At 33.9% G+C, this 72,089-nt stretch overlaps 1 protein-coding gene and 1 non-coding gene across 2 annotated transcripts; one reads left to right on the top strand and one right to left on the bottom strand.

The window, feature by feature from the left end:
* Nucleotides 1-14,286: 14,286 nt before the first annotated feature.
* On the bottom strand, nt 14,287-67,048 carry LOC138696676 (SH3 domain-binding protein 5 homolog). Its single transcript, XM_069821961.1, has 7 exons — nt 66,723-67,048; nt 58,714-58,776; nt 52,178-52,355; nt 48,564-48,682; nt 46,763-46,846; nt 44,545-45,057; nt 14,287-31,667 (listed from the first exon to the last, which is right to left on the bottom strand). The coding sequence occupies exons 1-7, from the start codon at nt 66,783-66,785 to the stop codon at nt 31,464-31,466; spliced, it is 1,224 nt and encodes a 407-aa protein (XP_069678062.1). The 5' UTR covers nt 66,786-67,048; the 3' UTR covers nt 14,287-31,463.
* Nucleotides 51,637-51,710, top strand: TRNAS-ACU (transfer RNA serine (anticodon ACU)). The gene has a single exon. It is a non-coding gene; the product is annotated as a tRNA-Ser (tRNA).
* Nucleotides 67,049-72,089: the final 5,041 nt, after the last annotated feature.

The raw sequence follows: 72,089 nt of genomic DNA, 5'->3' as shown, positions 1-72,089 counted from the left end.
AAGATAGCAATTTTTTTAATTTAAAAAATTTCGAGAAAACAAAATTTTTCCAGATTAAAACAAAAATTCCAAAATTTTCAAAAATTTTCCACAATTACAAAAAATTCCAAAAATTAAATTCCAAATATCTTGAAAATACAAAATTTCAAAAATTTTCGAAATTTCTCAAAATTTAACAAATTAAACAAAGTTGTTAAAATTCCAAAAATTAAAAAAACTTAAAAATTTTCAAAATTTTTCAAAAATCCAAAATTTTCAAAATTTTGAAAGTCATGAAAATTTAAAACAATTTCAAAATTTTCAAAATCTTTCAAAATTCTAAACATTTTCAAAATTGTTCAAAATTTCGCAATTAGTCGATTTTTTTAAATTTAAAAATATTTCGGAGTTTAAAAAACTTTCGAAAATTCAAATTTTTCAAAAATAAAAAAATGGCAAAATTTTCAAAATTTTCAAAAATTTTCAACAATTCATAAATCTTGCAAAATTCCTAAAGTTAAAAAAACAAAAATTCTCGAAATTAAAATATTTCAAAATTTAAAAAAAATTTCCAAAACGTTCCAAATTAAAAAAAAAATAAAAATATTTTTAAAATTCTAAAAATTTAGAAAATTTATCAGAATTTTCAAAAATATTCAGAACCCAATATAAAAGCTTTCAAAAATGAAAATCACGTTCAATTTTTTTTTTTAATTTTCACAAATTTCGAAAATTCCAAAAGCTTTTGAAAATTTTTAAATTTTTCGAATTTTGACAATTTGTGAAAATTTTGAGAAATTTTTAAAACGTTTGGTGTTTTGAAAATTTTGATAGATTTTAAAATTTTTTGCATTTTTTCGAATTTTCATAATTTTTAAAAAAATTTGAATTTTTTTGGTTTTTTGAATTTTTCAAAATCTTGAAAAATTTTGAATTTTTTTTTTAATTTTCAAAATTTTTGGAATTTTGAAACCTTTTGAAATTTTAAAATTTTTTGTAATTTTGGAAAATTTTTGAGAATTTTGAAACTTTTTGAAAATTTTGAAAATTTTGGAAAATTTTGTTTTTTTTTTTAATTTTGAAAAAATTTGGACTTTCGAAAGCTTCTAAATGTCGACATGTACTTAAAGTTTAAAAACTGCCAACTGTGAACCGGATCCTGCTGTTTGGCAACCGGAACCCGGAGTTTGGGACCTGGAACCCGGAGTTTGTGACATGGAACACTGAGTTTGGAAACTTGAACACGGACTTGGATTCCGGGGTTTGGTACCAAGAATACGGAGATTTGAACCCGGGATTTGATATTCGAAAGCCGGAGTCAGGGAACCAGAACACGGACTTTGGGACCCGGAAACCGGAGTATTCATTTGGAGTTTGAGAACCGAGTTTTTAAACGCGAAGTTTGGATTCCGGAACCCGGAGTTTGGGAACCATAACCCGGAGGTTGGGACCCAAAGTTTGGAACACGGAACATGGTGTTTGGGACTGAAACCGGAGTTTTGGACCCATAACTCCCATTTTGGGACAAGGAACCCGGAGTTTGGGAACTGGAAAATGAAGTTTGGGAACTGGAAAACAAAGTTTGGGAACTGGAAAACGAAGTTTGGGAACCGTAACCCGGAGTTTGGGAACCGGAACCCAGAGTTATGAAACCAGAACATTGAAACCGAACCCGGAGCTTGGCACCCGCAACCCGGAGTTGGGACCCAGAACCCGGAATATTGACCGTATTCCGGAGTATGGGTACCGGAACCCGTAGTTTGGGAACCGGAACCCGGAGCTATAGTAATATAGATGCGATAGATTAGATAAAATAGAATAGATACAGTGGATAGATAAAATAGATAGAATGTAATAGAATAGATAGGATAGATAGACAGAAAATAGATAGATAGATAGATAGATAGATAGATAGATAGATAGATAGATAGATAGATGGATGGATGGATGGATGGGTGGGTGGGTGGGTGGGTGGGTGGGTGGGTGGGTGGGTGGGTGGGTGGTTGGGTGGGTGGGTGGTTGGGTGGGTGGGTGGGTGGGTGGGTGGGTGGGTGGGTGGGTAGGTAGATAGATAGATAGATAGATAGATAGATAGATAGATAGATAGATAGATAGATAGATAGATAGATAGATAGATAGATAGATAGATAGATAGATAGATAGATAGATAGATAGATAGATAGAAAAGAAATAGAATAGAATAGATAGAATGGATTAGATAGAGTGGTATAGAATAGACAGATTGATGGATAGCTTTAATAGATAGATAGATAGATAGATAGATAGATAGATAGATAGATAGATAGATAGATAGATAGATAGATAGATAGATAGATAGATAGATAGATAGATAGATAGATAGATAGATAGATAGATAGATAGAGACAGACAGACAGACAGACAGACAGACAGATAGATAGAGACAGACAGACAGACAGACAGACAGATAGACAGACAGATAGACAGACAGACAGACAGATAGATAGATAGATAGATAGATAGATAGATAGATAGATAGATAGATAGATAGATAGATAGATAGATAGATAGATAGATAGATAGATAGATAGATAGATAGATAGATAGATGGGTAGATAGATAGGTAGATAGATAGATAGATAGATAGATAGATAGATAGATAGATAGATAGATAGATAGATAGATAGATAGATAGATAGATAGATAGATAGATAGATAGATAGATAGATAGATAGATAGATAGATAGATAGATAGACAGACAGACAGACAGACAGACAGATAGGCAGGCAGGCAGGCAGGCAGGAGGCAGACAGGCAGACAGACAGACAGACAGACAGACAGACAGACAGACAGACAGACAGACAGACAGACAGATAGATAGATAGATAGATAGATAGATAGATAGATAGATAGATAGATAGATAGATAGATAGATAGATAGATAGATAGATAGATATTTTATTAACCGTTGGAATAGAATTATTCATGGTATCGTCTGTGTACATTAATCTAACAATGAGACAATAATTTTACAGTCATGTTAATCGATAATAACATGTCACATGCTTATTTAATAGAATACAATGTATTTAATCACTATGCAAGTAACGTACTACTAATAATACAATTTTAATGCATAACACACTAGAACAGTTACTTGTAAATAAGATGCTGAGTTTATATTAAGATATACACAATTAATTATTTAGGAATCACACACTAGGAGGCAATTGATTTTCTTTCTTCTGAGTCATTGATGCTGCCTCTCTTCCAGTAGGGTCTCCAGGCACATGAAAAAAGAGAGAACACAATGGCAGTACTCACAAGAATAAATAATTAAAATTTAAAACTTTATATTTAAATATTCCTTTGTGCACACTGGCATGTGTGTCAGTAATATATTTTTAATAGATTTCTTAAACATACTATTGCTATGTGTGTCTCGACATGTGGGGGAAGTTTATTATATAAATTACTGGCAGTATGTGTAGGGCTAGTGAGAGTTTTGGCAAGTCTGTGATATTTCAAATGTATATTATTGGATGTCCTAGTATTGTGCTCGTGTTTTAAAGGAATTTAAATTTTCATGAATAAAGCATACCGTTTCTAGGATATAGACCAGGGTACCGGCAGAATTTTAATTTCCTTGAAAAGTCCTTTACTTTCTGTGCGAATGGATACTTGCTTCATAATTTTAATTATTCGTATTTGTAGTTAAAGTATAAGGGAAGATTTTGATGATGATCCCCAGAATATGATTCCATTTGATATGACAATGTACATAGCCAAATAAAGTGACAATAGTAGCTCAATGGGTGATATTTTTGAAAGGACTCCGAAACATAGCATAGTCGAGATACTTTTTCTGTTAAGAACTGAATGTGGCTTTCCCATGTCAATTCTGTATCAAGCCAGTTACCTAGAAATTTTCAACCCAGATTCCTAGAAAAGACTTAGAGAGAATAGTGTTAATATAGTAAAGAGCAAACAGGAAAATTGTTAATATAGTAAAGAGTAAAGGAGAACAGTGTTAATAGAGTATAGTAAAGAATAAAGAGAAACAGTGTTAATATAGTAAAGAATAAAGAGAAACAGTGTTAATATAGTAAAGAGTAAAGGAGAACAGTGTTAATATAGTAAAGAATAAAGAGAAACAGTGTTAATATAGTAAAGAGTAAAGGAGAATAGCGTTAATATAGAAAAGAGGTGAGGAGAATAGTGTTAATATGGTAAAGAATAAAGGAGAATAGTGTTAATATAGTAAAGAGTAAAGAGGAGTAGTGTTAATATAGTAAAGAATAAAGAGGAATAGCGTCTATATAGTATAGAATAAAGAGGAAAATTGTTAATATAGTAAAGACTGTAGAATAATAGTGTTGATATAGTAAAGAGTAAAGGAGAATAGTGTTATAATAGTAAAGCGTAAAGAGGAATAGGGTTAATATAGTAAAGAACAAAGGAGAATAGTGTTAATATAGTAAAGATTAAAGGAGAATAGAGTTAATATAGTAAAGAGTAAACAGAATAGTTTTAATATAGTAAAGAGCAAAGAGGAATAGTGTTAATATTGTAAAGATTAAAGGAGAACAGTGTTTATGTAGTAATTAGTAAAGAGGAATAGTGTTAATATTGTAAAGATTAAAGGAGAACAATGTTTATGTAGTAATTAGTAAAGAGGAATAGTGTTAATATTGTAAAGATTAAAGGAGAACAGTGTTTATGTAGTAATTAGTAAAGAGGAATAGTGTTCGCATAGTAAAGAATAAAGGAGAATAGTGTTAATATAATAAAGAGTAAAGGAGAATAGTGTTAATATAGTAAAGAGTAAAGAGTAGTAGTGTTAATATAGTAAAAAATAAAGGGGAATAGCGTCTATATAGTATAGAACAAAGAGGAAAATTGTTAATATAGTAAAGAGTAAAGAGGAAGTGCTAATATAGTATAGAGCAAAGGAGAGTAGTGTTATTATAGTAAAGAATGTAGAATAATAGTGTTGATATAGTAAAGAGTAAAGGAGAATAGTGTTAATATAGTAAAGAGTAAAGAGGAATAGAGTTAATATAGTAAAGAGCAAAGGAGAATAGTGTTAATACAGTAGCGATTAAAGGAGAATAGAGTTGATATAGTAAAGAGTAAATAGAATAGTTTTAATACAGTAAAGAGCAAAGAGGAATAGTATTAATATTGTAGAGATTAAAGGAGAATAGTGTTTATGTAGTAATTACTAAAGAGGAATGGTGTTAATATATTAAAGAATAAATAGGAAATATAGTAAAGAGTAAAAGAGAATAATGCTAATATTATCAAGATTAATGAAGAATAGTGTTAATACAGGAAGGAATAAAGAGGAATAGTGTTAGTATAGTAAAGAATAAAGAGAAATTGTGTTAACATAGTGAAGAGTAAAGGAGAATAGTTTAATATAGCAAAGAGCAAAGATGAATAGTGTTAATATAGTAAAGAGTAAAGGAGAATAGTGTTAATATAGTGCTGGTAAACAGTAAAGTGGAATAGAGTTAATATAGTAAAGAATAAAGATGAATAGTGTTAATATAGTAAAGAGTAAAGGCGAATAGTGTTAATATAGTAAAGAGGAATAGTTTTAATACAGTAAAGAATAAAGAGGAATAGCGTTAATATAGTAAAGAATAAAAGGAATAGTGTTAATATAGTAAAGAGTAAAGAGGAAGTGTTAATATAGTAAAGAACAAAGGAGAATACTGTTAATATAGTGAAGAATAAAGAGGAATAGTGTTAATATAGTAAAGAGTAAAGGAGAATGAGCAAAGAGGAATAATGTTAATATAGTAAAGAGTAAGGGAGGATAGTGTTAATATAATAAAGAATAAAGAGGAATAGTGTTAATATAATAAAGTGCAAAGGGGAAGGGGAATAGTGTTAATATAGTAAAGAGCAAAGAGGAATAGTGTTAATATATTAAAGAATAAAGGAGAATAGTGTTAATTAGTAAAGAGTGAAGGGTAATAGTGGCAATATAGTAAGGAGTAAAGAGGAATAGTGTGAATATAGTAAAGAGTAAAGGAGAATAGTGTTAATATAGTAGAGAGTTTAGGGGAATACCGGTAGTGTTAATATAGTAAAGAGCAAAGAGGAATAGTGTTACTATAGTATGTTTTGTTTGAGTTATGTAAACTGAGTTGAGAGTTGAGAACAAAAGTGGTGTTTGATCTGTTGGGTTGAGAAATTCATGATTTTAACAATAGGAACACAGGACAGATAAGTAACAGATGAGGAGAAAAAGGAATGAAATGAAAAGTAATATAATGATGAGTTATGGTGTTTCTTAATACAGAAACGTGAAGGTACACCATGACATTAGAAGACAGTACTGTGTTCTGGATTTATGAAATAATAAAATACAGTGAAGGTTTGTAAATTGTGTGTTAAAAGACTTGAAATTAATAATATGCCACCACTGGAAATGAAGTGTGTTTTCAATAATGACCTCCAAAAGGAATATCCATACAATAAACAAACTATTTCTGACTCAGATGTTCGATGCAATAAGTGTGCATCTACTTTCAGTATAAGCCCGGGGGTGGGAGGGGATCGGATATATCACAACATGTAAACAGAGAAATACATAAAAGAATGGTGTGTGCAAATGTTTCTAGCACTGTATTGACTAATTTTTTTTAAAGTGAAAGGTTTGGTGATAAAGATATGAAATTAGCAGCTGTTGAAGGAGCGTTCGCTTACCATACTGTCCACCACAACCACTCTTTCAGATCAATGGACTACACAGTACTTGTAAACTTATCCAATGTCCTTTTGAGCCAAAATTTACTTGTGGCCGCAGCAAAACCAAGCCAATTATATTAAATGTTTTAACCCAATTTGCCATTTCTCAAGTATAATCTGATTTACAGAAAGCTAATTTTATTTCAATAATGACGAATGCATCGAACCATAAGGACGTAAAAATATTGCCATTGCCTGTTAGGTACTTTAATCCTACTGAGGGGATTCAAGGTAACCTCTTGCCACATTCTGGGACAGATATGGCACATACCGGTTTTATATTCATATAATTTATAATATAAGCATATAATATTTGAAACTGCATACTGGGACAGATATGGCACACTGTCAATAACTGGATTTGACCATTTGTGACATCAGTTGAGAAAGATAGAACTACTTAAGTTATTTGAATATAAAACAGGTGTGTGTAAAACTGTCCTATGCAGTAAGGGATTAAAATATTGGATCTTAAATCTCTGCCTAGAGAAACTTCAGAAATCATTGCTACATCTTTGAGTGAGTGATTGAAAAATAATAACTTAAAAGAAAAAATAATTGCTCTTTGTGCAGATAATACGAACTGCAATTTTGGAGGTGTATCTAGAAAGGGCGTCAACAACGTCTTCACAAAACTCAAAGGAAATTTAGGACATAACTTACTTGGGGTTGGGTGTTCTGCTCATATAATTCGCAGTACCGGTACTATCTAGATGGCTGCTGATGTCCTTCCCATTGATATTGAAGGCATTGTTTCTAAAATATATTCTTATTTCTATGTGTATACTGTGAGCGTTGAAAATCTTAAACAATTTTGTGAATTTATAGACCGGGAGTACAAACAAGTTTTAGGGTACCATAAAACGGGGTGACTTGATACGCCTGGGGGGACCTGATATGTTTTGTAAGTTCATGTTTCGGAACAGAAACATCAACCTATAAAATGTATAAAGTCCTCCCAGCGTGTCTAGTCTCCCTGTTGTATATGCTGGGAGACTTGGTACATTTTGTAGATTGATGTTTCGTTTCGAAACATCAACCTACAAAACATATCAAGTCACCCCCAAGCATATCAAGTCACCCCATTTTACGGTATAGCAAAACAAGGTGGCTTGCTTTACTCCCTGCGGTCGAATGTCTTCTGACTATGTTTGTTCCTCTGAAATCATATTCCGAATCTCAAAATAAATGTCCATTTGTTATTAAATCATTCTTTGAAAATCCTTTATCAGAAGCTTGATTGTACTTTCTTCAGAACCAAGCATCAACTTTTCACACTACACTTCAAAGAGTAGAGGGTCAAACAATTACAATTATTGAAGTAATTTCTGTGTTAAATGATTGAAAAGCTAATTTAGTTTCCAAGGGTGAAGACTGTTTCATAACATCAGCTGTCAGATCAAATCTTGGTAGATTGGAAAATGAGGGTTTATCATCAGAGATTGCAAAATTTAAACAGTAGGTCCATACATTTTATCAATCTGCAGCTGAATATTTAAATAAATGGCTTCAATCCATTGACAGTTTGAGGAATTGCAGTTGGGTAACACTTAAGGCAGGAGTACCCCAATGGAAGGATATACAAAAGACTGAAGATTTCATTCGTGAAATGGCTCTTTCAACTATAATAGACGATACTGGTCTGTATGATGAGTATGTGTATATTAAACAATACATATCACCGAAAATTTTGGAAAAATGGAAACTGGAAATAAAAACATTACCTAATGACAGTTGGGTAGAAATTATTTCACATTTTAATATTTCATCTCAAACAGCAGAAACAACTAAAATGCTCTCTCAATTAATATCACTCAATAAAAGAATTGTATTCCAATGGATACCATCCCATTGTGGAATCCTGGGAAACGAGAATGCAGATGCTTTAGCAAAGAAGGGCAGCACTGCTACTTACAGACGTGTTACTAAATCTACGTATTACTCTGTGAAGAGATTTATTAAATCTACATACTTAGACTTCAACAAACAAAATTTGATAACACAATCCCAAGGGAAAAAATGGAACTCTCTGCATCAAAATCCACAGTTAATTCCCTATTTACCACGAAAATCGTCTGTAGCTGCATTTAGATTGGCAACAGGCCATGATTGTTTGGCTAAACACCTGCATAGAATTGGAATATATCAGTCCCCTAACTGCCCATTGTGCAACTCAAACCAAGAAATGGATTCGGAACACCTCAAAATCTGTGCTTCATTGGCTGGTCATGATAATATCTTTGAAAAATATTGGAGTGCAAGAGGTCAATTGACTTTATTTTCAAACGTCTGGCATTAGAAAACAACAACAAACAACATTTTAATATGAACAATGTGCCTATACCAATTTTCTTAAAATAATGGAATTTCTTCTTTGTTTACCTGGAACTAACGCCCCCACTGAACTAGTGTTTTCTCATATGAATGGTTTGTGGATAAATAACAAGAACACTCTTTCAGCACAGATTTTGAAAGCTATGTTGATTAATAAGGTGAACTTTAATCACACTTGTGTAAATTTTTACAAAATGTTGTGTGGTAAAGTGGATTTACTGAAGAAGATCCATTTATCAGCAAAATATCAATGAGAAATAACTCCTGCACTAATAATTCTACAGGACTGTTTGGCTGAAGTGAATTTAGTGCTACTACTGATATAAGTTACACATTATTTATTTATTATTAATTTCGAAACCTTCGTATTTATGACGAAACAATTTTAAGCATCCTCTTTTGTCCCTTGTTTCATTGAGAAAAAAATTTTAAATGTCCCATTTTCTTGTCTCAAAAATATGGTCACCTTAAATTACGGCTGTCTCTTTAAATTGGTTATTCGAATAAACCATCCTGTCTGTGATTCTCGTGATCACAACAAAACCACCTACAACTTGCAAGCTAAACATCTGAAAAATAACGAGTCAAATAGGAGCGGATTCAGGATTCTGTTTGGAGGGGATGTACGAGTGCATCAATTTTAAAAATATGAGTGCTACTTTAAATTAAAGTTAACCACAGTCATAATGTGCCGATTATTTCTCGGCACCCTGTTTTCCTTACTTTTTATTTTTTTATTTTACTTATCCACGTCCCCAGCTTCCTTTGTTTCCCTCTTTTCCTAATAGATTTATCTTTCTTAAACTCCATTTTCTGTCTAATTTCTTTTATATCTATCTATGTGGAAAGCGAGATCATTGGCTGGATTATATATGTGTGTTTATTGGTTTATTTTCTGTATTCTCGTTGGTGATGATTTCAAATTTTTCTGTTACTTGGTTGGCGGTTTTTGCTGACTGCACTCTGGAGTGACAGACAGAAGTGGCAGGCAGTCAGCGAGTTCGAGGTGAGGCAGTGAGTCCGAGGCAGTCAGAGAGAGACCGGCTCTGGATAGAGTCGAGATGGGCAGTCAGCGTGAAGTATCCAGAGGAGCAGCTAGGTTGAGTGGGGCTCGAGCAGAGGCATGATGTGGGGTTGACGCATTGACACCGGTCCTTGGGACATGAACATCAGCTGAAGGGAGTTCAGAAAATGGCGTCATTTGCTGGGACATCTTTAATCTACTAAGTCTAGCCGTGTGACTTGGGCTAAAGATTTCGTGAGATTGCATTATTATTATTTTATTTATTTAGAATTTACTTGGTTTATTAGTTGATTTATTTCATTATTTCAGTTTTGAGTATCTAAATTTATTCTTATTCATTAATTTTCACTTTCATTTGCTCACTTTAATGTCTGAGCTTATGTTACATTGATTGTCCCATATTTGAGGTTCTATTTATTTAAATGGGTGGCAGTTAGTGTTTGTATGGTTTAGCCTAGTTGGTTTGAATTTGAGATTATTAGTCAAATTATTTCATATATGATTCTAGTATTTTCTTTGTCGTCTGTATATTTTCTGTTTGTGAACTGAAGTTAATTTCTTGGGGTTGTTGTGATAGCGAATGCGAGTGAAGTATTTTCTAATTTTGGTTGTACGATGTTTCCGAATCGTCCCTAGCTGGTTGTTCTGTATGTATCATGTTGAATTGGGCAGCCACATAATTATGTACGAGTATATTTCTTTTGGGTCTGCTTCTCTAAATTATTATATTTAATAGTTATCATCCTCTCTGACTTAATATATATATATCTTTAATGTTGTTTTCTTCTAGAGTTTATTAGTGTTATTACCTTGTTTTACTTAATAAATCATCAACGTAAATGTATATGTTTTGTTTGTTGTTAAGATCCTCCTCATCCAACGAGACATTCATCATTATCTAACGATTCATGGCCGGGGATGGCTAAGGCAACGTCACAATAATAAACCTTGAATACTTAATCTTTTTATTAGCAGTTCCAGTCGCCTAATTATACGTCCAAATTATTAGTAACATAACACCTTACAATACAAATAACTTCACCTAAATACATTACTTGCATGAACAGAAACACTCGCACTCCGAAAGTGTTCGTATTAGACTCTTTTATTTAGTTTGTTCATCTATATTTTTTGTTTTGTAACTCCTTTGATTTAGCACTTGTGTCCTTTATTCAACAGCGTTACTTATATCGTCGGCTTAGAGTGTAAACATGCTAACTGCCAAAAAGAAAATTTTACAAGGGAAGCAAAAAAGTAAGTTTAAATTACCTCTGAAACTTTAGGACCAAATTCAAAGTACAGGTGGCATTTTTACCTGTAATTGGATTTGGTCCTAAAGTTTCAGAGTTAATTTAAACTCAGTTTTTTGCTTCCTTTGTAAAATTTTCTTTTTGGTGGTTAGCAGGTTTACACTCTTAAGCCGACAATATATGTTAAAATTGCCAGTAATATGGACCAGTTTTACTTTTAAATTACCAAATAATTAGAAATTATTAAAGATGTTTCACTCACTCTATAACAATACTGAAGCTGCAGTTTTCTTGGAGATTTCTTTGCAAATATATCGATCACTATTCTGTTTTCACTTCCAACTTGCCCTGCCTTTATGGATACTCAGAACAGCCAGTCTACCCAAGCATTGATTCTCCATTGTAGATCTTGATTATTTTCAGAGTATAAAATGAATGCTCAGCCATCTCCATTGTGATTGGGATCACACTCAATAGTTGAAGCAAATTTCTCATACTGAGATAGAAGAAACAAAATTTGTACGGTTATGTTGGAGCGAATGGCACAGATTTTCAGATAATAATCAAAATTATTGATTTCATAACTTGAATTTTCCTTCTAATGCTAAAATACGAGGGCTATTTATAAAGTAATTTCCATTTTATTGTAACTAAAATGACAATGTGATTACAGGGTTTGTTTACAACAGTTTGAAACTACAAACTTCGATTTATTTTTCTACATAGTTTTCGGCTAATTGAGATACTTAACATAGTGTTCAACGGGATTTTGAATACTGTAGTCATAAACGTTTTCTTCCTGTGACTGAAGCCAACCTCCAATGCTGAACTTCAACTCTTCGTCATCATCAAAATGATGGGATGCAAGTCACTTCTTCATATGAATGAAAAGAGGTAATCACTAAGCGCCAAATCAGGGCTATATGGAGGATGACCAAACACTTCCCAGTTGAAATTTTGCAGTTCAGACACGGTACGCTGCGCAGTGTGCGGGCGGACTTTGTCATGCAAAAAAATCACCCCAGAGCACAACATGATGGATTTCAGCTGCTTTACAGTTTTTGCCACAAGAAATCATATATATGAATTTAAATACTATTATAGTCACAATCATGCCATGGTATGAAACCATGTCATGATTGTGACGTCATCCAACATCGTAAGATGAAAATCGTATATATATATTTTTTCTTGGTTATTTAACGACGCTGTGTCAACTATGAGTTATTTAGCGTCGATGGGATTGGTGATAGCGAGATGGAATTTGGCGAGATGAGGCAGAGAATTCGCCATAGATTACCTGACATTTGTCTTACAGTTGGAGACATCGGAAAAACCCAACCAGGTAAACAGCCCAAGTGGGAATCGAACCCACGCTCGAGCGCAACTCTAGATCAGCAGGCAAGCGCCTTATCTGACTAAGCTATGCTAGTGGCAAGAAATCGTATGACCAAGCATATCTCACAGCTGGCAGGATTCTCAATTTGAACACACATTTTGAACACATACAACACTGTAACAGCAGCAAGAGTCCCTCTGTACCACTGCTTGAAGCAAACTGAATCACGCAACATTCACTGCAAAGATGACGTAGCTATGCCGATTACTACGTGCTCTATAAAAAGGAAAGTTACTTTATGAATAGCCCTCGTAGATTTCATATCATTATAACATTTAGCTCTTTCATATCTTTAGCTAGATCATCTATAATAACGAATTTAGGGATTATTTTTGCTTTTTCCTATTCTATTATAAAATTCAACAATTAGGTACATAATCAAAAAAAGGGAAGTACAGTCTTAGACACAAATAAATGACCAGCTGTCATATGCTAAGCCCCCTTTGGAAGACTTCGGTTTTTTCTGTGAGACCATAGATTAACACATGAAGGAATTTCTCATGCACAACTTCATTTGTTTTGTTGCTTTTTGTCAGTTTATAGGTCAAGTGTTATGAATAATCTATAACGAAGATATGCTCAAAGAGTAAATTAGGTGCAAAATAATCCTTTCCCTAGTCATGTGAACCAGGCACTGCTCGAAGTGGATTTAGACAAATTAATGCTACAGGAGATCGGTCATTTTTTGTGTCTGAGGCTGTATGTAGTAGATCTGAACTAATCAATGGGGTTCTTGGCAGAATCTTTGATTATGTGCAATTCTTAGAATTTTTACGTCAACATTTACCTATTTGGCATTGCTTTAATTTCATGAAAAATTTTACCAAAATCCTCATCACTTTCCATCCATATTTCCAAGGAGTACCGTAGTGAAATGCATTCCTTACCTTCCTACTCTAATCTCATCCTCACCTTCCCATGGTGCAACCTGTTTTTAACAAACGAAGTTCTGAGGACCGAGTCACAGTGGTAAAAATGCTCCATGAAAAATGGAGGAAATGTCATTTCAGCACGCTAACCTGCCATGGCATGCATAAGGATCCCCTAAGTGGTCAAGAGGGGATATGGTCGATGGAAATGTCTCACAATCCTTCCGGCCTGGTCACATGGATCAGCTAACCAATGGCAGGTGTGGTCCTCCATACACCAAACAGTTTGGGGGTTGTGTGTAGGTGATATAACCACCATAACATAAAAATATGGTGCCTACATAGAAACACTACTCAAAGGAGAGAAGTAGGCCCATTAATCACATTGCAGTTTGCCAGTGGTTCTGCTCATGGATTTAGGATGCAATGTGAAGTGGTCGCACTTTCAAACCAATAATGAGTCCTGTTGTATGTATACTCTTATAAGTTATGCAATAAACTATCCATCGTCTTCAGTATTACTTACAGTAGAAAAATATTCATTTTCTTTTAATAATATTAAATAAAATACATTTTACGGATATTGACATAATTTCAAACATCAGATCTGTAACAATTAACTTCGTTTTTAGTAAATACGTTCTTAAATCAACTAAATGTAATCTCAAAAGAAAGTCAAATAACAAAACTACATGTTCAACATGTTTATTGTTACAAAAGAAATAAAACGTCTTTGTATGTCATAGTGTATACCAACAATATGCTATACCACGTAATATACAATATAAATAAGCAAATATTATCGGGATAAGATGTACAGCTATATACAGTATGAAATTAAGATATATACAATAAATGTTTTTACACAAGAATTAAACATTAACTGCAAATATTCCTTAGTTTTCTGGGCATGTCATACATCAAAGCGCACAAGTTTTACACACATCATTATATAGCAATATTCTCTTTGCCATCCCTCCTACCCTCCAAATGGAGAAATGTATAATGTAGCACATAAATTCAACATCTTTTATTTTTCACTTTTTTAACACATAATGAACTCTGTATGCTGAGGGACTGAAGAATGTTGTGTTTGCAGTAAAGATTAGTCCTTGGAAAGAAAACTATGAATGAATGAATGAATATTTAGTGTTTGGTTTAGCAATGCAATTATGGTTCTCACAATGCAGGAGAAAGGTCTTTATTGTTTAGTTTATTTCCGATCTTATAAACTTGGGTGTGCAAACTCCCTAACTCAGAAACATGTTTCAGATGGCTTTCGTGAAATGTTTCACAAGTTGCCACTGAGTAACATGGTTATGGTACAAGTTGTTGACACCATCATAAACACACTCACTTTGCTCCGGAAACACTTTGAGGAATGCATATTTTCCATGGAAAACATTTTCCTTATCCATTGCATTCACCTAACTTTACACCACCTGATGACTACGTATTTGGTAATTTAAAGAAGTCCTTCTTTATGGACAACAATTATTGTGAAATTGTAGAACGGGAAAAGATAGTGACTTTCTTTCACCAACTACAGCAACATCTACTTGCAAACATGTTTGAGAATCTACGTAAATGTTACGAATTTTAAACAAAAAATAATGGAAAACATTATGAGCATGTGTTTTATGAAAAGAGGCGTTAGTGAACATGAGATTTGGTTTTACAAATATATGTTTATGTTCCAATTTATAAAGTCCTTTACTTAACTGCAGTTTATAGATTACTAGTTACATGAAAGCACAGTTTTCATTTTCAATTATGTTTATTTTGGCACAAACTGTATTAAACTAGGCCTCTGTTTTTATTGAAGGGATCATGCTTAGCATCTTCTTTAAAAATTCATTGCCCTTGACTAGGAGGTTTAGCAGAGTTGAATTTTGTCACTGATAAAAAATAGCAGGAAGCTTTGTCTTGAGCCCCGTCATCTAAGGACTTTTTGCACAAGATAAGACTGCTGGCTTCACTGTTCTACTGAAGGCAGATATGGTTATGATTTTATCACTCTTAAAACCTCATCACCCTTGATCAGATCTGAATCCATGCCCTGGAAATTTCACACAGTTGAATTCTGATGTTACCAGCTGCAAAATTTAGAATGTCTTCCTCTGAGAGCAAAGTAAAATTGTAGATGCCATGTCATAGATTTACAGCACATAAATTAACCCTGTCCCAGATAAAGTTCTCCAGGTAAAATTTTACTTGGCCATGCTGAACTTTAACACTGAATAATGTCTGTAATGTATGTAATCCAGTGAAGGAACTGAAATGGTATGCACCGGTATGGAATACCACCACTGGTTTCTATGGCCAGAAAACATATCGTTAGTGAAAAATGACATACCGTCACTGAATATATATGATCCGTGAAAATTTGTTTATACATTCTTTCACAGCAAAGAGTACTATCCATTTGTTTCGTAGATCTAAACCACAGCCTTCTGGAACTGCATTCAACGTGTATTTAGACACATTTATTTGATAAGTCAACCCCTGGAACACTTAACAACGGTAGCATTTCAACTATAGAAGGCTGTGATCTGTATCTTGAGGTGGCCATTGTTGCCAATTTAGTGACTATGTCATCAGATCTTATTCTTTTATAATATTTGTCAGTGACAAATATCTATTATTTAAATAGGTTACATACAATATTATTTTAAGTATTCGCACTTTGAAGCTTTAACATTATTTTAAATGATAAGTCTCAATGGAAATTGTAAAATAATCTAGTAAATAACTGAAGTAACTTGAAATTATTTTATTAAGAAATTTAATGTGTTGCATAAGCTTCAAAGACTTGCGTTACTGATTAAATGAAACAATTTATTGTATATATCATGTAAGTGTATATTGTAAAGGGAGGGGGGGATAGGCCTACACCTTTTTAAATCGAGGTATGCCAGGGGAAAATCTTGGGGTAGCATACTGCCTCTTGTTTTTTTCCGCTTCCCTCACTGTATGTATCTAATACTGAAGAGTTAACAGTGAAGTTATTCTCTTTAACACTGGATAACAACTGCAGTTTACAGCATCTCTCAATAAAATACCACTTATTAAAGACGTGAGATTCTTTGATAACCTCTCGCACTAATCAACTGTATACTTTTCTTATGACGTGATCTGTATGTGCTACATAGGCCCATCTCTCCATTTGATTTGTCACAATCTTTCCACCACCATTCATTTGATACCAAGTGTGATTTACAAGGACAGTATAGATAATAAATACTAGTTATTATGAAACAAAATATAGTACAGACATTATCCATCATCCAAATAAAAATCAGTGAATTATCTGAATTTTCTCTCTCACGTTTGCAGCAATCCTGCTTAATGTAATGTTCAATACTGTGATAGCTGGAAGCTAAGCCTTCCACAATACGCATTTCATAGTTCAACTTCAGGGTTCTTGGAAGCCATTCTATACTAGTAATTACACATTTACATTTCTACTTCAAACTTTTGCAAAGAAATGTCTTGCTCGAAATAAATTGCTAACAGAAAACGTGTAGGGGAAATTCGTTCAGTGCCAAACAGCAGCCAGTACCAAACAATAGCATTTCTAATGTTTTTTATCACTGACAAGAAATAGTAGCAACTGTGTCAATCCTTCTACTAGATACAAACTCATACCACAGTCTAATATGATACGGTCACAAAGCTTGAGGTGATTTTTTGCATTTCTCGCGATACAGCGCTCCAAGCAGTTAGCAACTGAGAGTACTAGGAACAATAGACTGTGCTGGTACTATTTCACATTGTCTGTGATGAGGTGATAGTAGCGATCCTAATAGCTAGCAACTGAAGTTCAACTGTCATTGGACGCATATTCCCTATGTATGTACTAGACTTTGTTGTAAACACCTGTGTTATTTTAACCGTTGACTGTGACCATTGAAGCTTTTATCTGTTGGTTGTGAATTGCATCAAGATAAGCTAAGCTTAGTTCAAATAAAGGAAATTGTGTAAGTATTATGTATCTCATATAAATCATTTATGTATACTGCGTGTTCAGTTCAAAGTGTGTCATGGCTCGCTGTATGCCATCATGTGGCTAGTCGATGAGCCTAGAGAATTCAATCTTCCTACACTTCCGCAGAGGCGTATTACCTATGTGCCAGAGAAGTTGCCTAGCAAGTACGGCGTTCATTCTGAAGAGTACTACGTACGGTAACGCCTGTAGTGGCAGGAATGTGAACTGTTATGAAACACATACTGAGGTGAGTTTTTTTCTTACTGTCGGGATATGGGGAGAGAGTTAAGACAATACGTATTTTTGTTGACATTAACTACGATGGTCAACATGGATACGGAGCATTTGATTTGTACTGTGGAATGTTGTCGTATGCAACCGATGATAACAAATACCCTGCTTACGACTTGCCGTGCAAAACACAGTTCGAAAGAGGTTATGGTAGCACACAGGCTTTACAGACAGCCATCTGTTGCTACGACGTTCAAGTTATACCATACACGTTCTCAAGTTCAGATTGAACGCCTTGATGAATAGGCAACTTCTCTGACATAAAAGCTGAAACTCGCTTCAAATCACTGTCATGTCATGACACACTTTGAAATGAACATCCAGTAGTCCACATTGTTTTTTATAGTCCACATTTTTATTTGATTTAATGTAGTTCAAGTGATGGTTTTAGAATAGGGTTGCCGCAATAACAGTTAATATCACAATAATAGTTTGTTGCATTGTATATCGTTGCTCAGCACAATTCAAAATACAAAAATTGAGGAAAATTTTCAGTATGGAGAACGGTTGCCCTGTCTCACTACATCAGAAGTAACTTCTACATTTAGTATCATGAATATCTTGTGGAATAATGGGAGGAATTACCAGTCATTTTACATACGCAAAAGTTTGGATGAATATATATTACTAAATACAGAATCTGCTACATGATATGAGAAAAAAAATACTTACTTTTGGCTTTTAAGGAACCCGGAGGTCCATAAGCCAGCCATCGGTCCCTATTCTGAGCAAGATTAATCCAGTCTCTACCATCATATCCTACCTTCCTCAAATCCATTTTTATAGTATCCTCCCATCTACGTCTCTGCCTCCCCAAAAGTCTTATTTCCTCCAGCCTCCCAAATAACACTCTATATGCGTTTCAAAAAAAAATAATAATAATAAATTTAGAAACAATCTTGCTTCAGTGTTCAAAAATGCACTTTTTAATTTTGTATTTGAAGTTTGATACCACAGTCTTAAGAACTTCTTTTTCTTTTCCAATAAAATTCTACACAACTAAATTTAAAATTTTCCCTAATATAAAGTTCAGCTTTTACTATTTCCACAGTTAAAACGATTCCTCTCATTATTCCACAAGATATTCATGATACTGAATGTAGAAGTTACTTCTGATGTAGTGAGACGGGGCGACCATTCTTCATACTGAAAATTTTCCTCAAATGTTGTGTTTTGAATTTACTGAGCAATGATATACAATGGAACAAACTATTATTGTGATATTAAGTGTTATTGCGGTATAAACTGTCTGGTGCGAATTACAAACTTAGGATCAATTGTCGCAGTACCAAATGTCTGGGACAAATTGTCGGGACATGCTGAATGCACATTCCACAAAAGAACTGCTTGCAGGAATAGCAAACACATGTTGATCCATTCTTATTTGTGGAATTTTTCTGAGGCATCCCTATCCTGAAAATATTTACACTATTTTATAAATGTGCATCTTTCATAAAGGAAGAATCCCGACATTTAACAAGTACAGTTCATCATAGGGTATATCTCCATCTAGTTGCAGCCTTAGTTTTTGTCTAATACTTAAAAATTCTCATATTATCTTCAGCTGCTCTGAATTAAAGGTTAAAATGTCCCACAAAATAGAGAAAAATCCCTTTTAGCATATATGATAATAGCTGTTATCACAAGTTCTCAAACTCATTTAATAAAATTACCGGGCACTGGCACTGGTAAGGGGTTGATACTGGACACCAGTTTTATGTTGAGATCCGCCAAATTTTTGGCCGTGCTGGTAAAATACTGGCTAGTTGGCAACCCTATTTCAGAATAATCTTGGTTTCGTATCTTCAGTAGTGTCGGTCAGTACCGGACACTGTTTAGACAGGCAGGACCAGACATACAATTTCGTGATATTTATATAGTTTTTCGCAATTTAATTTAATGGTCTGTAATTTATAGATCGTAAATGATGTTAGAAGTTAATCCTAAACCGTCGGAAGAAACATGGAATCTGGATGCCAAAAAGAAACTCAAACAAGCAGAAAGAAACACATACCTCTGAAGATATTGAAACTGTCTGCATTTTGTGTGGAGAAACCAGTGGTGTACGCAGAATTTTGTCGGGAGGCAAGGGTCATTATTAAAATTGTTTAAAATTTACATTATCTGTATTTTAAATTTTTTGTACTATTTATTATTATTATTATTATTATTATTATTATTATTATTATTATGTTACGGTATATTTCTTTACATTACACATGTTCAAATAGAACATATTCATGAATATCATCATGAAATCTTTGAAACGTACTTTTTCCACGGCCATCCAATTTTTAATAGACAAGTTAAATTTCATAATGTGTTGGCTTCATTTTATTACAAGGCGGTATTAGGCAGTAGGTCTCTCTATAATAAAGATAGCATTATTATAATTCGAACGTGCCCCAGAACCAAGCACAGGGATTATATTGGAGGGGTAGAAGGACTATCTATGCCTTACGTCGATGTAGATTTTGTTACTCTGACAGTGAAAAAAAATTAGAAAAAATAAAACAATTATGGGTAAAAAAATACTCAAATCTAAATATGTCATTTTTTTAAGTTCGTGGGAGAGTTCAAACAACCCCCTTGTGTACGACCCTGGGAGAAAAAGAGAAACACATTTTGAAGACTGAATTCAATGTTTATCTTGTAAACTGTACACTCATGAAGCTTGTGCTAGTGTTCCAAAAACATCAGATAACTATGAATGCAATTACTGTCAACATTAAAAATGGCTCTGGTACTGTACTCCATTTCTAAATATATGCAAATTTTATGTTCACTTTATTTCTTTACAGCATTTTTGAGATTTATTTTTGAAGTTTATATTACAAATATTAGTTAGTTTATCTGTTAATTTCATGTTAAAGTAAAAATAAAGTTAATATAATATTGTCTCTTTTTTTTTAAATATAAAAATAAAATCTTAAGTGTCTAGTACTGAATGAACTCCCCCTAATGTTAACCACTGAAAATTAAATAAGTACAATAGAATGATTCCAGCAAATATAACATTTATGCCATACAGATAAATCAAAGGAAATTTTTTATTGTTTTCACATCAAGTGAAAAAAGAGAAATACTGAACATTTTCATAGAAATTTGAAAATATCTACCAAAATTTATTACATTAACAAGATATTGTATTTCACAAAATAAAACAAAAAACAATTAAGTTCAAAATATTTCACCTTCAACAGGAGATATTCAGCATGACAAGCTGTCTACATAGTTATCTTTGTGCTAGCATTAATAGACACAAGAATTTCAATGTCTCCCATACTAAACTTTTTAATTAAAAGTATATCAGAAAGGTGAAACATACTTTCTAATTATATGTTTCACATGTTTTGTAATGATTCAGTTGTTTTATCATGTCGTGAGTGATATTACCATTGATAGTTTATTTTCTTGAACTATTATTTGAAAGACATGCATAAATAAAATTATTTTAATATGTATTCAAACAAAAGGCTGAACTTTTGTTCTGTGGATTACACGCTAAATGCATTCTCTAAAATAAAAAAAATTAAGACATTTGACTTGAAAAATAATTAAATGTTTTTCATTTCCATTTCAGTCTTTCTTTCACTGTCTTATTTATCTCCTCCTCTTGTACTGACATACATAGCATCTCTGCCCATGATGAGAATCACAGACTTCAATTGTTTATTAACTTTTATAACTGTATAACTATAACTATAATCGGAACAAAAGAGAATTGTAATAGATAACACCAGTCACAAACTACATCCAGCTGTGTACCATTTTGGGTAGATACTATTGAAATTATGATGATCGATATTGAAACAGAGAGTGACGGTGTAATGATAGAGAAAAACAGGAGAACTCCAAGAAAAAACCTCAGGAACCTTTCTTTGTTTAACACAAATACGATTCTGCCATCACTAGGTTTTGAATCTGGGTCCACAGTCATTGTAAGCTACCAAAGAAGCTAATGTAAGTTATCATATGTCCTCATTTTCTGGAGGACATTCCCCGAATTACGCTGTTTCTCCCCAGACAAAATTTGTTAGTGTAATGTCCCCAGATTTTCAGTGTTAATTATTAATATGGTTTAATGATACTTGCAGAATAAAAAATTATCTTTTATTTAACGACACTCATAACTGCCGAGGTTATATCAGTCACCAGTGTACCAGAATTTCGTCCCACAGGAGTTCTTTTACATGCCAGTAAATCAACTGACAAGAGCCTGTCACGCAATTTTTAGCATCTTTAGAAGATGGTTCTTATTCCACAATTGAATTTCTCAGTATCTTTTGTGAATTTTATGAAAATGCTGTTAAATATCTTAGTGCCTGGGTTTTCAGTCACAAGATATCGTATAATGCCAAGATCTCTTCCAGAAAGAGAACATTTTGAAGAGATAATCAGTTATTTTTCTTAAAATGTAAATGGACTTGACCTGGATAAAAATAATTTGTCTGATAAATTTGTTACTTGAAGAAACATGTGACATCACAGAAAATAGCAAAGTGGAATGAGGAAATTGCTACTGGTACGCTTTCCTCAAATTGGAGTAAAATTTAAAATATTTCTTCATTTCTGAATACACTCTTTTAACACTTACATAATCACCGATGAAGTGTTAAGTTATTTAAATTAAATAAATAACAACTTCACTCTGCTAACATTTTAAATCATGGTGTTATTATACCTAATTGACTAGTTTCGATGTTGTTGTTTAATGCCTGGCATCTGGAAATAAAGCCATTAGCACTCTTGCTCTCCAATACTTTTGAATTAGGTCTTTCTCTCCAGACAGTGTGCTGCAGGTTTTCAGATGTTCTCCGTTCATTCAGTTTGAGTGTTGCATAGAGTGCAGGTTGGTGAAGTCAGAATTCCTATTTTGTAGAGGTGGCTTGCCAAACAGTCATGCCTGTAAACAATCTAAAAGCTGCTACTGCTGTCTTTCTTGCACTGCCTGCTGAATCACATCCTATGGCTGCTTACACTGCCTGCCCAATCAACGGTTATACGCGAGTAACCGCTAGATGCCAGATAGTGACTTTGCATATAATGATAATGTTAATAGTGGTGGGCACTGTCTGCCACCTAGCGGAAAAATAACTTTAATTGAGCAGGCAGTTTACGCAGCTATAGGATGCGATCCAGCAGGCAGTGCTTTCTTGCATCTGAGTTGGAGAGAAGGATGTTCCATCACCGGCCTCATTCATCACCGAAATCATATTCATAACAAATCAGTAACATATATACAGTCGCCATCTAGTTCACAACAATAGAACCAGTCTCAACAATACTACATAGGCCTTCGGATTTCAACCAAAGATTAACTCGTGATATGACCAAAGATGTTAAAGTGAGTATAAATAACAGCGAGGAGAAAAAAAAAAAAAAAAAGGATGTTCCATTTCTTGTCTGCGAGTATTGTTGTCAGAGTTTTGATTTTATTACCCGTTTTATTGATGAAAATGTAAAATTGACTTTGTTTGTTTGTAATATTGTCCTTTCCTTGCAAGCATGTCAGCCAGTTCATTCCCTGCAATTCCATAATCCATTGAAAGCATACTGTTTTGTGAAGTGTTTTAAGTTAAGCTATCATCGGTTAGTTTCGATGTTATTTGCATCATCTTCTGAATCCTAGTGAGTTTCAGCACTAAGATTCAGAAGATAATGGAAATAACATCGAAACTAGTCAATCAGGTATAATAACACCATGATTTAAAATGTTAACACAGTGAAGTCGTTATCTATTTAATTTAAATAACTTAATAGTTCATCAGTGTTTAAATTTCTCTCTGAGAAAATGATTCCCTGTACACAATTCCAGACTTGATTTAATTATCTCTGTATATTTCTGGAAGTAATACTTCAGTGGAAAGAGTTTTTTTTTTTATTCAATGAACATGATGTGGACATCCAAATATCAGGATTTGCTGCAAAATTGGGATTTACAGAAGACCTGCTTAAAAAATGGACTATTCTGAAAAATGCCAGTAGTTTAAGTAGTAGGTAAGTAGTGTGAATATTTTAGTGTGTAAACGGAATAAGTAGTTCAATTCTTTAAATTGTGCGAAAACAATCCAAGTGAATGGCAAACTAACAGAAATGTTAAAAGTACCTAGTCTTTCTTTTTTTTTTCATTTATGTCGATATCTGTCCCCAGAAACTGTGAAAAAAAATCTGGTAACCTTAATAATGATATTATTAGGCCTAGTTTGTACTTTTATAAATATACAGTTAATCTTAAATATAATTATTGGTACAATTAACAAGCAGTTAAAATTAGTAATGTCAAGAGAAGTGCCTCTTGCACCTCTTTCATCCTGTCATCAGAGCAGATATTATCGTCGCGGCCTCATACTTAACTTAACATCATACAATAACATGCACTGTGCTTTTAAAACATAATTTTGCCGACCGATTGTTGCTCTGTAGGTTATTCCTGTACTGGTCTGATGATTGTTCATGTCTCCTGAGACATATGAACTGAGGCCAGGAGTCAACTGGTAGGTCTTAGTCCTCCATTGGCTGTCATGCAATGGATATGACTTGTAAACAGATTTTGGAATATCCCTCATACTATGCATTATGTTTTGGAGGATTTATAAAAATAAATGTCGAGGATTCTGGGTTCAAGACTACTGCTGTATAGTGTAACATAGATATCTTGGAATGGTGCAAGCAGAACACTTCTGTTTTTACAATAATTCATTATTAATACTGCTTATAATGCATAAAAGTGTAAAACATACGAGGAATGTAATTACATACAGTACAAAAACTAAATACGGCATTACTAAAGGTACTCTATTTCAAATTTCATCACCGAATGGTCAAACTCTGATACTCTGCTGCCTTTTGCTGAGGTTAATCTCATATGGATGGATGGTGGTGGCAGTGACAATAATTAAATATATTTTTCATCTCAACTGTCCAGTGTAAGGAGAAACATCAATATTATTACAATAAAATATATAACGAAAATTATTACTGTGTTTAATTTTATTATCATCTACCGGCACTAAACAATAATGCACTTAGAAGAAAATGGACATGTTTGAGTTTCAGGACATTAATTTTCTTTATGTAATAAATTATTTTTCAGAAAAAATTTATTATGCAGCTGCAAAATAATTTGTGTTCATTTGTAAATTAATTACGAAATCCCAGAAGAAACGCTCGAAAAATTACCCACAGTAATATTTAAGTGTGTTAACATTTACTATCTGTAAAATAATGAAAAATGCTGTGTTACAGTCATACATTGCCCCAAGATGTTACATAAAGATAATGCCAACAAATGCAGCTTATGTCTTAGAATACACAAACGATAATATCTATTTACATGTGAGAGATGGACATTTGAATAAAATCAGTTAAATAAAAAAAAAACATTGAAATCTAATCTACTAACAATATGATGAACTACAGAATATTTTAACAGTGAAACACTTTTTACATGTACGGAGAATTATTATTTCTTTTTGGCACAATAATGTTACATGCCTATATTTCACAAATGTATATATATCTTGTAATATTCTTCCTGTGTGTGTATATATATATATATATAGTAAGTACTATCTGAGCAGCGCGAAAAGTTAGGTCTAGACCAAATAGCTCTTTCATTATATTTCAAATATTGAAAATATAATAAAAATGTTTCAAAATTGTTTTTTTTAATTCGTCATTGTATAGTTTTTTTTGTTAAACTCTTGGATGATTTTAAGTTTCGAATTTATAAATTGAGCTCTCTGTAATTCCTAAGTCACAAGGGTAAATACCCTTTCTCTCCAGTCATTTAATAAACACTACATCTGTTACTTGTACTATCCAACATTGTAAATATTGGTTATCACAATCGCCCAGAAAATCGGACAGTTTCATAGGTTCTTACCAATAATTAACATTTCACTGATCATATATCATTAAAAGTAGAATGTATAGAGAGAGAGAGACCCATTACAAAAAAGATTAAATTCTCAATGACACTACATAAGCACTTAAAAATTGGCCAGAAAAAAAAAAAAACAAACAAACTCTACATTAGTTTGATTCTGAAGTGATTCCATCACATTACCTCTCTATGCATGCTATAAAAATAATTTACATAAAGCACTTATTTTTCTACTGTCAAATTGCAGATCTGACTCCACTGAAAACAAAAAAAGAGAGTGGACGAACAGTCGCAGGCTTTTAAAATGTGTGCTGCAGTAAGAAGTTCGTTCACCTCACTTAGACAGATAGTGCTGGAATATTTCCTTTATGAGTAATTCAGAATTCCGTATTAAGTAGAATTACATCAGATACGACTGTGTAAAATGGACTATTAATATTTCACTCATTCTTTGCTAATTAATTTAATAGAATTGTAATGTGGTGGTGGTGGAAGCAGCAGCAGTAATAAAATGTTCTAAAGCTCTTGTCTTAATGTCATTTGCTTGTGAATTTTTCAGTAGGACAAAAGAATTCCCCATATCCAGCAACTATGGGACAAATCCAATGCCTGATAACTGATTTTTCCAGTTAATTGGAAAATAATTTTGCAGGTTATTTATAACATATTGGTATAGGTCTCGCAAGCAAGGATTACAGACGACAGGAATCTAAATGAAACAATTAGATAAGAAAGAGCGGGTGACAGGAAATGTCACGAGATAACTTGAATGATATTCAGGAGTACAGTCGGAAGAGAAAAGACATTGATAGAATCAGTCTTGCATTGTGATAGTTACATTACGGTTTTAGTTTCAGTTCCACTACATGTGAATATGTGTCTTGTTCCAAGAGCATTTATTTTATTATGTAGTGATGGAGCATTTCCCTCGCAGAGTATCATTATTTTATTCGTGAACATAATGTTGCACGTTTAATTCACTTCGAATTTATCTCTTGCTATGCTCTTCTTTTCCATAGGCGATGTTCCTATCTCTTCATCTTCTTGGAAGAGGCAGTACTTCCATCGGCCCACATCTCTCGCTCCCTCAGCATGCCTATATATACACGTCAAAACAGACAGTAACACCACTGTTTTTCGGTAATCGTTCCTTGAGCGAGCTGTACACTCGTGTAAAGGTGCTCTCATCTTGCAACTGCTGTTACCAAATGAACCTAGATCGCTAACTTGCTATGTCAGAAGCTTTAGGGACTAAGGCTATGAATTAACTGTTGTGCCATTTTTAAAGAGGGCAAGAAAGTATATATTTCCACATTTCTCACATAATAATTGAATCGGTTGGAGCTAAAAGGAATTAAGTCAAAATATGAAGTTTTGGGTTATGCAACAATTTGAACAACTGATGTCATGCGCATCGAACGGTGGAAGAAGGAACTAAGACTTTTAAATATTCTTTTGTCTTCTATAACATAAAAATATAATATTTGTGTTATTAGATGAATATTTTTTGCTTCTCCTCAAAGGTTGTCAAAAGTGACTTAATTCCTTTTAGCTCTGACCGATTCAATTGTTAGTACACCCAAAAGTAGCACATAACATTCGACATTTTGTGATAATGTTATCCTCCCCTGGTAGAGGGGCAGAGAAGGCCTGACGGCCTTATCTCTACCAGGTTAAATAAATAAATCTAATAATAAATCTAATAAATAAATCTATCCTCGGGATATATATATATATATATATATATATATACGTCAAAACAGACTATGTAACATATGACAGAAATCTGTGGAGCCAACAAAGGCTCTTGCCTGCTTTAAAAATGGCGGCTTCTGACGTCACTTCTGGATGCGAAGTTACGTGTGGTGAGTCTAATATGTTTATTTGATGGAAATATGCTCGTTGGATTTATAGAATTGAAATAAATGACTATCACACTTTTTAAATTAATAACAGAAAATACTTCGGCATTCTTATGAATATACACACACATGTTTTACATGTAAGAGACTAAATATTTCCAAAAAATGTGGAACTTACATGGAAACAAATTTTAAAAAATTATAAGTTGTAGGTAGAGAAGAAAAAAAAAATTTTTGTAGCGTACAGTTTATGAATAGAACAGTTTACATGAGCAGGAAGTGCTCATTTTATCGATTAAATCTGTTAGAAAATATATCACATATATGTTCACACATTTCTTACTGGAACTCCTTTCCCAAGTTCTTATTCCAGCACTATACTGTCATTTGTTCTAAGAATTCGCCATTTCATATAAACGAAATAATAAACAGTGTACATACATTTGGTGAAATTATATACATGAAAAATTTACAATAAACCCCTACCTTCCTTATTGTACTCTTGTGACATTTGCATACTTGTTCATTTTGATTGTTAATGTTCATAAAACCGAAAGCAACATAGCACACTGTTCAAAACAATTAGGAGAACACAATTTCTAAAATGTTTTGGAGCCTCAAATATAATTATTCCACTGATAATGCTTGTCTACACCAGTACATTATGCCTGCAAACAAAATGAAAATTTGAGGGTGTCACTATTTGGTTAATGTGTCGACTATCAATGCCAGCAAGTTGCTATATTAGACAAAAAGCTTCACACTGTGATTTGTGTTCATTCATAACACACAAATGAGTATTATAGCGCAGTTCATCTTGTGTGAGCTATGGCACTGCTGAAGGATGTGTGCTTCAAACATTATGTCGCAAATGCGCTCAGGGACAAGTTACTGAGTTTGAACCTCTCCCCCTCCCCTTGAACTTAAAAAAATGACACATTTAGATTTAAGTATTTTTTTTATCCATAATTATTTTCTCTTCTATAATTTTTCACTATCAGAGTAACAAAATCTACACCGACATAAGGCATAGTCCTCTTACCCCTCCTTCAATATATTCATCGTGCCAATTTCATTCTTCATCCCTGGCGAGTTCCATGTTCCATTAACGTGTTTAACTATTTATTTCAATATATTTGATTGTTTTCATAGATTTTTTTGTTATATAAAATAAAGTGTCTTACCTATAATAATAATAATAATAATAATAATAATAATAATAATAATAATAATAATCATATATAAATAAGTGTTGACTAAATATATATATATGATTATTGTGTAAGCGTAATAATGACAAGCATTTTTTATTATACAGAATTTAAAAAGGAGTTAAACTTTGTTAAAAATTGAAAAAAAGTAGGCTTAGTGATTCCTAGACAATGAGCTGTACTGTAAATCCTGGCAACAAGTGACGACCTTGCCTTACTCCAACATCGCAGGGTTGCCATTCTGTTCTCTACTGTTATTTCTAATCTTCCACCATCAAAGGATTGCCTTTTGTTCTCAGAAACATTTCCATTATGATGGATAGCATCCAAATAACGGAAAATGAAATTGCCTTCTTTTATTAAAAGGGGACAGACATTATGTCCAGAGCATAAATGAAGGTAAGATTTCGATGGCTTTCAAACTCCATCAACCCCTTCCCAGTTTCCATTAAGTGATCTGGGAAATTCCAAGGCTGAGTACGCAGTCACACCATAACAGCGTTTGCCATTTCTACCTGATCAGTCTGTTTCTAGTGTTCTAACATTGAATGTGGTCTTTCGCAAGCAGATATGGGTCGACAGCATAGTTTAAGTAAATCAACTGTGAGTAATAGTATACAGTATACAGTGTAATCCATTTCACAAAAATGAAATATTTTAATTACTGTATAGTATTTTATTTTCTTCTTCACAATTTCATTCATTCATCATTTAAGGTTAAAGAAGAGACACTTCGAATTTAGTTAACCTCGGATATATGCTTGTCCACAGAGGTTTACTATAACTGGAGTTAACTGTATTATTGTTATAATAGTTTTTGAATAATTTACTTCAGTAATGGTGTACATTTGACTGTATTTAAAATAGGCAGATGTTTAAAAAATATTCTCCTAGTTCTTTTGAACAGTGTTTCGTCATTTAGTGTAGATTTATGTTCGTTCGGAAATAGATCAAATAATAAAAACAATAATAATAAGTTGAGATTTTATGTAGGGTATCTCACATTCTAGTTAGAGTAGAGTATTATATTAACTTTCGCAATTCATACCATCTTTCTAAAATATGGCCTTTGAGTTGTAAGATACCCTGCATATTACTTGTAATGTAACACATAATGAACTGCTTTGTACAGAATGCTACGAGTGCATATGTGCAAAATAAAATTTATCGAAATATTGTAGATATATTTCTATTTCATTTTACGGATTTGAAATACAATGAATTTGCTTGTAAATGAAGTTCCTGGGTTCCATTCCAAGATCAACATGATTGGTAACCCTCACAATTTTAACCAGTTTTTTTTCCGAGAAAATAAAGGGGTATTATCTTGAAAAGGAGTATCAGCCTTCTAACTTCATCTTAGTTCATTCAATACCGTTCTATTTTTAACTGAAGCTGAACAAACTATGCAGTGAAAATAACATACGACATCAATCAATTTATACATCACCAAAGTGATTTGATGCAAAAGGGAAAGAAAAATCAAAATGACTATTGTCTGGAAACTCGATAGATTATTATCTCTGAAAGATATAATGAAATTATCGTTTTGCTATTACCTTCGTAACATCTCTAATGGTATTCCAGCTGAACGCCTGCATTTCGTGATTCTGATGCACGATCTTTTTTCTATCTGTATATCACGAACGTGTTTATGGCATAGTTATCTATTTTTATAAGTCAAATATTTATTTTACGATAAAAGATACCTTGTTTCTAATTGTTATTTTTAAAAAGAAAATGGATTTCAACCATAACAATAAACGGACTTCTGAAATTTACACATATTCAATTCAGTGTTCTGCGTAATGGTAATTTTGAAAGCACATTTCATATATATAGCCTTGTTCATATTTTAAAATATACAGAGCATTGGGAAATAATAATATAAATACTTAATACAGGATAAAACTATGTACAGTAGGAACATAATTGTTGAGAGGTCGAAAATGTTTCAAGATATGTAGCGTGATTCATAAGAAGCTATAGTTTTAATTCCTTCTCAGCATAGATATGTAACATTTAAACAGAAAAGCGAAGTGACTATCTCGTCAAATATGACGGAAAACTTTCGGCTCGTAGAATGCAGAGTGTGGCATTCTTTGACTTAGAAAAACTCGAGTCACTCAACTATTATGTCCTTCATTGTATGTAACTTTAGGAATCAGTTCTGTAGGTCATTTAAGGAAGTGAGAAATAATTTGCCAATAGTGGTATGTATGAATTTTAATTTCGAACTTAGGTACATAGTATGTCTAGAAATTTTCAATTTAAAATCTTTATTTCTGAAATATATGTAAGGAAATAATACATATATGTCTCAAGATTAAGAGAGATAGGAAATAAAACATTTGATCTATGGCTGAACAAATATATTTCATATAACATATGAAGTGCCTGAATATAATAGAAACTTGAATAAATATTATTCATAATCAGTAAAAAAACATATGAAAATTTAAATATAATCTATTTGTACATAATCCTTAGTGTCATTGCAATTTTGTACCTTATAAGCACTAAGCAACAAACAAAATTAAATGCTAACAATTTCATTTTCGTAACATAACATATTTTATTCTGCACTCATACTCGACACACTCTGTACTTAAGATGCTGTCACTTACTACCCTATACTGTTGGGTTTGTGTGGCTCACTTGCAACTGCAGCTAGTTCCATATCCGACTCATGTCGCTGTAATCGTTTGTCCAATTTCTCCACTGTGGCACTCAACTCCTCCTCCCACTGTCTGTCACTACTCTGTCCCTCTCCTCCATCAACGGGCCGTATCGCTAGTTCCCGCACTCTTAGCTTAAGTGTCTCCAGATCCTGTAAAGATACAGAAACACCTTAAATATTCTAGAGGAGAGTTACATTAACTGCTGAACTATTACTAACACACGAAATCTAGACTTAAAAGACATTTTAATGTTTATGGATAGGGTGACCAGATTCACATCGATAAAAAAAAAAAAAGGCCATAAAGCTTCAAAAAGAAGGATGAAAAAGAGGACAGAAAATATGTAGCCTACTTAGATTTAGGCTTAGGCCTATATTATACTTTAAATAACATCAATATCTATTTTATTAAAAATTATTTACAGTAGAGATTTAGGCTTACATCACAGTCTAGTATACACAGTCGCGAAGCTTGAGTTGTGAGGGTGCTAGGAATAATAGACTGTGCCTGTACTATTTCGCATTGTCTGTAATGAGGTGATATTAGCGATCTTAGTGGTTAGCAACTATCTATGGATGCATATTTACTATGTATTGAGCTTTGTGACCATTTATATACTAGACTGTGCTTATATCATACTTAAAAGTATGTTAATATCTCTTTTATTACACAATAATTATGATAAAATTTAATAATAATAATTTTACAGTTAGCTACATATGAAAGTCAAGGGAACTATAATTACTAAAGAGGACAGAAAATAACTATTTAGATGTAACAAAGAGAGTTATGATATGATCATTGGCAAAGAGTATATTCTGTTGATGCTGCTGTTACCTACAAGCAAATCAGATAATTTCAAAACATCAGACATACAAGTTACCAAAAGGAAGACATTTCTTGATTTTTTAAAAATCCACCTGGACCCAGAACAAAGGCCTAAAAATGAGGACATGTCTGAACAAAGAGGATATCTAGTCACCCTATTTAGCAACGACATAGTACTTTCAGCAAATTCTGAAAATGAATTACATAGATCAGTATATCAACTAGAGCAGCAGTTCCCAACCTTTTTGTCTTATGTATCCCTTAACTAAACTTTTACTGAAACTGCACTTCTAACTCCATTGGACGCCAATTTTTTACCACACCACTTACATAAGATGTAATAAAACGATTTTGTATATATAGTTGATTAATTTTTAAAATCTCGTAACTACATTTGAGGAACTTGCACAAAAGAGCAAAATAGCTTCTTTTTCTTTTTATACCCCAGCTAACAACTGTTAAGTTTTTATTATACCAGCATGTAAAATATAGAAACATTTGCATACTTACGAGGAAGTGTTATCAGCAGATGCATTTTAAAATTAGACACAGATTTCGACATTTTGGAAAAATTGGACTACGAGGTTTCAGAAGCTCACAATATCTAGGTTAGTTTTTTTATTTAAAATAACAGAAACATAATAGACAAAAAGCAATATTTATTCTACAATTTTTTTAAAGTAACAATATAATGAAAATTAATAACTAAAACCAATAATGAAAACCGTCCTCACCTCTGGCTACCCTAAGCAGCAATGTGTAGAGCATGGCACGAAGCAAGAAGATGTACTGTCCACCATTACCAACTATGTTTGGCATACCCCAGGTTGGGAACAGCTGGCCATATTTCGGATATTTAACCTTCCAGAGATTGCGTGGATCACAATAGTAATCCAGTATTTTATTTTTGGTGATCTGAGATGGCAGCACTCATATCTACCATCGCAGTACCTTTCATTCATAGTAGACTATATTTCTCTACAGAGTCAGTCATTGTAATTGACAAATCGAAGCCCAGAACCATACTGTTCCAAGTCCATTTTACAATTTTTTTTTTTTTTTCAGGAGAGCTATTTTAAGCTCCTAATATTCAAAACTTCATAAAGTAATTTGAAATAGCTTCATAGCAACCTTACAGATACGAATATTTACAATTTTGTTCGATTCATATATGCAGAAAAAACTGGAACACAATGAAACACAGATTTCTTTCTTATAAAAAGTTGGACTTAGAACAGTCTAGTGCTCAGCCATCGAAATGTTAAGAAAGTGTTTTCTTGGCATGTAATTAAGTTGATGCATTTTTGGATCATGATTGTGCTCTGTGCAAACATTTCAGCCAATCCATTTGTAACGGATTCTACATGTTCACACGTTAAATCCCTTTTCTTCTAAAAAATAATTCAGTTTTAAGAAATATTTTATAATTTTCTGATTATATGGAAGCCAAACATTCATTCAGAAAAATTTTGTTTTGCAGTGCTTAGTTATAAAGGAGACTGACTGTTTTTAGCTGCTGTAACGGATGCTACCGCCTCTCTGTTAAATTCATGACATACCATTATTCTCACTGAAAGTTCAGGTTCTAGGATGAGGTTAACAAATTCATCTCTTTCTTGTTTATATATGAAGAATTGTACTTCATTTCTTTACAAGAATTTTTCAGAAATGATAAAAAGGTAATATATTAATGAATTTTATATAGTGTAACGGATTCTACATTCAATTGTAACAGATTCTACAAGTCACTTTGATATGTAGCTATGGATCTTTTACGAAGTATAAGATAGTAAAAAATTAATTTTTGAAGTGTAGTAATTTAATATTTACTATTTGAAATTAAATAAATGAACTCTGACAATAAATTAAATTATAAAGTGTAGAGGAAAAATGTATAGGAAAACAATGTAATACTGTAGGTTAGATATAGCATACACTAAAAAGAGTTTTATTTTTGTGTACAAAGAATTATTAGCTGTTTTTAGTCTCATTAATACTTTCAAGGTACTTCTCAATAACATTAACATCGTTGTGAAACTCTTACATTTAAGCTGTGCTGTTGAGTCCTGAAATCAAATGTTGGGAATATTTCTACAATTTCTCCGAAAAAAAAAATGTACTTATCACTTAAATTTGTTATAAACTTATACCATACACTAAAAATAGCTTTAATTTATATTTACAGTCTCATTAATATTTACAAGTTTATTTCTCATTAACATTAACGTCTTTGTGAAACTCATGCATTACTCTATGTCCTTGAGTCTTGAAATCAGGAGTTGGCAATATCTCACCACAACATATCACTTCCTCATTTGGGAGCCATACACAGCATGCCCTTTTCTTTGAAGGACTCAATGGTAGGCCTGAGTACATTTTGTACTTTTTTTACAGCTTTTCTTAAAGTGCTGGTACACTGGTAAGACCCAAAAGCCTTTTCTGGTTTTGACCCATCTATTGTCTTATTTTCTTCTGCTTTCTTTTTTCTATATTTCCTCATTGATTCTCTCTTTGCCCGTTTTAGCATATCATCCAATATTCTATCTAACTGACGCCTTACCTTTAATTGGTCCCTTTTACTTTAATCCCCCTAATGACAATAAAGTGGTGAATATTAGGACTTTTACTGTGGATATTTCATTCCCTATTAAAAATGTTTGATTAATAAATGAAATTTGATGTGATCTAACGATTGTAATGATTGTTAAAGTTAGTATTGAATAGATTAGAAAGTAAATGAATAATATATTTTCTCCAATATTTATAGCTACTAATATTCACCCTATATGATTAATTGAAGAATATGTCAAAATTTTTCGGATTGAAATTTGGTTTAATCCACCAATATTTCTATCTCGATCTTTCTTCAGATATTCAGTCCATTTTTTTATCTTCTTTCTTCTTAGCCCTAAATTTCAGCTTAGCCATACAATTATTGTATTTACTGTGATCTGCCATGATTCTGTAGAAAATTAGGCCTAAAATCGTAAAAAAATAAAACAGATTGTCATGTAGAATCCGTTACAGTGTAGAATCCGTTACAGTCCATTATGTTTTTAATTCACTTTAGAAATGCAAAAATATATGTAAAGGCAATGTTGGAACTGTATAATTACTTTCATGAGCTGTGGTTTTGTTTCTAATAATACTTACAAGTTATAGTAAAAAAAGACAATTTTCATGTAACGGATGCTACATTGGTTAACTGAATTTCAAATAAGATTTAAATATAATTTGGTACATACCTTGAAAATGTAACAATCAGTTCAAGAAACTACAATCTTTATGCCATGCTTTAAAACAAAAATGGCTGATATTAGCTGATAAGATTGAATGCTATAGGCTGCCCAACCCACATATTTTGGAATCAGTGTTGGGTACATGAAAAGTACCTACAAGAAAGATGCCTAAAACTTCTTTTACCTCTATAAAATTGAGGAAATCAAGGTGGAACCTTAAAATTTAATGTGTTTTAAACTATTTGTAGTATGAAATAATACTTCTTTCTAAATTTTATATTTTTAACTACAATTCCCACTTTTCGTGGAATGACTGATTTTCAGTAACTAAATTAATGTTTCCAGCATTTATTATAATACTTAGACGAGCAATTGTTCTGTAAATTAGAGCTTGTACAATAAAGTACTTTATTGAGGCTTCCGTTGTGTATACATTTTTATTAGTTGATATTAGAGGAATAAATGATAATAAATTAATTACTAATCCTATTCATGCCCCTAATCATGAATTAGATGAAATTGAAATTAATATACCTCTTATGAATAACTGTGTTCTGCAGGAGGTAAATTTTGTAATCATTCAATTGAGTTTCTTGTTTGTGTTGGGAATAAAATTGCTATGATTACTGCATTATCTAATCGGATTGGAGACATTTGTCTATTAATAGCAATTTCATGAATACTGAATTTTGGAAGATGAAATTATATTTACTATTTGTTTTTTAATTTATTTTTTTATTTAGAATAACATTAACTTAAGAACTTAATTTTACATAATCTGACAGGTACAAAATATATAACTTAGACTATAGAACACATGTCATTCACATGACCACTAACATTATGAGTGCATGACTACTGGAGGATTAAGAGAAAATGAAGATTTTTAAGAGGTCATGTACACCACTGGCTTGTATAAATTTAATAATATTAAAAAATTCATGACTTTCTAATCTCCTTTCATTCTGAAATTTTGTGTAATGTTTACACAATTCTTCAACATCATTAAACAAATTTTAAAATTAACAATAAATTTACCTTTAATAGTTTATGGTTCATTACTTAAATTGGTGGGTGTAGTCTGCATTAGAAAAAAAAACAGTTTCCCAAATATCTCATATAATTTTCAATAATTTTTATGGTTTTTACTTCATTTTATTCACAATTAATGCCTTAAAAAATTGACCTCTATAATTTCAATACACGAATGAGAAATATTTTTTTCTGACTTCTTTCTCAATTAATAAATAATTTTCACTTTTTTTTTTGTTGTAGGCCTATTAAAAAAACTTATAAAATAAGACTAGTAAAGATATAACAGTGATCGACATTCAAAGTCTCTATGATCACATAAACATAAGGCACCTATGAATAGGAAGTATATTAAAAATCAACGGTAAATTGAAGGGATTGTACTCTGATAATCAATAAATGAACAACAATAATGTGAAAAAGTATCTGCGGGCATTTTCATATCATATGAAAGTGTATGCTGACTCCAGTGCAGCAGAAAATTAGAAAATAAAATTAGCTATAGAATATTGCAAATTTAGCTTATATTTCATTGTTAAATTATTAATTTACATTTAATAAAGACTGTTGTGAACATATGTAATAACTCCGGACAATTTTATAATGGTAATTTTAATGACTGTGGGCATAATATTTTTACTGGATATTTGATGACTGGGGATATTTTCAAAAACACACACAAATACTCGACCACACATGCATTCATACAAAAAACACATAAGTACAAGCCCACATACATTACAGTTATCTCGAAATCTCTGACATTTTAAAAATAGGCTAAAAACGACATTAATGACAGACATTTTTGCAGTGGACTAATTGAATGATAATCAAATGAAATGTGAAGAGCAAAGCATTGCTATTCTACCCCTAACAGTTCATCTCCCACATGTTGTGAATTTTTTACAGCAGTTAGGTGTTTGCCATTGCAGTAATTGTTGTACCTCGAATTTCTTTATAATACGAGGGTCATTTCATAAATAATGCACAGGTTAGCAGAACTGTGAAGTGGATGATGAAAATTACGCCAGTTGCAGTTGAAAGATTGAGGAAGAAGCATGTGTGTTCATTTTGTCCATAGCATATTCTGTGTTTAGGTAACAAGAGCTAGAAATGGAGTCTACATGTGTCTCGGGTACTGTGACGATTGAAGACCAAAGAACGAATCTTTACGTGGCAAACCCTCCCCACAGAAATCCACACTTCCACAATTCTTTGAGTGGAGTTTGTGGTGAACTTACAGCAGTGGACCGTAATACCGTTTCTCGTTGGGCTATTCATTTTCATGATGGTCCTGTCAGCAAGTTTGCAATGTCCAGGCATTTCTACTTCTTTTCAACAGTCAAGCAGTAAGGGACCCAGCGTGCGGAAATTTTTCTCTTCAAAATTTTTGTTAAAATACGGAATACTGAATTTGGTGAAATCCCCGTAGCTTCTGAAAGTTCCTCACACGTTGCTCGACAATCTTCTTGAAGAGCACCTACCACAAGTTTCAAATTTTGTTCATGCGTTGATGTTTTCGGCCTTCCTGGTCTTGCATCATCGTCTAAGCTGACACAAAAATGAGTAGCCCAACGAGAAACTGTACTATGGTCCACTGTAAGCTCACCACAATCTTCACTCCACTGTGGATTTCTATGAGATTAGATCTTTGATCTTCAATCAACACAGTACCCGAGACACAAGTAGGCTCCATTTCTAGCTATCATTACCTAAACACAGAGTATGCTATGGACGAAACGAACACACTTCTCCCCCAATCCTTCAACTGCAACTGACGTAATTTTCATTGGTATTGAGTCATCCACTTCACAGTTCTGCCAACCTGTCAATTATTTATGAAATTACCATATTTTCACTTAAGCTTTCACAAGCAAAGTTGAGTTTCAACGTAAAATGCAGATATTGCATTTTCACTGCAATAGTATAAATACATAATTATTTTAATGTTTAATCATATGGGAATGAAGCAGCAGATTTTCTAGCAAAGAAAGAAACAACCATCCTCCTTTCACATCCTAGCATGTTGCCATTCCATTGAGCAGCTAAAAATATAAGAAGTCGAGTGAGACAATGTTTCCGTAACAGTTTGGAGGAACAAATTGAGGATAAACACTGGAAAGACGCACTAAACTTCCCTCTCCCCAAATGGCCCAGAAGAGAAGCTGTTGCAACATTCTGCACCGCAGTGGGTCATAACTGTCTGGCTAAAGGCCGGTTCACAATAAACTGGAAACGGAAACAATGAGAACGAGAACGCAAATATTGTTAAAATAAATGTATTTAAATGTGAGCATTCACAAATTGTGAACACTTACATTTAAATACATTCATTTTAACAATATTTCCGTTCTCGTTTTCATTCCTGGTTTATTGTGAATAAGCCTTAATCATCTGTACCGTCTGGATGCATCATCCAGCCCCCACTGCATGCTCTGTGGATGTTCAGACAACATGGACTCAACTTGTATTAAGACTTGTTCAGCACTTTCATCTGTCAGCTTCGTGAATAGATATTGGGAGGCCAGAGAAAGAGTGCAGCAGTGTTGATATGGACATTGTATCTTCTTCGTAGTTTCGTTCTGTTCATTGTTCACTTTATTTTGTTTTCTATCTTTCATTTTGGGTTTAATCACCATTATATGATCAATGACTTCAGCCACTGCATTGAATTAAATAAATAATGTTTAATCATATTGATAAATATAAATTAATGTCTGGTTGCCAAATTTCGGATAATGAAAGAATGCCCAATTCCAGATATCCGATATTATAGGCCAATTTTATTCTTGTCTATGAACTAACAGTACACATGATTGCAAAATTTTATTAAATTATCTAAAAAATTGTACGAGTTATCAGGGAAACTGTTTCAAAAAAATTTACAGGAAATGAATAGCAAACTTACCAAAGATGTACTGCTGAATGACATGTCCTTTCATTCTTTTCTTGTGTTATGTTTTCTATAAATCTTCAAATACTGATATGATATCCAGAAACAATTTTTTGAAATTTATAGTGGAAACCTTCCACTACATTATTGGCCCTATGAACAACTTCTCCTGAACTGCATTCATTTGCAAGACGTTCATCTTGTATGTTTGGCTCATCCTATTCAAGTGAGAAACTATTTTCTACAATGAATAGTATCAAAAGTGTGTTATGTGCTAACGTAACAGATTTTAACTTGGTTGGCACTTTGAGATTAAACTCATGTGTTCTTCAACTGAATGTTGGTAAAATGGTGGAGAGGAAGAGATGTCAGAAATCTTCTGCATACCATGAAAATTAATTGTACCGGTACTTAATCCATTTACTTATTTACAAATGCATAAGAAAATCTCCTAATCTTCATTTTTAACAACAATCACTGACAAACTATGTTAACTTACATTCTTATGACATGAAAGCTATGCAAAATGATAATGTGTAAAATTTTTTTAAAGTGTTAAACTATACAGTATTTAAAAAAGATAATTCACCTTGGTTTCTGCTGCTGTCAACGGAAACAACACCAAACAGGACCAGACAGCAACCTAAGGCACATTATCTTTCTTAAATAGCCTACAATTTTAACAGTTTTAAGTTTTTAAAGTTTTTACATATTGTCAATACTTGTGTCAGAAGGCAAAAGAAGAACTCCAAAACATAGATTTTCAGATTATGGTTGATTCATATACAGTATTTTATGCTTGTTTTAATGTTGGTACTCCTGAATTGCAGAGATATATATTGCCATATTTCGTAAGCCTTGAAGCTTTATGCAAAGTGGAACATTCATCTAGCCATATCCAAAACAGAGATTTTGGACTTACTTCCTTCTGGCTTCTCTGGTAAGAAGTGTTATATATAGCAAACTACAAAAATAACGATATGCAATAAGAATTTAGTTAATAGTGGATACATAATAGACTGTCCTATGTTCAATAATATAATTTATGTTACTTGACTGAAATAAAATGACACACATAATACGAATATCATGCAGATATATTATCAATGAACTAAAGTAAATGATGTGATGGGTCAAGATGTTACTGTAGAAATTGGCATTCCACAAGGAACCGTATGAGGTCCTCTTTTATTCATCATTTATACACGTAAATAATCTACTATTTTTAGATGTAACTGTCACAAAAGGCAATGTGTATCCATTTGCTGATGATACTGTTCAATATTTACTGGTAGCAATTGGGAAGAAGCACTTAAGAATGCTAACATGGGTATAAATAAAATTAAAAAATTGCTAGACACAAATCTGCTTTCATTCAGTATAGAAAAACAACAAGAATACCATTCAGAATTAGATTTTTGGGTATGTCAAGTTCAAAGACATGGTAGAATATCCTAAAACCTAGTTCTGATCACTGTCACCATGAAAAAATAAAAATGCATAAGCATATCATTCTCTCTCAATGTAACAGGACTTCCCGCAGTTAATTAATAAACATTACAATATGTAGCCTACCTATTCATGACAGTAATGGTTCTTGTAATTGTCCGAAGTCGAACCTACTGAACCACGTAAAATATTTAGGTATTATTACTGATCAAAATTTGCATTGGAAAAATAAATTCAACAACAAAATATTTTGAAAGGTCCTTCAGGTGTCATTATCATGTACATGGATATGTAAAATCAAAAGGAAATACTAACATTATTATTATTATTATTATTACTATTATTATTATTATTTTATTAAATTTATGGTACTTGGACTCTCACTTTGAGAGAGAAACCAGCGGTCAAGAGTATTCGAGAATAAAGTTAACTTATTAGGAAAATATTTGGGGCTAAGAACGATGAAGTTACAGGAGAATGAGGAAAGTTAAACACTGCAGAACTGCAAGCATTGTACTCTTCACCTACATAGTTAGGAACATTAAATCCAGACGTTTGAGATGGACAGGGCACGGCAGGGCAGGGCACATATGGGTGAATCCACAAGTGCATATAGTGTGTTAGTTGGAAGACCTGAGGAAAAAAGATATTTGAGGAGCCTGAGACGTACTGTAGATGGGGGGGATAATACTAAAATGGATTTCAGGAAGGTGGGATATGATGCTAGGGACTGGATTAACCTTGCTCAGGATAGCAACCGATGGCGAGCTATGTGAGGGGGGCAATGAACCTCTGGGTTCCTTAAAAGCCATTTATAAGCAAGTAAGCTTATTAAGCTTAATTTATTTTGCAAATTTTTCAAACCATTTCCTTATACTTCTTCCTATAACCCCAAAAAAACCACTTTTGAATTCCAAAGTAATGTGAATTTCCATAATAACAAGAAAAACTTAATTCAAGATTTTAAACGAATTACAGGATTAGGCCTACTGTATTCGCCACATCTTAACAATAACGTATTTTTAAGTAGGCCCTAATATTTTTGTAACTTCAGTCCTTTTTTTTTTTCGATGGTACATTTCATTCCGAATTAAAATAGATTATATAAGTTGCAAAACTAAAAAAAAATTTATGCTGAAAATGCTGCATACTACTCTTATTGGGTTTAATACCTTAACCAGAGTTATAAAACTTGCAGACATTATCTCATTCAATCTAATATGCTGACATTCTAAGAGAGAAAGGCTGAGGATTTATCTCTATGACACATTAATTGGATCTAGAGGCAAAATACCGAAATGCCTGATCAAAATTCGAAGGTCCACCTCTATGGAGTAATGGTTAGCACATCTGATCGTGAAACTAGCAAGCCCAGGTTCAAATCCTGGTTGGGGCAAGTTATCTGGTTGAGGTTTTTTCTGGGGTTTTCCCTCAACCTTTGAAGAGCAAATGCTGTGTAACTTTCGGCACTGGATGCTGGATTTATTTCACTGGCATTATCACTTCCATCTCATTCTAATGCTAGATAACTATAGCAGTTCATAAAGCAACATAAAATAATCAATTAAAAAAAGATTTGGAAACTTTTCATCTAAACTTCCAGAAGCTGAAAACTATAGCTCAGTTAGCTATAAATGGGTCACTCCAAATTTATAAGAATCATTATAATAAAATTTAAAATTCTTTTCAATATTGTTTTGAGCATTTTTTTTTTTTTTAAATTGTCGAATATTTGAGTTACTTTATTTGTAATTTTTAATTTGGTATTTTAAAGACAAATTGACCTCCATTAGCTCACTACTATTCATTTTCATCAAAATTTGTCAGAATACTTGTATGTAAGCCTACATATTGTATTTGAAATTTTATTCCTTGTTATTTTATAGACCTACTCTGTCTTTATTGGCAGCCTACAATTTTAGGAAATAGGATAAAGTAGGTCTATAAAGTAACAAGGAATAGGCCTATGCAGTTTTTAAGTAGAGCAAAGTAATGTCTTATAACTACTCTTGTCTACTTTCTGAATCGTGTTACTACAATTGTGTAACTTTGCCGCATGCGTAATTTTCATTTGATTTTGCCAAGATTAAACAAACACTTTCACCTCCTTCGGACTCGAATAAAAAATTTCAATTCGTACCCACTTGTAGAAATATTTCTTAATAATTACTGAGTTTAGAATGACAGAAATAACAAAATTATTTGTAAGGAAGTGCAGAAAAAGTAACCGATTATTTTATTAAAATATTTTAAATGTCGTCAGATAGATTTAAGGAATCCCAAAACATTTAATAATAACAATACAATGTTTATATAAAAATACTACAATTAAAATAAAATTAAACAAAGGTATCACCAATGAAATTAGAGAAATAACGAGGGGTAAGACAAAGGTGTCCATTGTCGCCTACTTTATTTAACTTTTATATAGACGAAGTCACAAGACAGTGGCAGATAAATTTAAAATCAAATTTTAATATAAATAAGGAATATCTGAACACCTTACTCTTTGCAGATGATCAGGTAATATTTGCAAATTCAGAAGATAACCTACAGAGGGCCCTATATAACCTGAACATAACAGCTAAAGAATTTAACTTAAATATTTCTTTAAAAAAGACAAAAGTTATGGGATTCAAAGGAAAAACACCAATAAGATTACAAATAATCCTTAATGATGAACCAGTAGAACAAGTGAACCATTTTGAATATTTAGGCTGCACATTATCATATGACAATATAGGCCTAAATGATTTTGACAAAAAAATATTAAAATTTCAAAAACTAATAGGAACAGTTAAAAGAACCTTCGTTAAGAAGATAAGGACAGATACAGTACTGAAGTTTTACAAAACAATGGTCATAACAACATTAGTATCTGGCTCAGAGATTTGGAACCTAACTAAACAGCAAGAAAGAAGAATGGAGGCAGCAGAAATGAAATTGTTGAGACCGTTGGCAGGATATACACTGTTAGATCATAAACAAAACAAATACATTAGACAGGAATTAGGCATTTCAAATATAATTGATGTAACACATACCTATATAAATAGATGGCACGAACATGTAGAGAGAATGTCATCAGACAGAGTTCCAAGAAAACTGCACAACTATAGACCCATGGGACGACGGGATGTAGGAAGACCGAGATGACGATGGAGTGACCAGTTTTAGACTTCAATTAACTATTGGGACGGAACAGGCCGGATGGCCTAACCCGTGATGTTTATGATGATGATAATGATGAAAAATTCATAATACGAAATTTATCAGTTTTTTTCAATTAACTATTCACTATGTCCCGTCCATTAAAATGAGTAATCGAGGTTGTAGTGTATAGGTCTATATTATAATTTTAAAATAACACCACCACATTGGCATGAACATCGGAACCTTGAAATTTTAAAATAACTTTCATTAAAACCAAAACCACTTTCACGGAACTATAGATATTAATTATAGGCTTTCCTTACTTGAACTCTTGCACACTTGTAGCACTGAAAATGTTACGGCAGATCATCTGTGATCTGCCAAGAGCACACACGTGATTTATTGGAAATGTATTTGAGTGCAAGTACTCACCTCCTCATCATCATCTTCATCCACTGCTTCACTGTCATCCTTTTCACTCACAGCAGCTGAACTTGTTCCCACAGAGAGACTGCCCAGAGACCGAATATCACAACGATCTAATTCCAATTCATAGTCTGCCAGCACTGACATCTTGTTCGTTACATCACTTTTCCCAGCCCCTTCACTCCCTCGTGCTAAGTCCGGAGGTGGACCAAATTCTGACACATCATACACATTGAGTTCCGCTCCAACCCCAGGCTCTCGTGGTCCATGTGGGGGAGGTAGATCATCACTCACTTTGCGTAAACAACCACTACCGCGCTTGTAATGTATTTCCTCCGAGATTCTTTCCAGCTCTTTGAGTGATTCTGCATATTCACTTTTCACTTTTGCCACAGCACGCTGCAGAGTTTCTACCCTCTCCTTCTGTGTTGCAAGTTGTCCTTGGCACAAAGCTTTCTCTTCAAAATAGGGTCGTGAGTTGGCAATGCTCCGACGTAACCTTTGCTCTAATTGTTGTACCTGAAAAGATACACGACAAGATTTACTTTTACTCCACTGATTCAGTTACTGAAGAACATTTGCAATCAATTTTAAATATCTTGATGTACTAATGAATTTTATTAACGATTATTTTCTTTACCTCTATGAGGATTTAAATTTCAGCAGTTCAAATTAATTACTGGATGAAAATTATCTCCAAAAAGGAAAGCAATAACTTTAGCAACTGCCAGGTGCGCTCCCCCTCACCCCAAACACAGTGGTTACAAAGACAGAGCAATATTAAACAAACAACAAAGTACTGATGTAAAATACATAGCGTTTGTCAGGAAAGAACTTTCACTAAGGCAAATATCGGACTTTCACCCTTATATATTGAATGCAACTACCAAAAAAAAATAGTCTGTATATTTCCCATGGATCAAGCATGGGAAGGTTTTATGTTGCATAGCAAGAACAGATAACACAGGCTGAAGAGATGACAAAGTTAGAGCATTAGTATACAGCTGACTTCCATTCAGTGCAGTTTACTTGTGGTAATGCAGTACACATTAATTATAATAGCAAATCTTAATTTATGATATTTATATTACGAAAAAGTGTACAAAAAATTTCTACGGAAATATCCTGGTTTTCAACAACCATCTGATTCAACAATCCAGAATTTAGTGAGGGAGGGGGGAACTCAGAGATACAATTTTTAAATAAGAAAAGAAGGCGCAAAATCGCGTTCTAACTGAAGAAAAGCTCGATGATATAGTATGATCTAAATTCCACACTGCATATGATTTCTCGGTTTAGTTTTATAACACCTGGCATCGTGAAATAGGCTGTAACAGTCTAGGCCTACCATGAAAAGCATTCAGGAAGTTAGCTCAACACCTACTATTTCAGCTTAGAAAGTGATGAAATTGTTAAAACCAAAGCCTTTTAAAACACAGAAAACGAACTCTAGTGTGGCATCTACAGCTTAGAACAAGTAGTAACGTCATTTACTTTGGAAATATCTATAAATAGAACAAAAAAAGTAATTGCTATCTCTGCAAAAGACCATGCCAGAAGTAAAATCTGTGTCAATAATTCGATTCTTCGACAAGTTAATTCTTTTGACTATTTAGACTGTGAAGTATCATATGTTGTATAGGAGATATATCTATGAAAATATAAACATTTACAAAGATTATGGGAGTTGTAATATAGTCAATTTTTATAGTAATAGTGCTAATGCACAATCAGCTCAATACCACTGTAGACTTGCGATATATGAGAAAAACAGCTATGTATTGGACTGAATTGGATACAGCACGTAAAGAGGGTGGAGAGAATGAATGATAGCAAGACATCCAGAAACTCCTACACCATCAGTCTAAAGGACAAGAAGTTTGGAGTGACAACATAACTGACTGACCAGGTCATGAGGCCTACCTACAAAACAAGAAAGGAGGATTATGATGACGACGACGACGACGACGATGATGATGATGATGATGATGATGAAGGCTGGCTCTACCTTCAACTTCAGATTAACAAATGAGGTGCAGGAAATAGGGTGTTCTACTTGAAGGATTCATAACAATCCGCTAAATCCATTTTGACCTAATTCATAAAACTAACGTGAACCTGTTCAGAAAACGATCCAATTTCCACAGAACCAGGAAAGTCTCTCTAATCTCCCAATGCAAACTTTTCACCCAGCTATTTCCAGGTATTATAAACATAAACTTACTTTTTGTTCAGCTGCATTAAAGAGAGTTGCCCTTTTTTGGTGTTCTCTTCCACTTTCAGCCTTCTGGTTCTCTGCATCCATGACCTGTATATCATAAATATTATATTAGTGTGCATTCTGACAAAGGGTGTTACAGGGTTAGAATAAGTCCAGACAATGTTCATACTTCACAATTAAGAACTGAACACTACAGTGTGGCCAAGAAGTTCCCATACTCATTATACTTATTAGCATTACCAATGAATGTTATTTCAATAGGTAGTGGGGTTAGCAATAGTATTCATTTGGCTATTAACTTAGACAGGCAGCACTGAGTTCAAGGTCGCGTAAGATTTCAGTATATCACATCATGGCGGATGTGTTTTGTTAGCACAATTTCCAAATGCATTGTCCTACACAAAGGTCCAGTTTTCTTATGAACAGTAGGCTATACTCCTCATTATCCCTGTGTGGATTATCCATTTTTCGGATTAACCTCGCATAATTTTGGCTCAATAATAAATTTAAAAAGTCGTACTTCCTGATCTGCTCCTGGATATATTGTACATAAGTCTTCATAAGAAAGACTGACAATTGTGTATTGTGGAAGTGCTTTGGGGAAACACAAGCTGAATTTTTCTCCAATTGGAAACGCGACCCTCGCAAATATCTACAGTAAAAGTAGGATTTTTGGATTATCTGTGCTTCCAGAATATCCATACCCATTCCCCTATTCATTAGCGAGAGGCAGGGGCGAATGCTAGTCACGAAAGTTAGGCTTGCTCTTTTATTCATAGGGGAAGATGGGAGGATATAATAATTCATAATTAATAAAAATAATCAGACCCACATAAATAATTTATTTTATAATTATGAAATCATTATGAGTCATGGCTCATATTCGCTTATCAGATGTAGAAGTTCGATATAATATAACAAACATGGCCACAAAACAGTTTATTTAGTTTTTTCGATCCTGCCAACCAATGCATATTGTTGTATTGAGCTGCACTGAACGAGCACACATATATCTATGTCTGTCTTCTCTTGAATAGTCTTTCGGGAAAATGGATTTAATAATAAGGTTTCAATAACACACAATTCCGAACTCATTGCAATACTTCAAATTAATGTTTAAGAATTAATAATACATGCAGCAGCTAACATATGCATTCTGCTCATAAAATTACATTGCACTCGCAAATCACAGTACAGTCCCGCTGTCAGTACTGCTCTGTGTAACGTTAAATAGTCGTTGGTGTAGCTCTCGGACCAGAGCTTCAAACAACACACTACAGAAGCATGTGCGCCTAGGACGGACTAAGGAGGAAGGCACTTGCACACGCATCATGTTCTCGCTATTTCTACGTCTTTCCTGTAGTTCCGAGAAACGAGCAAGCATTGCGATACTTGCGTGTGCAGCCTGTGGATGGTATTAGCCTATACAATATTCCAAAAATCAAAATAAATTTTAATGTACGTAATCCCATTTTGAGAAATACACATTCTACGAAAATATTGGGCTTGCGCAGCAAGCATAGCATGCCCTGAGAAATCACCCCTGGTGAGAGGAATTCTACCATATTTTCATTGCACTTTAACACATAAATGTTCAAATCTTAATTTCTATATCAGAGTTAATTTTGTTAATATCTAAATGGTTTAGTTATATTTTACTTCAAAAGAATTGTATTGTAATACATAAGCAATTCCCCCTCTTAACAGATATTGCCTGAATTCTACGCAGCTTGGCAGTCATGGGACTGTGCCTTTTGTTATCTGAAGAGCACTCAGGAAATGTACCATTATGTACGGTTCTAACCTTGATGGTTGCATGGTTGAGCATCTCTTGCCAAGCATTGTCAAACTGCCATTCATGTTGCTTGCTGAGGAAACGCTGTTCAGCCAGTGCGACAGTTTCCTTAGCTGCCTGGTGGATTTCTATAAATTAACATGCATCATAATGAACACATTATTACTAATAATCCTATAAACAAACACTTCACGAATTGCTTGCACTGATACACCGGCTGTATTTTCTGTGCATACAGAACCATTAACAATTTCAGTTTACTGTAAAAGACTCCATAGTGCTTTTGTAAGGCAATTCTTTTGGCGACAAGTGATGTCATCCAAACATTTTTCAGACAGAACTCTATGCTGAAGTCTAATATTGTCTTTTAACACTTTCTGTCTCATAAAACTTATTCACCAGTCTATGTTAGTCTTAAAACTTTGTCAGTGGAAACTCTTCTCTGAAACTGTCTTTTGAACTTTCACATGTTGTATTAGTATACATAGTGATTCATGAGGAGTTACCGCCATTTACAGAGCTTATTTCCAAAGACATTTTCAGCAAAAAATTTCACATAAACATGAGCCCTATTCTCAATGTTTTGAAAGTTATACTAATTTAAACTTGTTTTTAAAATACCTTTTTTCTTTAGTTTTAAGGGTAAAAAAATATTACAGACAGAGAATAGTTTATTCAGAAGTATCATTTCTTTAATTGGCTAGTATTTTGAAGCTAAAAATGTGTTGTGAATGCCCTAGTTGCTTCGTAAAGATTTTTTTTTTCGATTTTTAACCACAAAAATACATTTTTCTTACGCATTTACACAAAAATTCTTGCAAATCACGCCACTCTTGTACACTCTCTAACAATTTACATTAGAATTAAAAATTGAACTGTACAGAATCAAGTTGCTAGAGGTCGTGTGATTTGTAACAATTGTTGTGATAAGTACGTAAGAATAATGTAATTTTTAGTTAAAAAAAAAAATTCTCTACAAGGTAATTAAGGAATTAACACATTTTTAGCTTCAGATACTGCCAATTAAAGAAATGATACTTCTGAATAGTTCATTCTCTATTTGTAATATTCTTTTACCTTTAAAAGTAAGTAAAAAAAATATAGTCAACTCTGGATATAGTGAACTCGGTTATAGTGAACCTAAATCATTGGTCCTGACCCGCATACATTAAAAAGTGCATTAATATTTCTGTTTATAGTGAACCTTTGCTTCGGTTATAGTGAACCTTGTATCCTGATAAATTCTTATTTGAAGTCAAATCTTCTTGTATAAAATTGAAAGAATATGTTGAGAACAACATTCTAAGTTTCTTACTCCTTTTGTCAAAGGTCAAAGGTAGGATTAGTGATTCCTCGAACAACATTCTAAGTTTCTTACTCCTTTTTTCAAAGGTCAAAGGTAGCATTAGTGATTTCTAGACAATGAGCTGTACTGCAAATCCAGACAATGCGTGACGACCTTGTCTCATGCCACCGTCAAAGGGTTGACATTCTGTTCTGAGACACTCTACCCTACTGTTATTTCTAATCCTCCACCATCAAAGGGTTATCTTTTGTTCTCAGAAACATTTCCATTACGATGGAAAATGAAATTGCCTTCTTTTATTAAAAGGAGATGGACATTATGTCCAGAGCATAAATGAAGATAAGATTTCGATGGCTTTCAAACTCCATCAACCCTCTCCCAGTTTCCGGGAAATTCCAAGGCTGAGTACGCAGTCACACCATAACAGTGATCTAATGTTCCAACAGGGAATGTACTGTATAAAAATATCGAAGCGTAAAGTGTTTTCTTTGGAAGATAAGGTGAATATTATAAGTGACATTGAACGTGGTCTTTCGCAAGAGGACTTCAGTCGACAGCACAGTAAATCAATTGTGAGTAACAGTATACAGTGTAATCCATTCCACAAAAATGAAATATTTTATTTTCTTGTTCACAATTTCAATCATTTCTGTCATTTAAGGTTAGGGGAGAGACACTTCAGATATGGTGAACGAAATATACAAGTCCGGGGTTGACTGTATTTTATAAACAACTTCAAATTACTGTAACTCTGAAAATATTGAGAATAGGACCCACATTTATTTGACTTTTTTTGCTTAGAATGTCTTCGGAAATAAGCTCCGTAAGTGGCACTAACTCCTCGTGAATCACCATGTATGTGGATAATATGAAAGCTGATCTTTATGGTTACACACACACACAAAAAAAAAAAAAGATAATAACAACAGGAATTTTACATGATGACTACTAACATAATAGCCATCTATGCTAAAGCACTTGCAAATGGGAAATGCAGCCTGGCATAAACCTTCTCAAATATTCACTCTGTACAAATAAAAATTGATTAGGGAAAACACGGGAATTTTACTGGAAGCAAGTAAAGAGAGGTTTGGAAGTAAATCCCGAAAAGACAAAGTATATGATTATGACTCGTGATGGGAATATTGTACGAAATGGAAATATAAAAATTGGAAATTTATCTTTTGAAGAGGTGGAGAAGTTCAATATCTTGGAGCAACTGTAACAAATATAAATGATACTCGGGAGGAAATTAAACACAGAATAAATATGGGAAATGCGTGTTATTATTCGGTTGAGAAGCTTTTATCATCCAGTCTGCTGTCAAAAAATCTGAAAGTTGGAATTTATAAAACAGTTATATTACCGGTTGTTCTTTATGGTTGTGAAACTTGGACTCTCACTTTGAGAAAGGAACATAGGTTAAGGGTATACAAATCTGGCTTTCAGGTAGTAGCTACCTGTAAAGCAGGTTTGAATAATTTCAAGGAAAAATTGTTCCAGGGCCGGGTATCGATCCCGGGACCCTTTGCTTAGCGCGCGAACGCTCTTCCGACTGAGCTACCCCAGGAACTATACACGACACCGTCACAATTTTTCCTTTTTATCCACATGACTCAAATGAGCTGACAAGACGCTAGAACTCAACTATGAGTGCACACACAATTTAAAGTCACACAAGTATTTGTATGCACTCACAGTTGAGTTCTAGCGTCTTGTCAGCTCATTTGAGTCATGTGGATACAAAGGAAAAATTGTGACGGTGTCGTGTATAGTTCCTGGGGTAGCTCAGTCGGAAGAGCGTTCGCGCACTAAGCGAAGGGTCCCGGGATCGATACCCGGCCCTGGAACAATTTTTCCTTCAAATTATAGGTTAAGGGTGTTTGAGAATAAGGTGCTTAGGAAAAAATTTGGGGCTAAGAGGGATGAAGTTACAGGAGAATGGACAAAGTTACACAACACAGAACTGCACACATCGTATTCTTCACCTGACATAATTAGGAACATTAAATCCAGACGGTTGAGATGGGCTGGGCATGTAGCACGTATGGGCGAATCCAGAAATGCATATAGAGTGTTAGTTGGGAGGCCGGAGGGAAAAAGACCTTTAGGGAGACCGAGACATAGATGGGATGATAATATTAAAATGGATTTGAGGGAGGTGGGATATGATTATAGAGAATGGATTAATCTTGCTCAGGATAGGGACCAATGGTGGGCTTATGTGAGGGCGGCAATGAACCTCCGGGTTCCTTAAAAGCCAGTAAGTAACAAATAAAAATTTACCATTTTGAAAGAGATACTTGTATAAGCTTACCATTAGCCCTCTGGAACTGGACGGCTGCTCTTTGGCACTCAAGTTGAGCCTTCTTTGCCACTTCAAGGGAATCATAGTAAGGCCGAGCACGTTCAATACAACTTCCTAATTTCTTGCTCAGTAATTTCAAACGTCTAGTTGATTCATTCAAGAGAAGTCTGAATGTTGTATTTGCTTCCTAGAAGTACAAGAAATATTATCAACATTCTCTGTATTATGTCTCTGTTAAAAAAAGGCACATCACAGCTATTAAACCACACATGGGTTGAGATACACTATTGCCACTGATTTGCCCGACTAATAAAGTCTTTCTCTTCCATACTACAGTAGAACCTCTATTATCCGTGGTAATGAAGGGGGTGGGCTGAACTGTTAATCGAAAAAATCGGATAATCCGTACCATGAAAGATTTTGTAATTTCCTTCATGGTCTTGTATTTAACACGCTAGATAGTGGATCAGAAGTCTACTAATTTAGGTAAGTCTGGTTGTCAACGACGGAATTTTAAGGGAAAGTGTCTGTCTGTGGAAAGATAGGAATAATTAAGGTCTCGTGTTGTAGATTTACATACTTTATACACTCCAATCTCGTATTCTGATGAGAGATGAGCCACAGTTTCTCTTAAATCACTCAATTTTTTAGGCCTACAATTTTTTTTCGATACTTAGCAAAACAAGATTTATTTTGACACACGTAGAAGAATTTTTATACAGAAGTTATACAATACGACAACTCGAACAGTAGACTATACTGTGTAATAAAGTCTTGTAATAACACTCTAGAAAAATAACGTGCTAATACAATGTATAGTAATATTTATGCAGAAAAAAAAAAAGAAGAAAGCGAGAGAAAGACAGACAGATAATCCAACAATCGGTTAATAGGGTGACAGATAATCGGGGTTCTACTGTACTAACTATCTTGCATCCTGAAAATATTCGAAAGAAGATTTAAAAAGTCTATAGTTAAACAGAGTAACAAAACATGTTTAACTTTCATAATGACCTTAATGATCTTACATTAAATCAATTTGATTGTTCACACTTACTAACAATGAGCAGACACGCTTTCATATTTCAATTTTACGAGTACATTTCACGAGCAGTAAAAATATACACTAAAAAGGAAACTGTTAATGAGCTCATGCCGAAACTTCCCCTGCACACACTATTAGATTTATAGTAGACAATAAAATATAAGAACATTATTTTCCGATATCTACTGTAAAGGCGTGAAAACATCGCTGGAATGTTGCTTTTAAGAAACAACAGAGCTTACTTTGGAGTAGACGAATTGTAATTTTCCATGAATCCTTATCGTGACATGTTAAGCAAGGACGTCTGCTGAATATGTTGTGCCAGGTGAGCGAGTACTATCAATTAATTTTTAGGCGATATTTTATTAATGTTTTAATTTCGTAATCGTACTGTCGGTAAGGGCTATTATATTTCTGTATCTGCCATGGAGATCAAATTGTGCGTAATGTGAGGGGGGATTTCAACATGTGCTCATTAATATTTCCCTTTTAAAACAGAATGAAATAATCTTCACATTTTGCACATGCATCAGAAGATATTTACATGATTCTCCTGCCTGTATTTCCAGAGTGCAAAGAGAACTCCCATTTGACCATTTCAACTACATGAGAAACTAAACATATTGTTAAGAAAAGAGTTTACAACTAGTAATCGTTCCTCCTTTAAGAAACAGGAACACTTTCTTATTGGTACAGTATAGCTGTCTGACCAAAAGAGATAAAAATTTAAAGTGAAATTATAACAAAAATAAAAATAATATTGCAAGGATAGCTAAATCCTGGGTGACATGGTTACCATGGTGCCTAAAAACTTTTACACGTGTCTGAGTTTTTATTGCATTCAAAATTTTTTAAGACTTTGATTCCTTATGTCACTATGACTAATACATTTTATTTATTTATTTTATTGGGTTATTTTACGGCGCTGTATCAACATCTAGGTTATTTAGCGTCTGAATGATATGAAGGTGATAATGCCGGTGAAATGAGTCCGGGGTCCAGCACCGAAAGTTACCCAGCATTTGCTCGTATTGGGCTGAGGGAAAACCCCGGAAAAAACCTCAACCAGGTAACTCGCCCCGATCGGGATTCGAACCCGGGCCACCTGGTTTCGCAGCCAGACGCGCTGACCGTTACTCCACAGGTGTGGACACTAATACATTATGTTAGCAAAAGGAGACTTTGTAGGAAGAAGTTCGAGTGTGTAATGTTTTTTATTCATTACTACAGCAGAAATTATATTTTTGAAACAATAATAAAAAAGGTTTACACTTGAAAATAGTGCCCAATAGGAACAGTCTGTAGCCTAAATGTATTTACATTTCTTGTTGTAAATGATCACACATTTCGTCTTCTAATTATGGACATAACCTTTTCAATAAACCAGTAATTTCTTTAAAAAGATAACATTTCTTCAATATGATGTGTTATTTCATTTATCAATTCATTTCATTTAATACAATTAAGAAGAAATCGTCTGATTTGTTACTAAAAATTACTAAATTTCATGTACATCATTCCGTGGAATATTGACTCTCAGATGCTGAATATGAACAAAATCCATCCAATAGTTAGGACAACATGCAATACATAAACAGGACGCATAACCATGAAACACCTTTTCCGATAATAAAACATGTATTTTCGTGAAAATCTCAAAATCGATTTTTTTCAGCAACACAATAACACCACAGTCTAGTATATACAGTCACGAAGCTTGAGTTGTGAGGGTGCTAGGAACAACAGAATGTGTCGGTACTATTTTGCATTGTCTGTAATGAGGCGATAGTAGCAATCCATCCTAGTCGTTAGCACCTATCTATGAATGCATATTTACTACGTATTGAGCTTTGTGACTGTATATACTAGACTGTGATAATACTTTCTCCAATAAGAAAGCAAAAGCGTATGAAAGACAACTCAATCATAAAGTAACAGATCAGCAAAATAAAATAAATTTTGACCTTCATAGAATTTTCTTCTAATACACTTTCCAGCAAGTTTAATGTTACCTAAAATGTTTCAATGAATAATAATTATTACTTTTTACTAGGTTTAGGTGAAGACAAGGAATTAATGAAATTGAGTAATGACAAATAATTACCATATGTTGGCTTGAGCATTTTTTCAGCATCACAATAATACCACAGTCTAGTATATAGTCACGAAGCTTGAGTTGTGAGGGTGCTAGGAACAACAGAATGTGTTGGTACTATTTCGCATTGTCTGTAATGAGGCGATAGTAGCGATCCATCCTAGTCGTTAGCACCTATCTATGAATGCATATTTACTACACATTGAGCTTTGTGACTGTATATACTAGACTGTGATAATACTTTCTCCAATAAGAAAGCAAAAGAGTATGAAAGACAACTCAATCATAAAGTAACACATCAGCACAATAAAACAAATTTTGATCTTCATAGAATTTTCTTCTAACACACTTTCCAGCAAGTTTAACGTTACCTAAAATGTTTCAATGAATAATAATTATTACTTTTTACTAGGTTTAGGTGAAGACAGGGAATTAATGAAATTGAGTAATGACAAATAATTACCATATGTTGGCATGAACATTATTAAAAAACACTCACATTTACTGAGAGAAATAATTGAAGTCACGTATCTATAATAATCCACATAAACCTGGACTTTTACTACAGGATGTAAAGATTGCATCAATAATAATTTAAATAAAGGCAGTAATGTAACTGGAAAAAAATGTTCACATAACTTATGGCCTTCAAGCATGTTTATGTTATCTTACTTCCTATTTGTTAAGCAAAGACTATTCCGTGCAATGAGTGAATGCGTCAAACAACTTGACTGTGAATGGTATGATGACTCATTCCAGTCGGGAAATACACCTTATTTACTACTGTGTAATAACTAACAGGTGTGAAGCAGTACCAGGATGTCAGAGATAAACATCCCACTCTTTCGAAGAAAAAAATCTGCATAGTAACACGACGTTATCTAAACAAGGAATATGAAGTATTCCCTGTTCAATATTTTTGTGTAAAATTACCTGGAATAGTAGAAATTACTCAATTATACATTCAAATATAGGCTACATAACTTTCTCTATTACTTTAATATTATGTAACGAACAACATTTCTTTTCAAAATTAGGAAAACTATGATTACCTTACAATTATTTTTATTTTAAGAAACAATTTTTTATCGGTATGCTTGAATGCAAGGAACCTAACCTAATTTGTAAGTTATAAAACAATTCTGAGGGCACCATTTTGTTTTATTGTTTCTGAATATGTCTCAATATCCATTTGAATATTAAACAAATATATTTATTTTCCAATTATGCATAGTATAAAGAGAAAGTACTGTGTTGTTCGCAGTTGTTGCAAAAAAAAATCTACTTCGAGATTTTCACGGAAATTACATTTTCAGCATTTCTGTTACCGGAAAAACTAATTTTGGAATGTTATTTTTATAAGTGATCAAATTCTCCTCAAATGTTCGATCGATATTTTCATATTTCTCGAACTGGCGGATCAAGGACATGTACAAACCACGCACAAGTCACAGAACTGAACCGTGAACTGAAGCACTGGTAATTCCAATTGCTCAGCTGACTTTAGTTTAGAACAGTGGTCGTCCGCACTCACTGAAATGGGTAAAGGGTATCCGGAGCAACATCAAATGCACCGTTGTGCAGCAGAAAGAGAGGGATAGAGCATACCCGCCAGCAGCTACGGTGCACCATAGTGCAGTCTCTTATCCGCAGGTAAGAGACGCTAGCCTGAGCGTGCTCTGTGCTGACGACCCCTGGTTTAGAAGAATGGTCCAGGATTGGGGGTAAGCAAACGTGGCAAATGCAGTCCATTGCTTGACCTTGATCTGCCACACAGTGTGCAATTTGCGAGATCTAGCTGGGCAAAAATCAATGTTCGACTTTCCGATTTTGGCACAAATGAGTATTAATTTGTGGTTTTGACTGCATAAAGAATGTTGGGATGCATCCCTTTTACAACTGTGTCAGCTATTTGTTACTTGTAGGTTAGTAAAAAATGCACTGCTGGGACCCTCCACTGCCAGTTCAGTCTTCGTGTAAAGTGCTCTTTGTAAGAATGTTTAATTGGTGGTTATTGTGTGATGAATTTGATTCACTGTGATTGAATCTATTAATCCAAATATGTTCTTTATGATAACATACATGTTTTTATTCTTCCTTTAATATTACTGTGTATCATAAAAGGTTTTTATGACGACTGCAAATATGCAACTTAAAAATAATTTTCAAGTTTTAACGAAACTTGTAGTATAGAGACTCACACCGACTCACAAAGAAACTTTAATCGTTATATCACAGTCTACAATATACATTCACGAAGCTTGAGTTTTGACGGTGCTAGAAACAATAGACTGCGCCAGTACTATTTTGCATTGTCTGTAATGAGGCGATATTAGCGATCCTAGTGGTGAGCAACTATCTAATGTTTGCATATTTACTACGTATTGAGCTTCGTGACTGTATATACTAGACTGTGGTTATATTCTATGTTATTTTCTGTAACAGCATCTTTTTTCTCTTTTGCGGAAACGTGTGAAAATGTACGCAATTAATTATTTTCTGTGCCGTGGTGTGCACGATTCCACTGAGAGTTCTTCTTATTGCTATGTGCTCTCTTTAATTATGCTTCTGTGGGTGTTATCCCTTGGTATATATATACAGAGTGAGTCATAAGCATGCTTGAAAAAGGCGTGAGCGTGCTCCTGGATCAAAAATAAGAACAATTCCTTATATGAAAATTTGACGGAAAATATTTATTGGAGAAATGGTCATACTTTTTGTTGTGTTACAAGTACATGTTTGAAAACATGTCATTTAACGTTGACAAAAGGTGCTCAATGTGACCCCCTCCATTGTTTACACATGCCTGAGCACGTGTACATGACTGGAGAATGTTGGCTCTCGCTTAACCGCTTATACAACAATGTGAGGGAAGCTAAAAATGGTCATTTATTTCAAGACGGTCCTAACAATCTAGCAGTCCTTTACATTTATTTCTATTTCTTTGTTAAATACGATAAAGTGACAAATTATACAGAAAATTTCAGATGGTCTTGAGATGTTAATATAACTGTAAATGTTACAGAAAAGAATATACTTTTCTGTTGATATCATTAAATGTAGGCTAGACTTCAGATTATTTTGTCACAAATAATTTAAAAGGCAAGCAGCATCGCAGAAGAGCCATCTGAAGTTACTTTTGTGACTAAAGAATTAGCTCCTTACTACATGCAGTGTCAGTTAGAATGTCTAGCTTTGCCATAATATAATACTAATTCCTCTTAATTGGTGAGTTTATATAGTACTATCGACTGTTTGACAAATAGGTAACATACTTGGAAATTAATTATGAATGATTCATATCTTTGACACAGTTATCTATGCATGTGAAGAGATACAAGTACTGGTACTGCATTATTTTAAGAATGGGTATAGTTTTCATTAGTTAATTATTTAAATACTTACATCTAACTCTATTTCTAATTTGTTTATTTCATCAGTCGCATTGTTCAATTTCTCCAACTCGATCTAAAAAGAAAACAAATAGGATATTAGTTTTCAGATATCAGATAATGTTACATACAGTTATATTACCAGTTGTTCTGTATGGTTGTGAAACTTGGACTCTCACTTTTAGAGAGGAACAGAGATTAAGGGTGTTTGAGAATAAGGTGCTTAGGAAAATATTTGGGGCTAAGAGGGATGAAGTTACAGGAGAATGGAGAAAGTTACACAACACAGAACTGCATGCATTGTATTCTTCACCTGACATAATTAGGAACATTAAATCCAGACGTTTGAGATGGGCAGGGCATGTAGCACGTATGGGCGAATCCAGAAATGCATATAGAGTGTTAGTTGGGAGGCCGGAGGGAAAAAGACCTTTAAGGAGGTCGAGACGTAGATGGGAAGATAATATTAAAATGAATTTGAGGGAGGTGGGATATGATGATAGAGAATGGATTAATTTTGCTCAGGATAGGGACCAATAGCGGGCTTATGTGAGGGCGGCAATGAACCTCCGGGTTCCTTAAAAGCCAGTAAGTAAGTAAGTAAGTAAGTAAGTTAATGTTACATAGAGAGACAATGCTATGTATTGGATTCCATAAAGCACTGTACATAAAATTTAGGGTTGCCAGACCAGGTTTTCAGATTGCAAATAAAGGACAGTTATAACATAGAACTGGAATATATCAGTCCCCTAACTGCCCATTGTGCAACTCAAACCAAGAAATGGATTCGGAACACCTCAAAATCTGTGCTTCAGTGGCTGACCATGATAATGTCTTTGAAAAATATTGGAGTGCAAGAGGTCAAATGACTTTATTGTCAAACGCCTGGCATTAGAAAACAACAACAAAGAACAACAACAACATTTAACTCGAGGAACTTCTAAGAGAAAGATCTATAAGTGCCATCTCAGAGCATATTAGCACATTAAAGCACAGTATAAAGAAAAAATATCTTTGTATTACACCATTAAAGTTGTTATATTACTAACCATTACTTTATTTGTATTAATAAAGTTTAGAAAGGGCATTAATGATGCAGATTGGGAAAAGGTAACTGCAAAGATTGTGTTTATGCAAACTAGTGAATATTGCTCTATTTTTCTAAATGCAACATGTCCTCTCCATTTTATGCAGACGAGAAATACTAATTTTGGTTTCAAACATTTTATGCGTCTTCATACATGCAAGACACAATTCAATAATAATATTACTGTACCAATCATGCACAGATATTGCTTGGGAATGAGATTATTTTAAATGAAAGAAGTAGGTAGAGGTTTAAATTTCTTTGCTTTATTGTCACGTTTCTAAAGATACTGATGTTAATAAAAAAAAATGACCATTTCTTATCATAAGTCTACATCACGATATGCGTGCAAACAGCAAAGGAAAAGAACAAAAGAAAGATACGAGAAAGACCTGTTGGTTGTCTATGACATAATGTCCGTAAATATGGGATTTCTGGTGTCCTGTATGGATTTGAAAAGGGACAAGATTTTCAGGCCTCAAATATGATACACTGGCAACCCTAGTACAATTACAATTTATATAGGTTACTGTTCATCAACAAATGACTTACATTACTGACATTATATCGAAACCTCCCCTCAAACTGCACTAATAGATCTCTGCAGATTCTTCCCCCTTCCTTTAATGCAGGTCTGTCTACTATGTTCCAGATGCACTGGTTGAACTCTGTACCAGCTCATCAACTCTGTATTCTTCGCTATGAAACACTGTTCTGTTAATGGAGCCAAGTCAAAATTCTCTGGTGACAAAGATAACATATCTTCTGCAAACCAAAGCCTCGCGAGAGCAAATAACATAATTGACTGTTTCTGTATCTTCTTGCAGAATCTTCAGTTCAGGTTTTCTTCGACCAGAATCATAATGTTGAGATATCAGCCTAGCTGAGATCCAGTGCACATGAGAGTTAAACAGTTTACTTACTTACTTACTAGCTTTTACGGAACCCGGAGGTTCTTTGCCGCCCTCACATAAGCCCGCCATTGGTTCCTATCCTGAGCAAGATTAATCCATTGTTAAACAGTTTACTACTAACTGTAAAGTAAAAAAATTTAAATTTCAATGAAAGATTATCAAATAACTGAATAATTGTCATGAGTAGATAGCACTTACTCAGCTAAGAAACAAACTATCTGTCCATTGTGGATGTTACATAACAGTGTAGACATTCATGTTGGGTGTCAAGTCAACTACTCTCCCAAAGTATCTGCGTTGTTTCTTAATGCAACATTCCAAGTAAGTTTTCAGAACTTTACACTTAGTATGGAAGCTATTTTTTTTTATATATATTCATCTACATGCTGTGGAGATATGTGTGCTCAGTTTTGAAGGAAGTTTCGACATTAGCTCAAAGACAGTTCCTTTGTTAGTTAAAAATTCCTAAAAATAGATCTGTATGCTCAAAGACAAGTAGGGGAAGCTGTTGTTCCTAGGAACAAGTTGTACCTGGGGACATTTGGTTTATTTCAAGATTATGTGGTGGAATTTTTATTTTTGCAGTTTACCACTCTAATTTCATCATTCAGCTGTTTACATATTTACTAGATCTCTGATGGGCAGGACATGTAGCACGTATGGGCGAATCCAGAAATGCATATAGAGTGTTAGTTGGGAGGCCGGAGGGAAAAAGACCTTTGGGGAGGCCGAGACGTAGGTGGGAAGATAATATTAAAATGGATTTGAGGGAGGTGGGATATGATGGTAGAGACTGGATTAATCTTGCTCAGGATAGGGACCAATGGCGGGCTTATGTGAGGGTGGCAATGAACCTCCAGGTTCCTTAAAAGCCAGTAAGTACTAAGTACTAGATCTCTCATTAGATAACTGATAGCAATTGTCAGCATATATCACAGATGTAATTTTAACAACTAGGCCTATGCACTACAATTAATTTATTCAACATATGTTTTTCGAACTATTTTTTAATTGTTTTTAATTGTATTTTAACTATTTTATCTAATATTTAAAACATATCTATTGTGCATAATATTGTATATTTCTGGTTTTTCCATATTGAACAATGATGTGCAAATGCCTCCTAAATCACATATGGATTCTGACATGCTACTAAAAAATTCACCAGATTTTCTAGTCTTCATCGCAGTGATATAATTCATGCATGTTGTAACTTATGTAGTTTCATAATGTGTTCCTGTTATGTTCATATGAGAACTGATGATGCCATAAGGTGAAAGCACTCGTCATTAAAAAAAATAAAATAGGTTATATTTACACTCAATGATATAATTCATTATGTAAAAGTGATAAGTGTAGACTGAACAGTAACCTATAATTAATATAATATTCTTGTACACTTTCATTCTTTATTGGGTTTGAATATATTATTTTTAAAAGCTTTGAAATTTTACTGTCAATTGAAATACAACAGAGGGACAGATGATTCTTTATTAGATTTCCTATCGATATGAATAAAAATCACGATTCTACTCACAATAGTTACCGACTAAGAGGGTGTTAAACATTTAGGAAAAAACAATTTCTTTCTGAGAAAACCACGGACTTTCCACCAATATGGTATTACACTTTTTGTTAAATACAACAAGAGCTATTTGCTCTGAAAATCTGCAGGGTTATTTCACTTCCACCCTGCAGACTAGTGTTTTATTAAACTACAAATGACTGGCATCAATATGTTAACCCTATGTGCAGGACCTATTAAGAGATGGGCCGAAAACTTTTTGTAGACTGTAGCAGTTCTTTTAGGACTAGGGTAGCTCAGTCTGCTAAGGCACTTGCCTGCCAATCTGGGGTTGCGCTCGGGGGTGGGGTCGATTCTCACTTGGACTGATTACCTGGTTGGGTTTTTTCCGATGTTTTCCCCAACCATAGGGCAAATGTCAGATAATCTATGGTAAATGCTCGGCCTCATCTTGCCAAATATCTCGCTATCACCAATTCTATCGATACCAAATAACCTAGTAGCTGATACAGCGTCAATAAATAACCAACTTAAAAAAATTGACTGTATGTAACATATTAGCATGTGGATGATGATGATGATGATGACGACGACGACGACGACGACCTATCTATCTATAAAAGGTCAACAGAATTACGAACCAGAAATAAGAAAGATCCGACAGTTTTATACTGGTACCAGTAATGTAAAAAGCCAATAATTTAGAACTGAAAGCTGATATCATTGGAAGATAAAACAGTAATATTGCTTCTGTCATAGCGAATTTACGATTTCCTGAGAGTGCATGCTAAACCCTTTTGATGAGCCTACCCAACCCATCTATAATTTTTCTAGTTACTCTAACTGTACTATAAATTACAGCATAATAAAAAGTTGTTCTAACTTCTACAGAATAATTTACAATAGGCCTAATCTACATACCAGTATGTTACTGAACATATAATAAATTTTGGTAGTGGAGAAAATTCCAATGGGGATGATGGAGGTGGGAAAGAAATCGAGGTCAGTAGGCCTTCCCTTAAATAGGCTACATCACTGCCCTTTTTGCAGGCTCCATTCAGCATAGGCCTATTATTGTATTTTATATTCAGTAACAAAGATAAGCACAAATTCTGTATCAGTATACATTTACTGTTTCGTGTGTTTGTATGCAGCTGGAAAGATCTGACATTTAAATAAGTGGATTTAAAAATCATACTTTCACTTTTAGGCTGCAGGTAGTACCGGTAATATCTTTACTGAACAATCCTTGACCTTTCGAAATTCATCGGGCTGTCATTACATCGACCTTTAATGGAGTTCAAAGGTTAAAGTTTGGTAATACAAGCTATGAAGTATGATTTAATTTAAAAAAAACTTGATGAATCATGAGATGAAAGGGTCCAAATTTGTCATAAAACTCTTGAATAAATTTAAATTGATATCAGACATCATTAAGACGGTTTTAATGATCTTGGCTACCAAATCACTTGTGAAGACGAAAAAGAACTCAATGAAAAAAAAAACTTAAATTTAACAGAATAATGGGGTCCCGTAATTGGATATTGAAACCTACTTTGGTATTACAGAAACACGCGCGTTAGAATTTACAAAACATTGGCCAGACCTACATTATGCTATGGCAGTGAGGCATGGACAATTCGTAGTATAATTAGATATAGGCCTAGAGATTAACTTCGGCAGAAATGAAATATATGAAACGTACCTTACATTAGGATAAAAAAAAAAAAAGGACCACACAAGAAATTGTGACATTTTGAAAGAACTACAGATTGAACCAATCGTAGATCACCTACAAATTACAATTAGGCTATTATTATTATTATTATTATTATTATTATTATTTCTTTGGGACGCCCCCTGAAAAGATGGACGGAGACCGTAACAGGCCACTAGGCCTAATACCTGCAAGGACGACGACGACGACGATGATGATTATTATTATTATTATTATTATTATTATTATTATTATTATTATTATTATTATTATTATTATTATTGCGGAAAAAACACCGTGCAAACTTCGAGTAGGTTATTTTTTTACAGTTACAAATTAAATTTAAAATTAGTGAAGAGCATGACATGATATTGATGCGTAGCTAGGCCTAGGCCTAAATGAAAAATATACTATTATATTGTATTCCCATAAACAATTGCACATCTACCAATATTAAAAACAACAATATTTTTTTTTATTCCAACATTATAAACAGTCTTTATCATTACTAAAATCGTGCATAAATATGCCACATTACTGTACCTGTGCCGTAAAATATTGCCATGCCAACTAAAACGTTATGACTTCTATTATGACTGTATAACTTGTGGCGTAAAGTTAATAAAGAAACGATTTGCCATGTAATAACATTTGATACATCATTTTTATCAGAGCAATCTCTTTCTTCATAGACCGTGATATCGAACTACCCATCATTATGAATCTGATGTTGTTTTTTTATTACAAATTTTTTTATAATAATGTCGTACAAATAAATAACGTATAAAACATGTTTACAATGTTAAACAGTTATTGCACTGGACAAAATTTGGAAACTCGCTTCGATTGTTCCCTAAATATTGACTCGTGCAATAAAGTAGGCTATATAGCTTTATAAACTTGTTTCATAATAACTATTATCTTACAGGCAGGTTAAATTTATTTTATTAATTCATTCCACATCTATTTATATTACGCTCATTAGTACGACTATTAATTTAGCTTAATTTGAGGGATAGATAATAAAGGTAACCTTCCGCATGACTATGACAAACTCATAGCATTGAACATTCAGAAATTATAAGCTTGCTACTTACTTGTATGAACTTTTGATCAATAAATCAAACGTGGTAACACAATAGTAAAGAAATGAACCTACAATTTCGTTTATTCAAATGCATTCATGAAAGGTATTGTTGCTGTTTAGTCAACTGTCCGAAGACAATTGTCTGAACCTCTCAACAAGGCACCACCTATGAGGCAACTAGACCAGGAGCTAATGGGGTAGGGTGGCCAATTCCTTTCCCATTGTATAAAATATTATATACCAGTAATTAAACTACGTCACCCTTATACTGGTTAAAACTGAGGTAGGCTATGTCCGAATTTTACTGATTATTACCACCAAATAATAAGCAGTAACATGAGGTGCTGCCAAGTAGTCAAAAGAAGAACAGCAATGGCAAAGGAAGCTTTTAATAGAAAAAGGAGCATCTTCTGCGGATCTCTGGAGAAAGAACTAAGGAAGAGACTAGTGAAGTGCTTTGTGTGGAGTGTAGCATTGTATGGGGCAGAAACATGGACATTACGACGAAGTGAAGAGAAGCGACTGGAAGCATTTGAAATGTGGATATGGAGAAGGATGGAGTGTGTGAAATGGACTGACAGAATAAGAAACGAAGCTGTGTTGGAAACAGTGGGTGAAGAAAGAATGACGCTGAAACTGATCAGAAACAGGGAAGAAATTGGCTGGGTCACTGGTTGAGAAAAAATTGTCATCTGAAGAATGCACTGGAAGAAATGGTGAACGGGAGACGAGTTCGGGGCAGTAGAAGATGTCAGATAATAGACGACATTAAGATATGGGCCTATGGATCATAATTATGAGACAAAGAGGAAGGCAGAAAATAGGAAAGACTGGAGAATGCTGGGTATTTTTAATTAGGTCTATTTTGATCTAAAGTCACATTTTCGTTTGAAATGCCCTCACTTAAGTAGGCTATTAATTATTACTGGTTGTAGTAAAATGCTTTGCGGAAAATTTTCATGTTTTTCAGATTCTAGGGCTACATTTCTTTTACAATTCCTTTGACGTTCATAATAAAGTAGGCTAGTCATTTTTGGGATTCAGAATGTTAGGTTAAGTTTGAACATTACGAAAGATGAAGGCATTGAGTGAAACTAGCGCTGAGTTTGTTCCGATGATTTCGGAAGGGAAAAATCTGTCAGCATCATTCTTCTAGAATGAACACCAGCTAGTTCTTACTTCGTCTACTAATAAAACAAATTTCGCAAACAACTGTGTAATAAACCTAGATTTGTAGGTGTCAATCGGTAGTCATTAAGGTTATGAAAATATTATCCTCTTAATGTTAAAAACAACCACATTCACTAAAGGCATGGGAGAAACCAGAACCAGCGCGTAGTGACTCACATAATTAACTTATTTACTGAAAATCTCTTCAAAAACACTTCACTCACAATTTATTATTGCCCATCTTCCAAAGTTTGTCATTACACCTGCATGACATTACAGACGTAAGTTAATGCGCACATTGTACATAAGATGTTTACGACTGTCTATTAATCTTGGAATATTTTCAAGTCACTTGTTCCCCCGAATGGTTTTCTGTTGAACACATAACATGTAAATTAACCACAATAACAATGGCTGTAAGTAGTATTTACTTCACAATTCAAAACAACGTATTCAACTACAGGTTATGTCTTCTGCATTATAACAATAAACACCATATTTGTATTATACAATGATTGTTACCTGTATTCTAGGGTCCAAATCTGCATCTCCACTTTCATCTGGGGCACTGCAGGGATGCTCCATGACCTTTTGCGGAGATGGACTCTTCCCAAACTTCTACCAGCCCAAAGCACACTTGCACCAGCCTCAGCCATAAGAAGGAATCGTACTAAAGCGCGCAGTTACGCCGAAGAATACGAACTAATTCATCCTCTAGCTTGACGCATAATTATACACCCACATACAGTGATGACTCGTTTCGTTTGAGTAAGGTTTCAGCTGTACAAGGTCATTTTATTATCAGGCTTCCGTATTCCCATTCTTATGGTAGGAATCATCTTCTTTATTTCGATTAAACGCAACAGTCGAACAGTTGACAGTCGAAAGTGTCGATTCGAGTTGTAGGCGCGGTACAATACGCGAGTGCGCGGTGTACAAACGACCACTAACGAGGGCATTGACAGTCCACCCACAATAATATGATATCACTACTATATTTTACACCTGATGCAGAACTTACAGTCTAAAATGAGGTCAAACGGAGGTTTATATTGACATCATCATATATGAATATGTAAATTAAGTGTTAATTTCTAGTTTCGATACTTATTCTGCCTGTGTTTCTTTTCGGAAAGAACTATAAAAATCGTGACTGCCAAACTTTAAAGTGAAACGTGGGGCTTTAATCAATAAAACAACACCTCATATCATAAGAAGTATCTTGTGTGTGCAAGGAGAAGGAAAGTTTCGCTACACACTGCACTAAAAAATCAGCTCACTGAGACTGAGCTCACTATATTAATGTCAATACCAGTGGCGGCTCGTGGATGAAAAGTCAAGTGAAGAGCCAAATATCAGTGCCATATCCATTCCGGTAATCCCATATAACCAAATACAAATATGAAAATTTTAAGAATATTGGTACCGTAATAATTACTATTTAGGTATGATCCTTAACTAAACTACGTATATTAAATATAATAATCCTATTTAAAACAGCTAAAGAAGTAGATGCCATACATAATTAAACAAATGTAAATTGAGGGCTCTAAAAATAAGGTAATTTCCCAAAAAGTACCTTTAACATGGCAGTCGCTTGCAGAGTTCATATGAAGGAAAGTAGTGAAATATTGCGTTATTCTTCGTTTTCTTACACCATACGGTCGTGAAAGCTGCGACGCACGAAATAGTCGTTTGTTAGCGTATCAAATGAGAAACGACTGTGCACTACTGGTAATATTCATCATACACATTTCCTTCCATACAGCCTACAATAAATAAAGAATATTTTTCTCACACCAAAAGTATACTGGAGGTTCGTGTAAATAAAGGCAAATATATTCCCTGGACCAAAAGGGCAGGAAGCGAGGACTGTGACAAGGTTAGGTTGGGTTAGTTGAGGTGATAGTGAAATGACAAGAAGCCAAGTGATCCCTAAAAGGTATTTTCTGTAAACTTAAGTAGGAACTACATAAATTATATGGCGACATACCTTTATCAATGGTTATACGCCTTAAAAGACTACAATGGGACGGATATACTAAGATGAAAGGGGAGAGAATCCCTAGGAAAGTATTAGAGGGACATTTTGGAGGAAGAAGGATGGTGGGAAGACTCCGGATCCAATGAGAAGAGATGGTACAGAAGAATGCAAAGGACCTACTAGGTATCAGGAATTGGAGAACAATAGCTAGAAACAGAGATGAGTGGAAGGTTTTAATTGGGGAGGCCATGGTCCAAAGACGGACCGAAGCGCCATAGGAAGAAAAAGTAAACTTAAGTACTACAGCACAACCGTAATAACAAGTCTCAGAATCTGTCGACTTAAAGTCACATTCTCATTATATCTGAAAGCACGTATCTGAATACTGTGTTTCTGTTTTTTTTTTTTTTTTTTTTTTTCAAATGAAGGGTTCAGAACCATAGTGGGCAAGCGCCATTTACTAAAACCGTAGAAAACAAGGGTTAAAATTAAGTTATTAACTTATTACCATAATTCAATGGAAACATATAGCAAGTAATATAAAGTATACAGATTAAAACTAAATGATATATCAATCTTCATTAAACTACGGTATTCACTTAACTTTAACCTTTGCTTCCTCCGTTTTTAATATCTGGCGCTTGGCCCACTATGGCTCTGAACCCTTCAAATATTCTCAGTCGTGACTGGCACTTCAAATGTTCTTCACTGTGTTTATGCTTATTCAACCCACGTGTAATCAGTGTAATGTTTTGAAAATCGCAGAAACCTTGTTCATTCCAGACACCACTTCTGTTTTACTAAAAAAGTAAGCAAGACCAACAGCATAGTTTTTTCCCCCCCACAACAGAACTACTACATAACCATGGGAACTGTTGGAACCAAGATTCTTTTCAATGAAGGCTATTTATAGGACTTTCCGATTTCCTTAATGCCTTTTCATCAAGTCCTTTGGCCGTTCCCAACTTAATAAATCCCTATTATCTTGTCTTTCCATCTACTGAATGGAGTTCCTAATAAAGTAAATACCTTATCTTTCACTGGAAAAATGACATAATGCATAATAATAATTATAAATAAATTATTTATGCTTGTACATTTAAAACCACCAACAATAAGCTTTATAATGTACTAAATGAATATTATTTGCTGAGAAAATAAATACACGCCAGTCATACTGTCAACTTTCACCAGTTATAACTTTTGTCGTCAGACGAGTTGCTTTAAACAGATAGCAAATTTCTCACTTGTGTGATGTTTCTGTTTTAAATGGTCTGCAATGACGTATATGGTGACATCAGGTTGCCATGGCAACAGAGGTTGAAAAGCATTCTCATAACTCGACTCAGAATAATTGCGACAGTCGTACCATCTAGCAACGGCGTGTAAAACTAATAGCACGTTGGCCATGCAGCCTCGTTGCACACTGACATTATAAGGTTTACGCATTGCACAAACTAGGTTTCCAATTGGTTAAGAAAAATTCGTCACCTGAATACAAGAACCAAGGTACTCGAAATTTGTGTATTTCTAGTTATCTCTGTTATAGCATAGCAAAAATCGCACAGAATGTAATGCAAGAACTAGGTAAATGATCGAACGATACCAGTGACATCTATTTTCCAATGTAAAAAATAGGTAAAAGAAAACGAGACATATTTCTTGGTGCAATAAATACGTAAATAGGCAATATCTCAAAATAGGAAAAATTGAGTTACCTAGTTCTTGCATCCAGATGACGAATTAATATATTACTTTTTTTTTGGTGGGGGGGGGGAATACTTGAAGTGCCACTTCATTCTCTTCACCTGAATAGCCGCCACTGGCCAACACCACAGCGAAAATGAGTGCTCATTTCCACTTCGTATTTGTGCGGCCCGCTCACACATGCGCGGTCGCGGCACTTCGAGCTTTGTAGTCTGCTCTCATCAAAGCGATATGGAGCAGCGCGGCAGAACTCTGCGGGTATTATCTGAGCGTTTAGAACTGGCGGATCAAGGTCACGTACAAAAGTACAAACTACGCACGAGTCACTGAACTAAAAACTTTGAACTGAAGCACTGGTAATTCCAGCTGTCCCAGCTGACTTTAGTTGAGGATATGGTCCAGGACTGGGGTAAGCACACGTGACAAATGCTTGACATTGAGCCGCTAGTTCGAAATGCATAGATAATAAACAAAGTGGATTAAAACCATTTTCTCACCTGTAGTGCTACATATTTCCCTCGAGGCATATCACCATGTTATTATTACAATAATATCCGTGGCTTTTGTAATAAAGAAACAGATATTTCTTCACCAAATTAATTATCAGTTTTTCACAATCCACTTCAATTCCTAACCTATTAAGAAGTTACTCTACTCCATTATCTCCTAGCCTAGTTGCCTCACAAGTGGTGCTTTGTTGGTATCACTTGTGAAGTTAGACCTGCCTTCGGATAGTTGACTAAACAACAACAAACAAAGAAGTTAAAGATGCACTTACTTAGGGCTTTTAGAGGACCCGGAGGTTCATTGCCGTCTTCACATAGTCCGCCATCGGTCCCTATCCTGAGCAAGATTAATCCAGTCTCTATCATCATATCCTACATCCCTCAAATCCATTTTAATATTATCCTTCTACCTATGTCTCAGCCTCCCCAAAGGTCTTTTTTTCCCTCCTGCCTCCCAACTAACACTCTATATGCATTTCTGGTTTCGGCCATATATGCTACATGCCCAACCCATCTCAAACGTCTGGATTTAATGTCACTAATTATGTCAGGTGAAGAATACAACGCAAGCAGTTTTGCGGTGTGTAACTTTCTCCATTCTCCTGTAACTTCATCTCTCTTAGCCACAAATATTTTCCTAAGCACCTTATTACCAAACACCCTTAGCCTCTGTTCCTCTCTCAAAGTGAGAGGCCAAGTTTCTCAACCATACAAAACAACCGATAATATAACTGTTTTATAAATTCTAACTTTCAGATTTTTTGAGAGCAGACTGGATGACAAAAGCTTCTCAACCGAATAATAACAGGCATTTCCCATATTTATTCCGCGTTTAATTTTCTCCCGATTGCCATTTATATTTGTTACTGTTGCTTCAAGATATTTGAATTTTTCCATCTCTTTAAAGAATAAATTTCTAATTCTTATATTTTCATTTCGTGCTACAGTATGTTCTGGTCACGAGATACAGTATAATCATATACTTTGTCTTTTCAGGATTTACTTCCAAACCTATCTTTGTACTTGGTTCAAGTAAATTTCCCACGTTTTCCATAATAGTTTGTGGACATTCTCCTAACATATTCTTGTAGATAGGCTACATAAAAAGACAGCTGACTGTTATGTCAACGATTTATCTTCAAACGAAAAAACCCAAGCGTCTACCCGACAACTTCCGATTATGATGAGCCATCGAAAATTATTCTTCCTCTCGATAAATACCGATCGCATCGTGTCTTGTGAAAATTGTAGAGCAATCGACTTTCCAAGATGAGCCTACCTTATAAAATCCATCATTGAGAAATGCTTACCTTATCAGTATCGGACCAAAACATCACTGTCTCAGTCCGGAAAGGTGGAGTCTGGAGTTAAGTGGGTAGTCGGCAACAATTCAAATGAAGTATTAGTGCCTAAGGTTGGATTAAGGAAATGCAAAAAAAAAAAAAAAAAAAAAAAAAATCTCGAAATGCATGCAATATAATAACTATTTCGTTTTATAGTTCGCTTTTTACTTAAAATCGCATAAAGTGTAGTCCAACACATATTCCTAAATCATAAATTATTGGCCTTTTAATCAGAAGTTCACTGCTGGCATGATATGTTTTTTTCGAAATAATAAACAATAATTAACAGCCATTACAAATTATTTCAATCAAGAAATCAATGAAAACAAATCATGAAGAGAGATGATTA

Source organism: Periplaneta americana, chromosome 1 (genome assembly GCF_040183065.1).
Source record: "Periplaneta americana isolate PAMFEO1 chromosome 1, P.americana_PAMFEO1_priV1, whole genome shotgun sequence".
NCBI lineage: Eukaryota > Metazoa > Arthropoda > Insecta > Blattodea > Blattidae > Periplaneta > Periplaneta americana.
This window is presented reverse-complemented; position numbering and strand designations above follow the sequence as displayed.

Coding starts and splice junctions, on each gene's coding strand:
- LOC138696676 (XM_069821961.1), bottom strand. CDS start 66,785: ATGGAGCATCCCTGCAGTGCCCCAGATGAAAGTGGAGATGCAGATTTG. Junction 58,777..66,722: donor ATTTGGACCCTAGAATACAG/GTAACAATCATT, acceptor TTTTCTTTTTAG/ATCGAGTTGGAGAAATTGAA. Junction 31,668..44,544: donor ATGAAGATGATGATGAGGAG/GTGAGTACTTGC, acceptor GTATCTTTACAG/GATCTGGAGACACTTAAGCT.